The sequence below is a fragment of the Babylonia areolata genome, chromosome 32 (assembly GCF_041734735.1).
Source record: "Babylonia areolata isolate BAREFJ2019XMU chromosome 32, ASM4173473v1, whole genome shotgun sequence".
Classification (NCBI taxonomy): Eukaryota; Metazoa; Mollusca; class Gastropoda; order Neogastropoda; family Buccinidae; genus Babylonia; species Babylonia areolata.
In genome coordinates this window covers 17,410,360-17,482,448 of record NC_134907.1, presented here as the reverse complement: position 1 = coordinate 17,482,448, position 72,089 = coordinate 17,410,360, and the positions used below count along the sequence as shown (strand labels likewise).

General features: G+C 42.2%; 2 protein-coding genes across 5 annotated transcripts in view; one reads left to right on the top strand and one right to left on the bottom strand.

Moving 5' to 3' along the window:
* The window catches only part of LOC143276494 (uncharacterized), a 16,221-nt gene extending 8,868 nt beyond the window's left edge, over nucleotides 1-7,353 (top strand). Inside the window, exon 2 of one of the 2 annotated variants that reach the window (XM_076581017.1) lies at nucleotides 4,050-7,353. In XM_076581017.1, coding sequence (XP_076437132.1) covers nucleotides 4,243-5,043 — 801 coding nt within the window. In that variant the 5' untranslated portion in view covers nucleotides 4,050-4,242 and the 3' untranslated portion in view covers nucleotides 5,044-7,353. Of the gene's footprint in view, nucleotides 1-200; nucleotides 3,607-4,049 lie in introns of those variants that run through there. The other variant, XM_076581016.1, reaches the window with a different exon arrangement.
* Nucleotides 7,354-28,343: 20,990 nt separating this feature from the next.
* Nucleotides 28,344-71,357, bottom strand: LOC143276516 (programmed cell death 6-interacting protein-like). 3 transcript variants are annotated; one of them, XM_076581057.1, is made up of 18 exons: nucleotides 71,155-71,357; nucleotides 62,202-62,256; nucleotides 61,640-61,709; nucleotides 58,976-59,103; nucleotides 57,436-57,589; nucleotides 56,580-56,689; nucleotides 55,250-55,366; nucleotides 52,749-52,971; nucleotides 51,558-51,681; nucleotides 49,332-49,509; nucleotides 47,451-47,672; nucleotides 46,029-46,188; nucleotides 42,451-42,599; nucleotides 40,871-41,005; nucleotides 39,415-39,589; nucleotides 35,344-35,427; nucleotides 31,056-31,220; nucleotides 28,344-30,232 (listed from the first exon to the last, which is right to left on the bottom strand). In XM_076581057.1, exons 1-18 carry the CDS (start codon nucleotides 71,355-71,357, stop codon nucleotides 29,937-29,939), a joined length of 2,748 nt encoding a protein of 915 aa, XP_076437172.1. In that variant the 3' UTR covers nucleotides 28,344-29,936. The 3 variants fall into 3 exon arrangements, with proteins under 3 accessions (XP_076437172.1, XP_076437173.1, XP_076437174.1); XM_076581058.1 differs by lacking the exon at nucleotides 35,344-35,427; XM_076581059.1 differs by lacking the exon at nucleotides 35,344-35,427 and having other exon boundaries at nucleotides 31,056-31,217.
* Nucleotides 71,358-72,089: the final 732 nt, after the last annotated feature.

Sequence of the window (72,089 nt, the reverse complement as noted above, 5' to 3'; positions counted from 1 at the left end):
GCAGTTGACGTTGCTGCACCTATTGCTGTTGTTTACCTTTCTGTTCTTTTTCGTTCATTATTTTTTGGAGGGAGAATTTTTCTTTTTTCTTCGGGTGGGGCTCTTTTTATATTGGGTGTACATCTGAAATCCATCCCAATCAGGACAATCTCAATACAGCAGTTCAACAATACAGTCATTTCTCTGTTCTCTGTCCACAGCACCAGTCATCTCACCTTTCTGAACCCACTCCAGTTCATCCCAAACCTCACCACCCTAGGTTTGTGTTGGCACCATACAGGGGGAAGAACACACGGGGCGATACCAATCAAACCACGGCCGAGACTGGGCCACCCAGCCGCTGAGCTATAACTGGATCTGCCATAGCTTGGTGCATCCAGAGAACACACAAGATGGCGGCTGGCCGGCCTTCCCGCCTTAGCGCCATGGTGGCGCTGCTGTTCATGGCAGCCAGTGCCATCTTTATCCAGGGCGTGAACACGTCACCCACCAAGGAGAACACGGCGTCAAAGGACATGAGTGACCTTTTCTCTGCTCTTGGAGGAGAATCCTCATCAGAGGAAATCACTCAGACACCCACCACAGCAGACAGCGTGGACTGCCACAACCAAACTCAACTGCAGATCAAAGAAAAAAGAGAAAGCATATGGGAAGAGAAGATGGCAGAGGTGCAGAGAAGGAAGAAGATGCAAGAGCAACGGAAACCGAAGAAGAAAGAAGGAAAAGAACTGAACACTGCTCAAGGTTTAGAAACCAAAAAAGACCGAAAATTTCTCAATGGGGTGAATAAGAAAGTGAAAAAGGACTGGAAAGCGAAAAGAATCGCAAACAAGAAAGAAAGAAAAGAAAAATGGAAACGAAAGAAGGAAGACAGAAAAGCCAAGAGACAAAAGAAGAAAAAGGGAAACGCCAAAATAAAACAACAACAGAAAGAAGAGAGAAAAAAGTGGAAGGAAGAGAGAAAACAGCTGCAGGAAGAGAGAAAACAGCTGCAGGAAGAGAGAAAACAGCTGAAGGAAGAGAGAAAACAGCTGAAGGAAGAAGAGAGAAAGCATCAGAAGGAAAAGAGAAAACGACGGAAGGAAGAGGGAAAACAGCGGAATGTGGAAGAGGGAAAACAGCTGAAGGAAGAGAGAAAACGACGGAAGGAAGAGAGAAAACAGCAGAAGGTGGAAGAGAGAAAGCGACGGAAGGAAGAGAGAAAATCCACAAGAAAACCACAACAGAATGAAGACAGAAAATCCAAAAGTAAACAAAAACGGAAGGAAGAGAGAAAAGAGTGGAAGGAAGACAGAAGACAGCAGAAGGAAGACAGAAAACAGCAGAAGGAAGAGAGAAAACAGCGGAAGGAAGAGAGAAAACAGCGGAAGGAAGACCAAAAATCAAAAAGAAACCAACGGAAGGAAGAGAGAAAACTGAAGAACCAGGCCAGACTGGAGAAAATAGAAGAACGGAGAAATCAGAGGAAGGAGAGACGAAAGAATAAAGCCCCCTCCCCTTCACTTCACAAACATGAGGACACTGACCAGAACAGAAGCTCAATCACGACCGGGGACATAACTGAAGAAGTCTACGAGGAGCTCCAGAATCCATTCCCTAAGCCATCACCGTCAAAACACGTAACCTACGAATACGGAGTGATTTGATCCATTATTCACGGTTCACAAAAAGTTAAGGACCACTTGCAAACTTGCACTCTTTTCGTCGTAGAAGCACAGAGAAATGATGCAGAATTTTCGGCAGCTGAACAACATTGTATGCAGCGAGTTTAATGAAGATCACTTATAACCAGAAATTCTGAGTGCACTTTCAATGTTTACAGTGAAAAACTATGGCTATCGTTTAGAAACCATTAAATAATTGCTGGTTTTTGGATGAAGCAATGATTAATTTTTCAAACGCAATTTTCAAATTGTTTATGGTGCACGTGTGCCTCAAGCAGCCCTTAGTGTATTCAACGAACGCCACTGGAAGACCAAATTCAGCCCGCGTAATTCAAATCACCTTTTGTTCGTTTGTTTTAAACATTGTATGAAGCATAGCTGCTTTTGTGAAGTGGTCCTCAATTTTTTTTGTGTGTGAAGTCTGTATGTATGATAAGGGAGAAAGTGTGCGGTTTGAAATTCCTTCCCTGACCCCCCCCTCCCCCCCTCCCCCCTACTCCTTCCCCACCTCTGACACCCACCCAATCCCCTACTCCTTCTCTGTCGCACTCTTTTTGATACAGATATTTTGATCAGCATGGACCGTGTGGCCTCATGTGAAAAGAGGTTACATGAATAAACAATGTGTTGTTTTCTTCATTAAAATTGACAACTGTGGAATGTTTGAAAACATGTATACCATTCAATTTGTTAATCTGCAAACTGAATTTAAAATCCTAAACAAAAACATGGCATATTTGAATACATTATTCTTTTTTTTCTGCTGACTGAACTTACTCTTTAAAAAAACAAACAAACATGGCACATTTTCTGGGGGGTTGGTGGGGGAGTACATCATTCAATGATTTTTCTGCAGACTTCTTTTAGAATGTTTAACACATAAATATGTGGAATATCTTTTTTAATGTATACCACTAAGCAATTTTATCTGCAGACTGTACTGCACTTCAAATTTTATATGCTTTATCCGTATCTGTCCCCTCTTACCTGTTTCTGTTCCTTTTCACTTAAATAAAATAAATAAATAAATAAATAAAAAAAACACAAGAAAGTTTCAGTCAAGTGTTTTATTCACTTTCATATCACTGTTTTGGTTCGTGGGTTTTGATTTTTTTCTTCTTCTTCTTCTTCTTCTTTTTTCTTCTGGAGGTGGGGTTGTTGTTGTTGTTTTTTGTTTGTTTTTCTTTTAAGTGGATTGATGGCCTAGTGGCTATGCGTCTGCCTTAGAGAGAATCTGAGGTCACACGATCAAATCCCACGCTCCCCAGAATGTCTCCCCCTCCACAAGCATACCTGCGTGTTTCGCTTTGATTTTGGTTTTGGTTTGCAAAATGGTGAATGTTCTTTTTTGTGGATTGGTTGAACTGATTTTAGTGGGGGATTTTTTTTGTGTGTGTTTGTTTGTTTTGGAGACTATCATTTCTGTTTTGATTTTTTATATTTGCTGTTATTTGCGGTTTTGTGTGTGTGTCTGTGTGTGTGTGTGTGTGTTGGTTTTGTGTGTGTGTGTGTGTGTGTGTGTGTGTGTGTGTTTCTATTGGGTTTTTTTCCTGATTGGTTAGAATTAAGTAACTTTATTTTAAGGTTGAGAAAGTCATGGTCCTATGGTTTGGTCTTTTAGGCATATATATATATATATATATATATATATATATATATATATATCTTCTTTTTTCCCCTTTAAACTGAATCAGTCTTAACTAAGTCCACCACCAATTGCCTATTTTGCATCTTGTCAACACATGGTTTGTCTGTTCCTTAAAGGTTTGGTTTTGTTCACTCCCCTTATACCCAAAACCCATATCTCCTCACACTGATTGTATTTCTTTGCCTGTAATCTCCTGATGTAAATTTACCTTTTCTTCTGAACTGGCTATGGCTGTTGTGCTGTGAAGTGGATATTTTGTTTCTTTGTCCAGTTTTGTTTTAATAAACAACAAAAAAGAAACACTGTACATGTCTTTGTGTACATTTGTGTGTGTGTGTGTGTGTGTGTGTGTGTGTGTGTGTGTGAAGGCATACAAATGTGTGGTGAAGGTGAGATCAAATCTACAGAACAGGTGTGCGTTCACTGCAGAAATTCACATGCTAATGCAAATAACTGACATGTATGAATATCCAGATACCATAAAAACCATGTTTAGCTGATGATGTTGCAGTCGTTGTTGGCCCTTTCTGTTCTTTTTGGTTTTCGTTTTTTTGAGGGAGTGGGTTTTTTGTTGTTGTTGTTTTAAATGTTTTGTTTATGCTTTTTCTTTTTTGTTGTTTTTTTCGGGTGGGGCTCTTTTTCAATGGGGTGAACATCTGAAATCCATCCATCCCAGTCGGGACAATCTCGATACAGCAGTTTGACAATATAGTCATTTCTCTGTTCTCTGTCCACAGCACCAGTCATCTCACCGTTCTGAACCGACTCCAGTTCATCCCAAACCTCACCACCCTAGGTTTGTGTTGGCATCAGACAGGGGGAAGAACACACGGGGCGATCCCAAAATCAAACCACAGCCGAGACTGGGCCACCCAGCCAGCTAGCTACCAGCAGATCTGTTTTTAGCTCAGAGCATCCAGCACAGACAAGATGGCGCGCGGCTGGCATTCCCGCCACGTCGTTACGGTGGCGCTGCTGTTAATGGCGATCAGCGCCACTTTTATCAAGGGCGCGGACTCGTCAACCGCCAAAGAGTCAGCATCGGCCGTTTCCGATCAGTCGGCGTCAGGAAAGAACACAGTGTCACCGGAAGACTCAGAGGGCAATCCTATCAAGGGCGCGAACTCGTCAACCGCCAATCCTAAACTCCCTATTGCTGACGTAGATTCTGGATCCTCCATGAATTCTCTTCTTAATGGAACTGTGGACGAGGGGAAACCGGACAATGAGTCAGTCAACACGGGTGGTTCTAACACTTCGCTGCAACCGACAGCAGGCAAAAGCGACAAACAAAAGCGGCGTGAACAACGGGAAAAGGAAAGAGAGGCACGAAAAGAGCGAATGAAGAAATGGAGAGAACGGTTTCCTTTGTTTCAAGTGATAACCCAGGAAAGGTCTCTGACACTCAGTCAATCTGACCATCGCTGTGAATCTGACAGTGCCAATGTCACGAGCGAAGACGACTGCCTCAAACTCTGGGCATCTCAACAGCAGACCAAAGAAGAGAGACAGCGAATATTTGACGACTTGAAGGCAAAGGCTGAGAAAAAGCGACAGTGGAAGGCGAGTCTGTCGAAAAAAAAACCCAAGACGGCAGAAAAAAGGAGAAAATACCGTTTACACCACAAAAGTAAAAGGCTTCTCGATGGGATGAACAGAGAAATGGAAAGGATCCGGAAAGAGAAACAGAGAAAGCAGCTGGAGATAGAGACACTGAGTGAACACCCATGAACAGGGGCAAACGAAACGGACGATGCAAGTGAGCAGATTCAAAAATAACGAACGGAAAGAAGCGGGGGAAAGAAACGAAAGAAAACGACTGAAACATGTCATATATATATAATTTAAAAAAAAATAATAATAATAATAATTAATAAATAATTTTTTTTTTTAAATATATATATATATATAAAGATAAACCAACAGAAAAACAACACACCGAAGAAGCGTCGTATGCAGTCAGTTTAATGAACACCACTCATAACCAGACACTCCTTGCATGTGCACTTCCCAGTCTTCTCCGAGAAAAAACTGCAGCTATCGCTAATACACCATTGAATAACTGCAAATTTTCGGATGAAACAATGATTTTTCAAACGCAGTTTTCAAGATGTTTATGGTGCATGTGTTCCTGAAACATTCGTTAGTGTTTTCAGTAAAGAGGGCACTGTCAGCATAACTCCAAACCATCTTTTAAAGCCTGAACCGGACTATAAATGGCGGGCGATTTGAATCAAGCCAGTTTCTCACCAGAGTCTGACACTGTGACGTCGGTGAAGGTTTATTCAAAATAAAAGCCTAATAAAGCTACCGTTTGGCTTCATTTATGGCAGAGAGCGAGATTTGCCTAGCAGCTTCCAATCTAGACCTGAATTGACTTTGGAAAGTACAAAATGTGTCAGCTACACGTAATACAAAATTTGAATGCAGAGAAAAGGGGCGCAACCGAAACCTTGCTCTCGGGAGTTAAGACTTTAACATTGTATGGAAACATATCTGCTTTCGTGAAGTGGTCCTAATTTTTAGTTGTGGAGTCTGTATAATGAAGGAGGAGGAAGTGTGCGCGGTTTGAAATTCCTTTCCTGAACCTCTCCCACAACTCCCTCCCCACACTCTGACATCCATCACCTGCTCTTTCTTTCTTTCTTTCTTTCTCTGTCCGCTCTCTTTCCGATACAGATATTGTGATCAGTAACTTGAAGACCATGGGCACAAATGGAGGTTTTATGAACAGACATTGATGTGTATTTAAAAAAAAAAAAGAAAAAAAAAAAGAAAGAAAGAAGAAGAAAAAAAGAAAAAAAAAAGACAGTTATGGAATGTTTGAAACATGCACATTATTCAATAATTCAATTGCAGACTGAACATAGAATTTTAAACACACACACACACACACACACACACAAAGGAATATCTGGAAGAAAAAGAAGTAAATTGTTCATCTGCAGACTTAGAATTTTAATCACAAACGTGAAATGTTTTTGTTGTTTTTTGTTTTGTTTTTTTCAGTATGTACATTATGGAGTGATTTTATCTGTAGGTTGAATGTCAGGGTTTTTTTGGGTTTTTTTTATTCTTTTTAACCGTATCTGTCTCCTCTATCCCGTTTCTTTTCGTGTTTTCTTTTGAATTAAAAAAAAAAAAAAAAAAAAAAAAAAAAAAAAAGCACAAGAAAATTCAGTCAAGCGTTTCGTTCACTTCCTTGTATAAATCACTGTCATTGTTTGTGAATTTTGATTTTCTTCTTCTTCTTCTTCTTCTATTGAAAGTGGATTAGTAGTAGTTGGTTTTTGTTGTTGTTGTTTTGTTTTTTTAACATAGTGGAGTGGTGACCTAGTGGTAATTTGTCTGTCTGGGAAGCGAGAGAAGAATCTGAGGGCACGGGATCCAATCCCAAACTCTCTAGATTTTCTTCCCCTCCACTAGCATACTGGCATTGCACGGTTTACTTTTTTTTTTTTTTCTTCTTTTCTTTTTTTGATTTTGGTTTGCATACTTTTTTGTGGATTGGTTGAAATGGTTTTGGGTTGGATTTTTTTTTTTTTTTTTTCGTTTTTGTTCTGGGGTTTTATTTTTATTTTTTTTTGTTTTTTGTTTTGTTTTGTTTTTCATTGTTGTTTGTTTCTTGGACTTTATTGGAAGGTTGAGAAACTCGAGGTCTTTGGGTTTGGTCTTCTGCATGGACACACACTCACACACACACACACACACACACACACACACACACACACAGAGACCGCGCGCGCGCACGCGCGTACTGACTGACAGACAGACATAGATAATGTATATATGCATGTAGGTGTTGACTTATTGAATCTAAATTACTTCAAATCATGCCCCCACCAATTACCTATACTGCATCTTGCGAGGATAGAATGGTGTCCCTTCCTGAAAGGTTTTGGTTTGTCCCCTTCCCCCTTACTCCCCAAACCTCCCTGTCCACCAACAACTTTAATTCTTTGTCTGTTAACCTCCTGGTGCAAATTTACCTTTTATTTGGATTCGACCATAGCAGTTGTGCTGTGATGTGGTTAAACTAACTTTTTTCCCCCAATCTGTTTCAATAAAGAGTGAAAAAGATACATTTGTGTGTGTGTGTGTGTGTGTGTGTGTGTGTGTGTGTGTGTGTGTTGTGTGTGTGTGTGTGTTAAAGATTTCAAATTTTCTTTAAAAGGAGTCCAGAGATGTTAATGTTCTGTAAGGCAAGTACGGGTTGAGAAGTTCAGAGAGATATGATGACGCCGTGTCACAAATCGATGCACCGAAAATAAGAGAGTGGCAGCAACCCTGTATTACATTCCAGACGAACCCAACCCGGGTGTGGATGTGTATGGGGGACTCAGAATGAGCGGCCGGCCTGAAAGTAATGCCACTGAAACACTGCGAATGATGGGGCAGCAAAAAAAAAAAAAAAAAAAAAGAGAGAGAGAGAGAGAGAGAGAGAGAGAGGTTATTAAATTCCGGCTTGAACAGGCAGCCAGTGCTTTGTACACGTAAGAGACGTAGCACTTTCGATCCTTAATTCTATTTAAAGGACGAGTTGAGCTTTACTATCCTGTATTTTCTGGAGCTTGCACCTTAACCTTTCCGAAGGCCAGCTTTTGTATGAGAGAGCTGCAATAATCTAAGTGAGACAAAATGGAGGCAGCAACCAGTTTGTTGGCAGTGTCGACTGACAGGAAGATGTGGATTTTTACTAATCTATCGAAACTGAAAGTAAATAACTTTGCACAGATGGTTCAATATGGAACTCCATCGTGAGGGATAAATTGAGATGAAAGCCAAGATTTACAGACTGAGATACTGAACTATAAAAAGATAATTCATTAATTGATTGCTATCAAACTGTTCCTGAAAACACACACACACACACACACACACACACACACACACACACAAGCAAGTCTATCATCAGCACCAGTCTCTCTCCAGGAACTGATTTCAATGCAAAACCATAAGGGGGCGACATTTACAAATGATAGTGTCATCTCCGATTGGTCGAAACCACGTCTCAGTCCTGAGCACCAAATCATGATTTCCTTCCACGAACAAGTCACAAACACCATCTGCTTTGTTTCTGCACGACAGGGTGTTGAGACATCATTTTAAAGAACTGAAAATGTTCTTGTGGTGAAATACTCGTATCGATCTTGATCAGGTTTGAGAAGTTACATTTTTTAGGACCACTGTCGAGGAGTGTTGCAGAAGGGTGTGGGGGGTTGGGGGTAATCATGGAGTACGGGGGATTTCTATCTTCTTTAGAGGATGAAGAAAGGAAGGACACAGAAGACAAACGCATTGAGTGGCATTCTTCTTCTTAGTTTGTGGGCTGCAACTCCCACGTTCACTCGTATGTACACGAGTGTGCTTTTACGTGTATAACTGTTTTCGGGGGAGGGGGGCTGCATGCTGGTATGTTCTTGTTTCCATAACCCACCGAACGCTGACATGGATTACAGGATCTTTAACGTGCGAATTTGATCATCTGCTTGCGTATACACACGAAGGGGGTTCAGGCACTAGCAGGTCTGCACATATGTTGACCTTGGAGATGGGAAAAATCTCCACCCTTTACCCACGCCGTGGGCGCCGTTACCGTGACTAGAACCCGGGACCCTCAAATTGAAAGTCCAACGATTTAACCATTCGGCTATTGCGCCCGTCGAATTGCGTTCAAACTGTGCATTTTTACCAAGGGTAGAGGAAGGTAGGTGAAGGTAAGGGAAGGCTTGGTAGGGGTAAGGGAAGGCTTGGTAGGGTAAAGGGAACTCATGGCAAGGCAAGGCCGGTCAGGAACTGCTGAACACAAACAAGAACAGGAACACGAGCGCCTAGATCTAAACTTAATCCAGTTTGTACAGACGACTTCAAAAGTCAAGCAGTTGAGAGCGTACCCACATCTCTGATGGTACACCAATAATCAATTTAGACGTGTACACACCTGTTTGTTCAATTGTTCAAATCCCTGGTTAGACCCATTTTGGAATATGGACATTCGGTCTGGAACCCGCAGTCGAAAACATTGTGCAGAGAGGTGGAAGGCGTCCAGCGACGGGCAACGAAACTGACTGGTCATTTAAAGAACAAGCCTTATCATGAAAGACTCGCTTTCCCTTGGCTACCTAGTCTAGAACACAGGAGGCAGCGGGGAGATATGATTGAGTGCTATAAATACATACATGGAATCTACAAGACCACAAATCCTGATCTATCACCTGCAGTAAGTAGAGACAGAAGAGGTAATAGTTTAATGCTAAATAAATCACATTGTAGATTGCAAGTGCGCAGTTCCTTCTTTACTGAGCGAGTCGTTAACTCTCTCCATACGAACGGCGAAAGAGACGTTAACAGCGCTTCACCCCAATTACCATCATCAAAATATTGCAAGCGGAAAGCTCTTATACTGAAGACGTGAATGTTGACAAAGAATACCACAATTCTGACGACGGAAGCTAAAGGTTGGGTCATTCAGACACCCACTGGACATCCGAGGTGTCTGTGTAGAGGAGAAGAGAGGACTGGCCGTACTGAGTGAGTTAATAAATGAAACGGTTTGCCAGACAGTGTTGTGACCGCCCCAACCATGTCATCTTTCAATACTAGGTTAGACGCTCACTGGGCCACCTCTCCAGTATTTATGTTTCCAGTATGCTACCATTAGGTTACGCATGCTGGTATACTGTATCTAATTGAACGACGAACAGGCCTTCACAGGCCTCAAACGTCTGATTCCAGTTCAAGTACACAAGACAATAACACAATAACAAGTCAAGACATTGACAGCCTACCTGCATTTCTGCCAGTACAAAAACCGATTTAGTACTCACGACTATAACAAGTCAGGCTGTTGAGAGCGTACCCACATAGATGCGAGAACACAAAACTTTAAAACAAGTCGAGCCGGCCGTTCAGCAATTTGACTTGTTTGTCAAAGGTGCGACGTAATTCAGGAATGACGTCAAATTCATATCAGTGTTGTGCTTCGCCTCACCTCCACCACAGTCCATAATTTTTGCGTCACAGACAACACAGACAACACACACACACACACACACACACACCAAATAGGCCACATTTAAACACAAAGAAAGCAAACGACCGTAGTGTCGTTCACGTGAAACGACAACATAAGACAATGTAATAGAACACACACACGGTCACTGTCGAAAGAACAGGGTACGAACGGTAATCCAAACTGAAATCCTCCCGCCTTGCTTCCATGCAACAACCTCCTCTGCAAAGGACGCTTCTTCCAAGCAGGCCTCATCAGACGGGGAATGAGAGCACGCAATATTAACATTTTTACCCGTGCACTCTTCGGTGTCGAAGTCAGAAATCAAATCTACCCAAATTAGTATACCTGTTTCTGACGAAGTTGTGCACCATCTCTGGTTCGACATTCTTATATTATAATTAACATTTTTACCCGTCTGCAGTACAAAACATACGTGAGAAAGTCTAAAACGGGTGAAAATGTTAATTATATATATAAGTTTGTCGACTATAGTAGAGGATTTTAAAACGATCTTGTCGAGATTAGAAAGGTGTCTAAAAAGGGATGCTTTTTGGGGCATTCCATGCACCTAGCAAGGGGCTTGGAAAGAATGGGGAATACGCAAAGTGAAAGAAAAAATGTGACCCATGGGTCAGTTCGAAATCACCCGTTCAGAAAATTCTTCAGCGCTGTGCTGCGTAAAAAAGCGGTAAGTGTACACGGAATGAAGTGTGTTAGTCAGTTCACACTGGTAAGTGTACACGGAATGAAGTGTGTTAGTCAGTTCACGCTGGTAAGTGTACACGGAATGAAGTGTGTTAGTCAGTTCACACTGGTAAGTGTACACGGAATGAAGTGTGTTAGTCAGTTCACGCTGGTAAGTGTACACGGAATGAAGTGTGTTAGTCAGTTCACACTGGTAAGTGTACACGGAATGAAGTGTGTTAGTCAGTTCACGCGAGTGTGACAACAAGTGCATCACAAGTTTTGCCATTTTACTTACCGACACTATGATCATTGGCGCCGGCTCCGATGTACGTAATGTCGCACAGTGCCGTCCAGGTAGCTGGTTATGTGTGACGTTGTAGGCGTACAGCGCGCGTCCGTATCGTCCTTCAAAACATCTGAACAGGCTTTCCATGTGTCGTTTAGCTGCCACGTCGCGACACAACCCCAGCAGTTCTGCCCATTCCATAAAAATTACCGGATTGAGGCCGTTTTCGTAAACGAATGCGCACACTAAAATTCTGTCGAAGTGCACAATGTTCTTCGTCCAGAACAACCGTCGGATTCCGTGTGGCCAACGTGTTGCCGGACCTATGATATCAGTGACATCATTCCACAGTCTGCAAATGTGCGCGTTGCGACGGCGCCGACGCTCCGAAACATCATTGGGCGGTGCCGACTGGTTGGACATGATGCCAACAGACACAAACGTAGGCCTAGTGAATGGCGGCACAGATTCCGTACTCCACTCACATGGAACATATTAACGCATGTGCTCATGCGATTTCACCCTCGTGACATCCCACACATGAAAATCCACTTCTACGTGTAGTTTACACATGCACGTGCGATGCCAAGCCATCAGCTCCCGTGGCTTTCGAGGTAACGCGGTGTATCCGTGTCGAATATGTTTGTAAACTGCAACGTAGGCATCCCAGTGTTAATGAAAGATGTGCATATATTAGGGAAAGAATAGTACGTGGAGGATAAGAGACATTTCAGCGTGTTTATTCACGCGTTTGTTACTGGGACCCATTGGTTTTCTGCCTTGGCGTGAGAAGCTATGAACATGAAATATATGAAATGGTACTTACAGTATGTACAATATATACAGTGATTGACGGACAGTCTTCAGTGCTGGTGCCTCGCTAGGGCTGGCTTCCAGTCCGATGGACCTTTCAGCACTTGACGAGTCCGTTTCTTGGTTGGGGGTGCGGGGAGGGGCGGGGGGCGGGGGCGAAGTCGTCATCACTGTCCACATTGGCTAGGCCCAGTCGGGCGTCCATTTGTGTGATGCGCTGTCTAGTTTGCTGGGCCCATGTCTGCATGTGTAGAGGCAATGAGTCAGTATAAACGGCGTGTTAATAATCATGTCGTGTATGAAGGTACACATCACTGATAACATGCATGACAGTGAATACGGCAACACACAAACACCCGGCAAGACTGTACACGCATGTTCAACTGAAGAACAGTATACATTTGGCTTTGCAGAAATACATCGGAAATATATACATACCGATTCCAAACGCCGTTCTAGTTCTGCCAGTGTCTGAAGTGGTGCATGTGGCGAGGATGCCGAGGGCACCTCCTCACCATCGTCGGTGTCCAGCTCACTAAGGTAGAGGTCAAAGTTCTGCAATAATAACACTAATGTACAGGCATACTTAATGACACCAACACACAACACCATCTAACTTACAAACATAGGCTGCACCCCATTGCGCAGCTGACATTCACGAAAGCCATCGTCACGTAAAATCATGAAGACATATATCACAGTGTACAGTTTCGAAATGAATCACATTTCAATGAACAAGAACTATTCACTGTAAACAATACAAGTATGACAAGTTTCATACACTTCACAAACACTAATGTATATGTACTTTGTGGTATATGTGGAAATATTGATTCATTCCGTTTCATACATGTACGTACACATGATTGTGCGGCTCTTTCAGTTAGCATGCATGGTGCCGTATTCATGGTTTCTATCAGTGTGTTTCTGCCACTAAGGTAACAGGTCAATCGAAATACACATCTTACCGGGTTGGGGGTGCTGTGCACTGGAGTCAGTGTCGATGGCCCGGGCTGTGGCGAGGAAGGCCATTGTGGGGACAGTGTGGGCGGGGGAGGGCTACATAAACCTCTTCGGACAGTAAATCAGATAAGCAAAGATGAGTTCGCCAGACGATCGTACATAAAATGCAAGTGTGCATTACAAGGAGCCGCCGAAGAAAGCAACGCAGTCGCTTATGACTGGAAAATAATTACCGTAGACACTGCGTCCAGGCGTCCAGACAGGTGAACAGGAGAGAGTTCTGGCATCATAAGACTGCGCTCACTGACCGCGGAACACATGGGGCGTTCCTGCAATGACACCAACACATCGTCCTTAACAGCTTCAGTGGCAGTTTGTGTGAAAACAGACATATTATACTTCACAGTTACGTTGACTGATGGTTATACGACAGATTTTTCTGACGGAGTGAAGTTCACTTTCAGCCTGAAGTCCATGGTTGTCAGTAACACGTCTGTTTGTATAGGATCAGAAATGGGGATGACGTACACAACCATTGCACCTGTTCCGGACATGTAACATCCTCCGTGTAGTACGTATCACACACACACACACACACACACACACACATTCACTGTAACACTCACGTCAATGCTGCCGGACAGGGCGTTCTCCTCCTGTGGTGTTGACTCAGGCTGGGTGGGCAGTGCACCTTCATCGTCGCTGTCCTCCCGTATGACCGTACTCCGTTCCACATCTTCCGCGGCAGACCATGTGTGGAACAGTGGCGTCTGGTACGTATACTTGGGAGACGCGCTCAGTGAATACACACTTTTGATCAGTTCGAAGAATGTTGTGTACGTCTGTCCGGTGCCAGTTCCGCCACATGACTTCAGTGATGTGTCCTTCAAACTGTGGAAGGTGAGTTCCGCTTATTCTTCTGAAATGGGCTTTCGCGTGTTTCCATGCCCCTTCCATCATATTAATGTTCACAGTTTTCTCCACCCCAGACTCGTGCACGTATCTCTGCCGGAAGGTCGTCTTATGGCAGACTGTAAAATGCTGGAACCACAGTTCGTTCAGCCCCTCATATGCTGCCCATCCGTCCGAGTAAATTTCAGTACCGGGTTTCACGTGCCGGACAATCAGTTCTTCGAGCGTCTGTTTATCTCTATTTTCGACCAGATACAGGACGATTTTGTTAGAATGGCGCTCGACCACACCGAAAATCCATACCCGCATCCCTTTGTTCATGCCACGGTTGTATTTACATCTACGGCCAAAAATACACTCATCGATCTCCACTTCTCCGGATAATTGGATTTTCGGCAAAGTGCCCGCCACCCATTCCTTGAAGAGTTCCCGAACAAATGAGGCCCAGTCCACACCACTCCTGTGGTAACTGAACCCACATTGTTTAGAATTCTGCAAGAGGGTGTGTCCATCAAGGAATTTTTTTTAGAAAAAGCAGAATGTCCTGCAGAGAAAAATGCGAACGGTCAAAGAAGGACCATCTCCGTATGGATATTTCATGATTGCCACTTTGTGTGCATCTCTATTTTAGTCCGTATTTGTTTTTGCGGACTCTTCTTTGCAAAGCGCACTTTGCATTGCATTTCTCGCACTCGACGCTGCTTATTAATAGTCCTTTATCCTGCATCCATTTAACTAGTGTGATCAAGTCGCTGTCCATTAATCTGAAGAAATTGAATGGATTTTCGAAATCACGGAAGGAACATGTGTGAATTTCGTTTTTGGCAATGGTTTTACGGTAGCTCCCGCGATATCCTTTTGCGCTGGCCATGTTTTGTGTCATGCCAATGAGGGATGGACATACGGATTTGCTGAAACTTCGGAATAGCCATCCTGTCATTAATAATGCTCATAGGCGCTGCACTCACGAACTGGAAAACAAATCGCGTGCTTACGGAAAACCAGTTTCTGAAAGACACATTTGCACACATAAATAATGTGCTAAGTCAGACGTATTTTGCGTCCCAACGATCGAGTGCCTGTGCCCAGTACTCCAGCATCCGTTCCTCGAGAACCTTGAGTGAGTGTGCTTTTTCGTGCGGCCTGGTTGTGGAAAACTTGTATCCATGTGAGTGTACACCCACAACTTCACTGTAGTGGACAGATTACATGTTGTCCGTGTGTGTGTCACGTCACAGTGTGTGTGTGTGTGTGTGTGTGTGTGCCGCACAAACATTCATTCCGTGCTTTCATGCATGAGTGCGAACTTCATTCCGTTAGTGTGTGTATTATGAAGAACATTAGTCCGCATGTATGTACATCAGAAAACGTTGTCACCCCTCGTCGTGCGCTTTCCTTTTCACACTGGCACGGCGAAGTTCACACTTCATTCCGTCCGAAATATCCGACACACGTTTGTAATCGTGCCAAGTTCGTTTTAAAATCCTCTACTGTAGTCTAGAAACTTATATATATATATATATATATACTTAACATTTTCACCCGTTTTGGACTTTCTCACGTATGTTTTGTACTGCAGACGGGTAAAAATGTTAATTATAATATAAGAATGTCGAACCAGAGATGGTGCATAACATCGTCAGAAACAGGTATACTAATTTGGGTAGATTTGATTTCTGACTTCGACACCGAAGAGTGCACGGGTAAAAATGTTAGAATCCACAGTCTCTGCAGATGATGACATATTGAGGAACAGAGAGCACAAATGCTGGATGACAACAGGGAAGAAGAAACAAGAGGGGTCGCTGGCCGAGTGTCAGAAGAAAAGAAAAACGAACAGTGGCTTTGATAATTCAGGAGCTGGTCACATGAATAAAACATGGAGGAAACATCGCGTTTGTTGATGTTTTACTTGGGGTGCACGTGTACGGGAAGGGTGCACGGGAACTCAGGCAAGACGCTCCAACACAGTCATAATGCGTGAAGAGACCATAAATATCCAATTATCGTCGTTCTCACCATGAAATAGAATGAGAAGAAAGAGACACTGGAGAAATACACAGGTATTCAAAACACTCCACTGTGTTGGCCGCCGTTCTTTCTCTGTCTCTGGACCTTGCATTTGGAATGAACTTCCTCTTTCGCTTCGTCAGGTCTCCGTACTCAGCTCTGGCCTCAAAACCCGTCTCTTCCCACGATAGCCTCCCTCCCCAGCCTCTTCCTTGTCTTCAGTTTCTCCATGTTATAGAGTTATGCATGCGTGTGGATGACTGGTGTGAAAGCGCTTTGTCTCTGTACAAGATTCAGCGCTATATAAATACTATTAATATTATTATTATTTATCATTATTTCCACGTTGTTGTCCAGATCATGACAAAGAAGACGATACGGAAAAATCCGTATTTCTTCTCCACCACTCCTCTGTGTGACTGGCACAGTGAAAAGACCACGCCTTGTTATGAGCACAACTCACTCTTCCTCTTCTTCCAGGGAAGCGACTGCAATCAACCAGCTGATTGTTCTGTCACTTTGGAGGAGGTCGGAAGCGCAAAAATAAAAAAAAAATTAAAAAATAAAAACCTATAAAGTGAGACTGGAGGCTCTTGACACGAAGGTGTCGATGGTTGTGGCCTCCACGACGCTCTGGGGCAGGCTGTTCCAGTCTCGGATTGTTCTTGGAAGGAAGGACTGTTGCTGATATTGTGTGCGGCATCTTGTTTGGGTGTATTGATGGTTGTGGCCTCTCCTCTGTCCGGCTACGGCAGGCTCCATCTTTTGTTTCATGCTGTTCACGCATACCATTTCATCCCGAATTTTGCACAGCATAACGAAGCGGGCAGTTCGACGTCTGTCCTGGAGTGAGGGCCATCGTAGTTCATCAATCATGTCTGATACGCTGGAAGTGTTACGACAGCGCCTCAAGACGAAGAGTGCTGCTCTGCGCTGGATAGCCTCCATCTTATCAATACTCTTTTGCGTGTGGGGGTCCCAGACTGTTGCAGCATATTCCATGATGGGTCGTACAAGGGTGTTGTATGCTGTCTCTTTGATTCCCCGGGAGCTGATTTTTAGATTTCGCCTGAAGAAGCCAAGGGTCTTAATGGAGGGAGGGAAATGTGGATATAATTGCCGATGATTCCACTTATAAATAAAACCGAGTTGATTAAAACACTTATTAAAAACAAAAATGAGCAGAGCGTGCACTTACAAACTACAAGGCGAATCGTGACAACTCACTCGTTGTCTGAATGTCATGTTTTTATTATCGGCCTTTCTTTCCTGTCTTTATTCTATTGATTGACTGATTGATTTTGGAGGGGTGTACAGATTCAGTTGTTTTGCACCCCTATCCACGTGTTTGTGTGTGTGTGTGTGTGTGTGTGTGTGTGTGTGTGTGTGTGTGTGTGTGTGTGTGTGTGTGTGTGTGTGCACGCGCGCGCGAGTGTGAAGGTATATAAATGAGTGGTGAGGGCGATAATAAACAAAGGGAAATGCACGGAAGACCCAGATTCACTGACCCTGCCATGGTATGAGTGCCGAGCGTCCATCCATTTCTGTCGGTGTACACACTACGAATACAATACCTGTCACCACGCATTTTATTTAAGGATTCGACATGCTCAATAGCAGAGTGGTTAAAACGTTGGATTCGATTCTCGATAACGGCGCCTGGTAGGTAAAAGGGTGGAGATTTTTCCGATCTCTCAAGTCAACATAAATTATGTGCAGACCTGCTTAGTGCCTGAACCCCCGTCGTGTGTATACGCAAACAGAAGATCAAATACGCACGATAAAGATCTTGTAATCCATGTCAGCGTTCGGTGGGTTATGGAAACAAGAAAATACCCATCATGCACATCCCGGAAAACGGAGTATGGCTGCCTACGTGACGGGGCAAAAACGGTCATAATTTATACGTAAGGCCCACTGGTGTCATATGAGTGAACATAGGAGTTAAGCCCACAAACGAAAAAGAAGAAGAAATAATTATTTATTTACTTATTCATCCATTCATTCGGATATTATCATTTTTCCCCCCCGACCCCCCTCAAGGCCTAAGTGCGTTGATTTGTCGGAAAGCAGTGACGCCTCCTTGAGAAGCTAAAACTGAACTGTCACCACTGTGGAGGCAGGTAGTGACAACATCAAAAGCCGTCTCAGCAAGGTCAGAATCACCTTCAGGGGCCGTATTCTTCTTCTTCTTCTGTGTTCGTGGGCTGCATCTCCCACGTTCACTCGTATGTACACGAGTGGGCCTTTACGTGTATGAACGTTCTTACCCCGCCATGTAGGCAGCCATACTCCGTTTTCGGGGGTGTGCATGCTGGGTATGTTCTTGTTTCCATAACCCACCGAACGCTGACATGGATTACAGGATCTTTAACGTGCGTATTTGATGTTCTGCTTGCATATACACACGAAGGGGGTTCAGGCACTAGCAGGTCTGCACATATGTTGACCTGGGAGATCGTAAAAATCTCCACCCTTTACCCACCAGGCGCCGTCACCGTGATTCGAACCCGGGACCCTCAGATTGACAGTCCAACGCTTTAACCACTCGGCTACTGGACCCGTCAGGGGCCGTATTCAAGATCAAAATTATTTTTGCCTTCAGGCAAGTTTACCTTTAACATGGTAGGGACCCCCGGATACAGTGTAACGTAAAGGCTAAGTTATCTTCGTTTTCAAATCAAATCAAATTATCGTGCTTAGAGTCTCGCCGACCGCTAAGGCCATCTCATGGCTATCGCCACGATCTTCGTGTTCAAGACAGGCGTGGTGCGCGCATGCATCGTTTATAATTTAACATCCCAGAGATTCCCTTCTGCACATGCTCTCAGTTTTACTTCTCACCACACCCCAGTTCAAAGCACTGTCGAGAGAGTTCGGAAAACATGTGCTATCCGCAAAGCACGTCTGTTTTCCCTCAAAAACAATGCTTCAAAATGATCCGCCAGATTCACCTCTGCTTCATGGGCAGTCACCCTTGGCAGGTAGTAAGGGTAAATTGCCTTTGGGTTTGTAGACCCTTGGGTAGGCTTTTGTGTTCCTGAATACCGGATATTGCTTACCCCTCGGGCAGTTTGCACTTGGCTCAGGCAGATTACCCATAGGTACACATTTACCCGCAGGCACGACGGTCTCTTGAAATCCAGTATGACCAAATAGAATTGAGCAATCAACAACGATCTACCTGAAGATCTAGTCATCAGCCCCATCCACATGTAATATGCGGCTTCTGTTCAAACGTGTGTGTGTGTGTGTGTGTGAGAGAGAGAGAGAGAGAGAGAGAGAGAGAGTGTGTGTGTGTGTCTGTGTGTGCAGTGCATGCATGTGTGAGTATGCACAAGTTTTTATATTGATATGCACTTGTATGTATCGTAATTTCTACTGTATCTGTGTTTGTGACCCCGGTACACTTGGTAATAAAGACATATTCTATTCTATTGAATACGGCTCCAGAATGCTGAACGTGTGGAGATCCGCCAAAAACAGCGCTAACACCAAACAGAGAGTGTACCAGACCTGTGTACTGTCCACCCTGCTCTGTGACTCAAGAGGGGAGATGACTGAGAGAACAATCCAACAAAGTTGTCTACCTTCCTCACGAAAAAAAAAAAACTTCAGAAGAATCTTGTGACTCTTCCGCCCCACTACCATCACCAGTCAGTCGCGCAAAGTGCTCGCTGCACGCGGGACCTCGATTTATCATCTCATCTGAATGACTGGACATTCAGTTTGATTTTCCAGTCAAACTCAGGAGGAGAAAGGAAGAGAGCGGGAATCGAACCCACACCCTGACGGGCGCAATAGCCGAGTGGTTAAAGCGTTGGACTGTCAATCTGAGGGTCCCGGGATCGAATCACGGTGACGGCGCCTGGTAGGTTAAGGGTGGAGATTTTTTACGATCTCCCAGGTCAACATATATGTGCAGACTTGCTAGTGCCTGAACCCCCTTCGTGTGTATATTATATGCAAGCAGAAGATCAAATACGCACGTTAAAGATCCTGTAATCCATGTCAGCGTTCAGTGGGTTATGGAAACAAGAACATACCCAGCATGCACACCCCCGAAAACGGAGTATGGCTGCCTACATGGCGGGGTAAAAACGGTCATACACGTAAAAGCCCACTCGTGTGCATACGGGTGAATGCAGAAGAAGAAGAAGAACCCACACCCTTAAGGACACTGTATTGGCAACTAAGCGTCTTGACCATTCTGCCATCTTCGTTCTGTTGTTCTCTGATACAATTCTGTAGAAGAAATCCACTATGATAGGTACATAAACATATATGCATGCACTCTAGGCCTGACAAGAGTTGGGTTATGCTGCCGTTGGGCAGATATCTGCTAAGCATTATGTGGTGTTGCGTATATGGATTTGTCCAAACGCAGTGACGCCTGCTTGAGAAACTGAAACAGAGAATCTCCAATCAATAACTGCTCACCCAGTGCAATCAAGAGAACATACATGGAGACCATCATTATATAGAAGGCGGTGGAAATGGACTGGACATGTCACACGAAGAGAGCAAAGGTCACATCACCAAGACAGCCTTTCACTGGGCTCCACAAGATTGGCAGAAGACAGGAAGGAAAAAAAAGGACGAAGAACAATACAATGAGAACTAATGGCCTTGAAGCACACCTGGAGAACCATTTAGAGACTTGCCCAAAACAGACAAGAGTGGCAGTTCTCCGTTGCTGCCCTACAAGGTAGAGGGCTTAGATAAAGGTAAAGGGCAGGAAGTAAGTAAGTATTCACATGCCTACAAGTTGCGTTGCCTGTTTTTGATGCCTCAAAAATTCAGACCAATTAATTAATCAAATTAGAAATCAAAACAAACAAACAAAAAAACACAGGGTAAAAACATTCGCTACAGAAATCCATCCACACACTTCAGAAACAACAACACAACATTTTTATTTTTTAACTGACACAGTTCAGTATATTTTATTTTATCTTTTTTTTTCTTCTTATCAATTTGTTTTGCATAACATACCTCTCTAACAGATTATGTACATCTTTACGAAGTACACATCATCCAATCAACTGTGAAGACGTAAAGCCAAACGGAGCGGATCCATATAAATTGACCAATCAACAACCTCTGTCACTGAGAGGAGGGGTCCATATAAATAGGTCGAGTCATCAACCTGTGTAATAGAGAGGGCGCACATATAATTATATATGTATATATATAAATCAACTCATCACCCTCATATCATCATCATCAGAGAAGGAAAGAAATACACAACAGCAAAAAGGTCGCCTCAGTACCAAGGAGAGTTACGGATATTTCCAGCGAGCAGCTACACAGCGATAAATGACAAATAACTCCAAAACAATGTTGTTCACCAGAAGTAAACACATCAATAATCGTCAACAAACTTTTTTTTTTTTTTTAAAGAAGCAAAGACGACTGCAGTAACTGTCATAATGTATTATTATACCGTTTCTTTGCATTCTGTGTGTGTGTGCCCTTGATTGACTTTTCACTCATTTCTACAAGTGGTGCTTTTACTTGAACAACCGTTTCTTGCACTGCCGTTCAGGCAGCCGCACTCCATTTTCTGGGACTGTATTGCTTCTTAACATGCCAAACTCTCTACATGAATTGATCAATATCATTCAATACCCATGACGTTTCCTTGTATTGTTCAATGTAAGGACAGACTCATACGTGTTGCTATCTCATGAGAAGGGGGGTAAAAAAATGCAGAAAAAGAAACAAACATGGCAATAGTGTTACACAAAGTGTCCCCAGCCTCCTGAATAACTTGAGAGCTGATATGATCTCTACAATATCATGTTCAGAACAATCTGATAGTTAAGCAAAGGCATAGGTATTTCACGGATCCAACTGACTGCATAACAAAAAAAAAAAAAAAAAAAAAAAAAGAAGCAAACTACCTTGGCAGAAACCAGCAATATTAGTTTCTACTGATTAACCTGGCAAAAAACCCCAAAACAAACAAACAACAAAAAACAAAACAAAAGAAACACCAAAAAAACAACATAAGACTGCCTTGTTCAATGAATGTTTTAATTTTCCCATAATTTGGCAGATTCCACCAATGTTAGATCCTTAAATAGCAAAGCAATTAAAAAGAATATTATTTTTGTATTAAAAAAAAGAAAAAAAAGAAGAGGGGTGGGGGGTGGGGGGTGGTGGTGGTGGTGGTAAGAGAACACATGCTCTAAACCAGTGAACATTTAGGTTTTGTGACGTCGTGTGTTCAGTTCTGCATTCATGTCAACATTACCAAATCTGCAATGATCAGGTGGATAAAGTCCTCTACAAACACAATGCTACACAAACAACCTGAACCATCTGCAGCTGAAGAACCAAAACTAATGATTATAAAGAATTAAAATTAATAAAAAGAAAAAGAAACAAAACGACTGATTATCTCACAACAATATACACAGAGAAGAAATAAGAAATACAAAATAAGTATTTCCATTATTTATTCATTAAAAAAAACTACGAAAAAAACCCCAACAAAAGCAACAAAGCATAGAATACAACAGATGAATACACATACACACACACACATCTTTACATGGTAAACTACATGGAAATATACATGTAAACAAAGAAATCAAGTCCACCCCCACCCCCACCCTCTCTCTCACACACTTATCTTTAATCAACTTTCAATTCGTTTTAAGGCTGGCTGGTATTTCTGTATACTTTTCGGACCTCACACATCACTTTATTTCTATGTTTTACTTACATGTTAAGGAGAGGCAAAGTCATGCAAAACTTTTCTTAATTGTGAGACAAAAAAACAACAACAAAAAACAAAAAAACCCAACAACAACAAACAAACAAACGAAGAAGAAAATAAGACGGATATCCAAGCAAAACAAAACCAGGACCACTAACGAAACGAAAAAAATTTAACTGATCAGTTCAGTTCAGTTACTCAAGGAGGCACCACAGCATTCGGACAAATCCATACACGCTACACCACATCTGCTAAGCAGATGCCTGACCAGCGACGTAACCCAACGCGCTTAGTCAGGCCTTGAGGGGAGAAAACAACAACTGATTAAATTAATTAAACAGACTAAGTAACGATAAAAACCTTTTAAACATCTGAAGTTAATAGCCTGGCACAACCCCCACTGCCTCCCAAAATAAGAATCAAAAATTTATTCTATGCACACAAAAAAAAAAAAAAAGGGGGGGGGGGGGGCGGCGGGGGGTTATTCAATTCTATACATTGATTGTTTGATGTTCATCCGAGCAGCTCCCTTCTACAGTCAACTCCCTTTCCCACCTTCAACAACACACACACACACACACACACAATTTGGAGAAAAAAAAAAAAAAAAAAAAAAAAAAAAAAAGGAAAAAGAAAAAAGGGAGGGAAAAAAATGTGCACTTAAAAAAATTTCAAATTTCACTTTACTCCAAATTGTTGTGAAAGACCAAATGAACACCCAATGAACGATGAAGCATCTCTCCTGAGGTTAAAAAAAAAAAAAGAAGAAAAAACACCTCTCCAACCACAGTTTCAGTTTCTCAAGGAGGTGGCAAATACTCTCTTCCTTTCTTCCCGCCTCAATTTATTCCTCCCATCTTTCCTTCTCTCCCTCCTTCACTCCCATCCTTCCTCCCTTCTTTACCTTCCCTTTCTCTCTTCACTCACCTCCTTCCTTCCCCCTCGTCTTCCTTCGTTCATTTTTACCTTCCTTCCTTCCTCCTTTCTTCCATTCTTTTCTTCCTCACTTCCTGCTTTCCCTCCTCCCTTTCCTCTTTTCTTCCTTCTTTCATTTTTACCTTCCTTCCTTCCTTTCATTCTTTTCTTCACTTCCTGCTTTCCCTCCTCTTTTTCCTCCTTCCTTCCTTCCTTCCTACTTCCTTTCATTTTTTTCTTCCTCACTTCCTGCCTTCCCTCCTCCCTTTCCTCTTGTCTTCCTTCTTTCATTTTTTCCTTCCTTCCTACTATCTTTCATTCTTTTCTTCCTCACTTCCTCCTTCCCACCCTCCTCCTTTCCATTGATCAGTTGTTGGGAAGAGCAGAGGATTGGAAACACCACTCTCAAACACAATGCCAGCAACGCAAGATGAAGGCACTTGAGACACAATCTATGCACCTGGACAGCACCAGCTATGCCCCTCCCTGTTCTGCACAGTGCCACAGACATTTCCAGAACCAGGAATTAACCTGACTGTTATTTATTCTACCGACCCATCCCCAGTGTGGTGGAACTCATGCTGGTACTGGCGTGTGAAGGAGAGAGACAACATTGTTGGCAGGAAGGAACGGTCTGATGCACACCAGTGAACATGTCTCATTTATGGGGCTCTTTTCACTGGCTCTTCCTGGTCTACATTGCTGTTCACACTGACAATCATTTGATGACCTCTTGTTTTCACTGGCTCTTCCCTGTCTACATTGCTGTTCACATTGACAATCATTTGATGACCTCTTCTTTTCACTGGCTCTTCCCTGTCTACATCGCTGTTCACATTGACAATCATTTGATGACATCTTGTTTTCACTGGCTCTTCCCTGTCTACATTGCTGTTCACATTGACAATGATTTGATGACCTCTTTACTGGCTCTTCCCTGTCTACATCGCTGTTCACATCGACAATCATTTGATGACATCTTCTTTTCACTGGCTCTTCCCTGTCTACATCGCTGTTCACATCGACAATCATTTGATGACCTCTTGTTTTCACTGGCTCTTCCCTGTCTACATTGCTGTTCACATCGACAATCATTTGATGACCTCTTCTACGATACAGAGGAGATTGGGTTGTTTTTTGTTTTTTTTATAGAAAGGATAGAAAGAGTGTAAAAGAAAAGAAAACGAAAAAGAACTAGAAAACAAAAAGAATGCACAGCTAGCAGCCATTCATTCATTCGCATGACACGCAAACACCACGCTTATTTCAAGAAACAAAAGGACAGTCACAGACACACACACACACACACACACACACACACGCACTCAAAGTGAAAAGCTGCAAATTTAACTCTAAAGAACGAACACACACGATCACGCACATACACACTAAACACAAACACACTAAACACATACATGCACACACACGTCCAATATCACTCAAAGTGAAAAGATATTAATTCAGTTTCAAAGAATGAACACACATAATCACACACATACACACACACACACACACAAATATACACACACACGTCTAATATCACTCAAAGTGAAACGACGTTGAATTAAAGAATGAACACACACAATCACACACTACACACACACAAAAACACACTCCTATCAACCACTATCAGCAGCAGAAATGGGTCAACAGAATCAAGCATCAAAACACAATTTGATTTGTGGCTTTGTACCAATGTTCGAAAAAGCAAAACAAAGAAAAAAATGTAGCGGTTTGGAGACAATTAGAAATCTTAGAAAAAGAAAGCCAACAACATTGGAATGAAAGCAATATAGTGTCTTCACAAGATCAGTGACCTACGAGAATTCATACACATTAATCGAAACTGCTAAACAAGTGATGCTGTGTGTCTGTATGTGTGTATGTGTATGTGTTTGTGCTTTTGTGTGTGTGAGTGAGTGAGTGTATGTGTGTGCGTGCGTGCTTGTGTGTATGTGCTCGCAAGGATTTATTATGTGTTGTATCCCTGTGTACTCAAACATTGTACAGCCATAAGTGCAAATATCTGTGCATACACGTATATGCACACGAGTGCAAGCATCTGCGTGTTCATGTTACTAAGTCTAGGTGCACTCCAGCATACATCCGTTCAGGCTCAACAAATCTAACTGTTTTTTTTAAGTAGTCTACTCAGGACACAACCCTTTAATTAAGGCAAAGTACTCTAATCTAGATAGTTTTCAGCAAAAAGTCTTAAGGCAAAGTACTCTAATCTAGATAGCTTTCAGCAAAAAGTCTAAAAATCAATGACAACATATCCCACATAGCAAGTTCAATCAAGTTTATTTCGACAACAAATATACAAGTATTAATCAGAGAAAGAAGCAGCAGAAAATGTAACAATATTAAATAATAATAATAATAATAATAAAATAAAAAGGAAAAAGAACACAATCTAAAACTTTCCCAGAAAACTGAAGAATGCTAACAACCTGGCCATCAAGATAATGTTCACCACATGAATAATCCGCAAACAAATTACTTTGATGCGACCATTTTAAAACACAGGTATAGCACATGAAAATAATCATTTCTCAGTTCTCACCAATCAGTCTCTCAAAAAAATAAAATTAAAAAAAATAAAAGAAGAAAGAAAGATAAAATAAAGTATATGAAAGCGATAAAGAATCACACTGAAATATCAGCACTATTACACGACAGCCACTTAGCAGATTTTTCCATCACATACATCACTCAAGTCTAAAGTCAGGCTAGAAGATGTTATTAAAAAAAAAAAAAATAAAAAAAAGCCACAAACGTTTCAAATATCTGAAACATGAAGACCCAGAGCCGAAAAAGGCTTGGGCACAGAATAACAGTAGCATCCAAATAATTATTAAATAAACTTTAGATCAATGCACACACACAGAAAGAACATAGAAAACAGAAGAAAGATAGGAGAGAGGATGAGGGAGGTGATGAGTTGTGTGTGTGTGTGTGTGTGTGTGTGTGTGTGTGTGTTTGTGTGTGTGTACTGATGGTGGTACTGGTGGAGATGTGTGTTATGTATCTGCACAGACAGATGGATGTGGTGGCGGTGGTGGTGGTGGTGGTGGTGATGGTGTGTGTGTCTGTGTGTGTGTGTGTGTGTGTGTGTGTGTGTACTGATGGTGGTACTGGTGGAGATGTGTGTGCATGTGTCTGCACAGACAGATAGATGTGGTGGTGGCGGTGGTGGTGGTGGTGGTGGTGGTGGTGATGGTGTGTGTGTGTGTGTGTGTGTGTGTGTGTGTGTGTGTGTGTGTGTTGGTACAGCAGTAATAAACAAATCATTTCTCAATACCAGAAAGGCTGCTGGAGAGACTAGACTATGAGAAACAAAAAAGAAGAAGAAAAAAAAAAGAACAGCACAAAACGAATAACAGATGCATGAAACACATAAATGCAAGGGAAGAGAGAGCAGAGGGTAGGTGGGGGGTTGGTGGGGGGCGGGGGGGGGGGGGGGGGCCGGGGTTTGTGAAGAAAGGAAGTGGGGGAGGGGGAGGAGGTGGGGGGGCACAGGGGGGGGGGGGAGGGGGAGATCATGGCGTACTACTGTCTGATGGTGAGAGGGGGGAGGGACAATAGAAAACATTTTTATCAGTATTTCTTAATTTTTTTTTTTTTTTTTTTATAAATGACAAACATATGAACTGTAAAGGAAAAAAGACATCACAACGACAACACAAGAATAATAATAATAATAATAATAAAACCCGCGAGTACATCATCATCATGACAATATTAATGAGAAGAACATGCTGACAATAATAACAACAACAACAATAACAACAGTAACAATAATAAAAACGATGCTGATGATGATGATGATGAGAGCAATAAAAATAATAATTATAATAACAGATGACAATGAAGAAGAAAAAGGAGGAGCATATTTATAACACCAAAAAGTGACAATCATCATCATCATCATCATCATCATAATAATAGTAATAATAATAATAATAAAAACAACAATAATAAACAATACTCTAACAATACAAATATAACTGTGAGGAGGGATGACAGAGAGGGGGGGTGGGGGGTGGGGGGTGGGAAGGGGGTGTGGGAGAGGGGAAAGAACAATGAAGAAAAAAAAAAAAGAAAAAAAAAGAGGGGGTGGGGGTGTGGTCGCAAAAAACTGGTTCACTGTTCAAGCAGACAGGCACGTCAACAAAGAGAGAAGACAGAGAGAGAGAGAGAGAGACAGAGACAGAGACAGAGACAGAGAGAGAGAGAGAGAGAGAGAGATGCACAACTACATGCATACAACCCATCACTACAACCATGCACCCGTGCACACATGACATGAACCACTACAAACAAAACAAACACCAAAGCAAATAAACAAATAAACAATAAATGTCCATCAAAAAGGAAAAAAACAAAAAAACAAACATGTTTCTCAACACAATAAATAAATAAAACACTGATTCAATAAAGACATCACAAAGAAAAATATATACATTAATACATAAAAAAAGAAAAGAAAAAGAAATAAAACAATCAATTCAATAAAGATATAAAAGGGATATATATATATATATATATATATATATATATATATATATATATATACACATACATATATATACACACACACACATATATATATATATATATATATATATATACACACATATATATAAACTAACACATAAATAAAGACAAGAAGTAAAAATGAACAACTATCAAACAAGCACATATAACCAACAATACACACATTTAAAAAAAAAATCCTTGTTACTTAACAAAAAAACCAAAACAAAACAAAACAAAAACATACCCCTGCACCACTCATGGACGGAGTGAGCTGAGGAGAGACAGACAGACAGACAGAGAGACAGACAGAGAGACAGAGAAGAGAAGAGTGATTGGGGGGTGGGGGGAGGAGAGAGTGGTGGGAGAGTGGTGGAGGGTAGGCAGAGAAATGGACAGAATCACAACACTGTTCTACTTCAAAGTGACACAGAGACCGAGGGGCAGAGGGGAGGGTAGGGTTTTACGTAATAAATAAAAAAAAAATAATAAAAAAAAGAGAGAGAGAGGAAAAAAAGAAGAAAAAAAAAGAAAAGAAATGGAAGCAAAGGGAGCAAAGAGACAAAATCCCCCCCCCCCACCCCTCCCCCTCCCCCAGAAGAAAATAATCTGATCAGAAATCACAACACAATTCTTCTACCCACCCACCCCCCAGCCCTACCTACCCTCCTCACTACCCCTAATCCCCACTTTTTCCCCCATTAATTTAAATTCAACAACAACAGAAGAAACAAACAACACATGGGCAGAGAACAAGGAGAGGAGAGAAAGTGAAGAGACAAGACAGGAAACGAATGATGAGCACCTGCAGTGCAGCTCTCAAATCGTCTCTTCTACCCGGGGTAGTAGGCAGCCTGTCGTGCAAATAACCCCGTGTTTGCAATAGCACTACCTAGTGCGTTCAGCTGTCCACAAGGCGCCAAATCCTGTGAGGCCCAACAGAATCGCTGCAGCAGAGCAACGCAGACAGGCCAGGGAAAAGCAGTGCCAGCAAGTCCCCGACAGCCGCCACCATCCTCTGTCCACACTGCGTCAGAACCTTCCGGGCGCGGACTGGCCTGACCAGTCGTCTGCGCACCCACAGAGCCCAACCCACCCACCCCTAGGATGACTAGATGGTCCTCGTTGATCCCGACGGATGAACCACACCTAGTGCTAGGTCTCTTGACTGAGGATAGGTGCTACATAAGCATCTATATCAACCAATGACTCTATGCTTGCAAAGCGCTTAGAGCTATTTTAGCATCCTTTTTACATAAATCAGTCAAAACAGACAAGACTAAAGACCAGAGAGAGAGAGAGAAGGGGGTAAGGTATGGTAGATGAGGAAGAGGAAGGATGGGAGAGTGGGGGAAGGGGAAAGGAGAAGAAAGAAAGAAAGAAAGAAAGAAAGGAGACATGAGGCTTCAAATTCTCTTTCTTTCTTTAGCTGTCTTCCATAACTTGGCATCGTCTCATCCGGAAATGACCAACACCAACCCCAGAACTTCCCTCACCCTAGACTGACAACAACAACAACAACAAGTCCTCAAGGAAAGGGAAGGTTATATAAAAAAAATAAAAAAAACAAACAAAACAAAAAAACCCCACCTACACCACCACCCTCCACACCCACTCCTCCTCACTCCTCCTCTGTCCCCCACATCGACAACAGACCGACAGACCAACGATGAAGACAAAGAAGACTTTCTCCTTCGCCCTCCACCGACACACACACCCACCCCTTGCCATCACCAGGCACCACCACCATCACCTCCTTATCTATACTGCGGCTGCTGTGGGTAAGGCGGAACCCCACCGGGGTACCCGGGGTAGCCTTGCTGCTGCGGGTACGGAGGCTGCTGCTGTCCTGGGTACCCAGCCTGCTGGGGCGGCGCCATGGGGTAAGGGGTACCCTGTTGGGGGTAGCCCTGCTGCCCTCCATAGGAGGGTGGGGGCTGTTGTGGGTACTGCATGTAAGGGTTGTACGGGTTGTAGCCCGCGGGCATGGCCGGCATCGGGTAGCCCCCAGCTGGGTAGCTGGGGTAGGGGGCGTTCCACCCTCCGTAGGCACCTGTCAGCACAAAGACAGACGACGATGACCAAATGTTTTTTTGTTTTTTTTTATTATTCATGTTCAACACAGGGTTGTTTTTTTTTGTTGTTGTTGTTTATTCATATATTCATCTTCAACACTTTGTTGTTTTTATTCATGTTCAACACTTTGGTTTTTTTTTTGGTTGTTGTTTTTTTAATCCATGTTCAACACTTTGTTGTTGTTTTTATTTAATTCATGTTCAACAGTTTGTAGTAGTTGTTGTTGTTTTTAATTCATGTTCAACACTTGGGGTTTTTTTTTGTTTGTTTGTTTGTTTTTTTGTTCATTGATGTTCAACACTTTTTTCTCAAAATTAATGTTCAACACCCACCCCAACACACCCGTCCCCCAAACACCCACCCCTCCACCCCCAAACACCCACCCCAACACACCCCTCCACCCTGAAACACCCACCCCTCCACCCCTGAACACCCACCCTAACACACCCCTCCACCCTGAAACACCCACCCCAACACACACCTCCACCCCCAAACACCCACCCCTCCACCCCCAAACACCCACCTCAACACAACCCTCCCCCAAACACCCACCCCTCCACCCCCCAACATCCACCCCCAATACACACGCCCACCCCCCAACACACACCCCTCCACCCCCAAACACCCACCCAACACACTCCTCCACCCCCAAAACACACAACCCATCCCCGCCCCCAACCCCTCACACCACCAAATCCCCATCCACCCCCTACCCCCCCCCCCTCCACTCCTCTCCCTCCCTCCCCACCCCACCCCCCACACCCACACCCCCCCCCACACACACACACACCCACACCCACCTGGCTGCTGTGGGGGCTGTGCTGCCTGGCCGGGGTGTGGCTGCGCAGGGTAGCCCTGGGGGGCGGAGGGGGCGGGGCCGGGAGCTGTGGCCTGGGAGACAGGGGGGGCCGAGGTGGGCACCGTGGGCTGGGCCATGGCCGGAGTGGGGGCCGCCCCCGCTGCTGCTGGAACATCAAGGGGAATAATCATAATAATAAGAAGAAGAAGAAGAAGAATTAGGATAATGATAATGATAATAACAACAACAAGCAGCAACAGCAGCAGCAGCAGCACCATCATAATAATGGGTACAGAGATGCCAACTCCTGTCAAGTGTTTGTAGAAACAATCAGGAAATTTGGTTGGAATGATCAGACTATGCCAGCCCCTGTCAAGTGTGTGTTTGTGTATTGTATTGTATTTCTCTTCTTTTTTTTTTATCACAACAGATTTCTCTCTGTGAAATTCAGGCTGCTCTCCCCAGGGAGACAGCGTCGCTACACTACAGCGCCACCCATTTTTGGGTTGTTTTTTTTTTCCTGCATGCAGTTTTATTTGTTTTTCCTATCCAAGTGGATTTTTCTACAGAATTTTGCCAGGAACAACCCTTTAGTTGCTGTGGGTTCTTTTACGTGCGCTAAGTGCATGCTGCACACGGGACCTCGGTTTATCGTCTCATCCAAATGACTAGAAGCCATCAGGAAATTTGGTAGGAACATTTTTGAAATTTTGGTAGGAACACTCAAAGACTCCAAGCCGCATCAGCTAACGTACATTTTTATCCACAAGGCACACACACACTCCATAGCTTAATCCACAGGGCACAGATGCTGTTTGACCGAGAGGCAACTTGAATCAGCCATGTTCTCTCTTGTTCGGGCAAAACGATTAAGCTGATTGGTCCATTTGATGCTGTTTCAATGTAAACACGCACACGATTAGCTGAGCATAACCACATGAGACCAAGGTTAGTAGTGACTGCCCTGGCTCCATACTCGATAGGTCCAGAGCGTCTGGGTAATGTGACAACAGGAAAGCATGCGACTATACAATGTAGTCGGAAATGAACTCGTCGGAACAACGGGTGCCATAGCCGAATGGTTAAAGCGTTGGACTTTCAATCTGAGGGTCCCGGGTTCGAATCATGGTGACGGCGCCTGGTGGGTAAAGGGTGGAGATTTTTACGATCTCCCAGGTCAACATATGTGCAGACCTGCCAGTGCCTGAACCCCCTTCGTGTGTATGCGCAAGCATAAGATCAAATACGCACATTAAAGATCCTGTAATCCATGTTAGCGTTCGGTGGGTTATGGAAACAAGAACATACCCAGCATGCACACCCCCAAAAGCAGAGTATGGCTGCCTACATGGCGTGGTAAAAACGGTCATACACGTAAAAGCCCACTCGCATATATATGAGTGAACGTGGGAGTTGAAGCCCACGAACGCAGAAGAAGAAGAAGAAGAAGAAGAAGAACTCGTCGGAACAATTTTTACGTTGGTGGAACGTCAGAACAAATTACTATCGAATGTAACAAAATACAGTGAAACTGCAACAGTTAGCATCTCTGTGGGTATGTAGGTATGTTTTTTGTAAGTATGCTTTCCTGGGCAACGGGAGCACAGGCACACTAAACGGGAAACATTCACATAATCATATTTAAAATAATAATAACAACAACAATAACGATGATGATGAAAATAAAAATACATACACACATATACATACATACATATCTACTCTTATTCTTATTATCCTCTTCCTCCTCATTGTCATCATCATCATTCTTCTTATCATTATTATTACTGCTGTTGTTGTTATTGTAATGATAATAACAATGATACTGCTACTGATAATGATAAAACATTTCCATTAATAAATAAATAGATAAACAAATAAGTAAACAAAAAAGAACCAATTAAAAAATAATAATAAAAAAATAAAATCGAAAGACAAAAAAAGAGTGACAAAACCCAGCACTATGTTTAATACCAATTATTTGCAAATTTTGGCTCAGGAGCTCAGGCAGAAGGGTTAAAATTGCTCAGGAACTCAGGCCTCAAAGGGTTAATGAAAGATGAACAAAAAGCAAAAGCAGCTAAAAAAAAAAAAAAAAAAATCCCAAGAAATAAAAAAACAATACTATTCCAACTCCAAGATATACAAAATGAATGGAGGAAAAAGTTAACCTTCCCATCCATTTACTAGTAACCAGCTAACTGATATATACTGCTGTGATGGGCCGTTCATTCATTGTTTTAATCAGTAAATCGGCCCTGTCAGTAGCGCCAGCAAGGAAGTTTTGCAATGGCTGTTATGTTTTAAGATCAGCCAGTTAGCTGATTGGTTAGTTTGATCATTCAGCAAGCAAGTAAGTTTAAATCAGGTTAATATCAGTCAGGCAGTTGCTAGTTAATCAGTCTGCAGTAAGTCAGATGATCCAAAGTCAGCAATGACTTGCAAGCTATCAACAAACCCTTCTCATGCATATCATTAATTAGCTTAAGGAAAATCCTTATGGAAACATAAAAACGTGAAAGGCATTTAGCAAAAACAGAGAGGTTAAAAAAATAAAAAAATAAAAAAAAAAGGTTCACAGCTGCCACCTTCTGAAGGGAGAACAATTTGTTCCTTTTTTTTTGGATAGCAATTAGCACAACTATACTAAGTACTCTTTGTGGCCAAATGATATCAATTTTTCTCGTAAAGAAGCAACAGTAGAAGGGTGGCCAAGAGGTAACGCATCCACTTAAAAAGCGAGAGATTTACCATCATCATCATCATCATTGTGAGCATCATTATCAAATCTAATTTATACAAAAACGGAGATCGCAAAGCTGTTCTGGATTAGCAGGGTCTTACAAAGAAATATGGTTCAATAAAGGATCAAGACCTCTTTGTAAGACACCACCCATCTGCTAATGGTTTTTGTGATTTGTTTTTTGTATAAATCACAATTTATGATGATGAGGATGAGAAGGAGAAGGAGGATGATAGGAGGATGAGGATAATAACGATGATGATGATGATAGGAAGAAGAAATAGAAGAAGAAATAATAATATCAATAATAATCATTCATCAAGCTTGATGATGTTCATAACTGTTTCATTAATGGCATCATCTTGTTTTGTTCTGAACCTGTGTGTCTGTGTGTGTGTGTGTCTGTGTGTGTGTGTGTGTGTGTGTGTGTGTGTGTGAGAGAGAGAGAGAGAGAGAGAGAGAGAGAGAGAGTGTTAAGACTGTTTGGAATGTCCATAGTGATCCAAAAACATTCAATCATACACATATAGTATACAAATATAACTTTAAAGATGGGTATATGCAAGAAGTGCATAAAAAGACAAACGCCACGATTTCCACAAAAAACAAAGCCTACACCTTAAAAAAAAAACCCAAAAAACAAACATAAATATAAGCGCTACAACACCTAACGCACATACACACACAGGCACAAAAATGGGAATTAAGCAATGCAAGCCCTCCACTAACTCTCCATCCTTTTGTGTAAAAACATCGCTCCTAGCAACAACTCTTCCTTAAACACTGCCATTGCTCTACCTGGGACAAACCAATCCCATAATTCCATGAAATGCTAAGCTTTGATGAGAAAGGATCTCAAGCGTCATCTCAAACTTTCCTAAATCCTTGCCATGATTTCCTAAATTCTCCACAAATCGGAAGCTGCAAAAAAAACAAACAAACAAACAAACAAAAAAACCACCACCTCTTATCGCTGATGAAAAGAAGCCATTTGACAATCAAACACAATTGATTATAAACACATAAAAAAATCCAAGAAACCTTTCCACCTGGCCTGACAGTCTTCATCGGTTCATTCAACCAATGAAGACCACTGAAACGCAAGAAACTCTTCTTCACAGCCCTTTTCAACATCTCTCTTTCACCCAACCCCCACCAGGTCTCTTTCATAACCATGACTGACAAGATAAATGTAATCTAACAGCTTGCGTCCCTTAATGAGAAACAAGACAAGTTTTGTAATCTAACATCTTTCTTCCATAGCTTAACAGCTCTTTTCCATTACCGTAACCAAGTCAAGTTCTGTAATCGAACAACTCTCTTTCATTACTCTGACAAAGACGAATTCTATTATCTAACATCTTTGATGCAGCCTACATCACGCAGATCACACCAAGAAGAAGCAAGACAAGTGCAAAAGCATGCGGGAATAATAATAATAATAATATACTAATAAGAAGCAGAAGAACAAACACACAACACAACAAACATGCACATTATAACAACAACAACAAAACAACACCAAAAAACACAAAACTTGATTTACCGGCGGCACCAGCACTGGTGGGGAGGGTGGGGGGAGGAGGGCGGGGAGGGGGAACCTTCCTGTTCTCGCCGCTAGCCACCGCATCTGTGTCGGAGGAGGAGAGCAAGTGAGGGGGAGGGGGTTTCAATCGAAGGAGCACGCGCACGCACGCACGCATGCACACACACACACATACACAGGCACACACAGACACACACACAAATGAGCGTGCGCGTGCGTGCACACACACACACACAGAGGCACACATACACATGCACACACAAAGGTTCGCAACACACAGGCAGACATACCGACACACACCAGTCTGCAATGTCCCCCCCGCCCAAGAAAAACAAAGAAAAAAAAGTAAAATTTTGTTTCTGAACGGACTGTTGTAGAACTTGGTGAGCAAGGTGTGAAGGTGTGAAACTGAACCAGTCATCTGTCAACGCCAAAGAACAAACACACCGAAGAAAGTGTTTGGTGGCAAAAACTGAATCAAACTGATGACTTCATTCCGTGACAAAACGCAGCGAACAAAACAGACACCAACGCAAAAGAGACACTAAGTGGCAGGGAGTGAGGACTGGTCTCCCTTCCTTGTTTTCGTAGTTGCTATTGCCAACGTTGTGTGGAAAATCAAACAAAATTCTAGCCACCTCTTCAAAATCCAGCTGAGGCATTGCTTTGAATACACATCAAGGCAGTCGCCATTTGCAAGAAGCAAGCATGTTCAAATGACTGGCTCGACTGTTGATAATGCAGTCACCCCAAAACTGCGGATATATCTGAGGTCGGAAGTGAAAGGTTTAAACACCCAGGTTAAAGTCAAATTAAAGCTATGGCCAGTAACCTCCCGGAAGTAGGTAACCTCCCCTTTACCACCCTGACCAGCGCCCTCTTTTTCCGGCAGTAATCATATAAATTATTTGGAGAGGAAAAAAAATCTGCAGTTTTTTTTTTTCTGCATCAATATGGCATGGAAGACTGCCGAGGCTGTAAACTCCATTAGGATGAATGGGTTAAAACCTACAACCAGCTGAATTCACTGCCACTGTCCTATCTCACCGGCCTTGTCAGACTCAACTCAACCTTAACTCACTGGCAACTGCCACTTTTCTTTCTTTTTCCACCAACAGAAACCCCGTCTGCTGTTGACTCTGACTGGCCTAGCCTATAGCTTTCATCCTCAGTAATCTGCTATTCGCTGTATTCAACCAACTCTTCAATCTCAGAACCTTGCCGTTGGTAATGTGTCAATGATGTTAGCAGCAGTAAAACGCTACCGTCATCGCCTATTCTGTCGTTCGTATGAAGAGAGTTAAAACTCCATTGTACAGGCAGGTATGAATGCATAAAAAAGTGTAAGTGGGCAGATGCAGGGTGAACAAAGCAACAAGTGGACTTTACATTGTAGCTCAGCAAAAATGATGTCACAGCTAAATTCAAGCACAGAAGCTTGCCACCATGAGAGCGAAAACAACACACTTAGCACAACACCAAACACCACCAGAGGAACACCAGAGGAAGTGAACAACACAATGGAAAGTGACCCCAAAAAATGACACACCTCGTATAACTCTGAACAACACACAATGGAAGGTGATAAAACAAAAATGACACACCTCGTATAACTCCTAACAACACAATGGAAGGTGATAAAACAAAAAATGACACACCTCGTATAACTCCTAACAACACAATGGAAGGTGATAAAACAAAAAATGACACACCTCGTATAACTCTGAACAACACACAATGGAAGGTGATAAAACAAAAAATGACACACCTCGTATAACTCTGAACAACACACAATGGAAGGTGATAAAACAAAAATGACACACCTCGTATAACTCTGAACAACACAAAGGAAAGTGATAAAACAAAAAATGACACACCTCGTATAACTCTTAACAACACACAATGGAAGGTGATAAAACAAAAATGACACACCTCGTATAACTCTTAACAACACACAACGGAAGGTGATAAAACAAAAAACGACACACCTCGTATAACTCCTAACAACACAATGGAAGGTGATAAAACAAAAAACGACACACCTCGTATAACTCTGAAGAACGCACAACGGAAGGTAATAAAACAAAAATGACACACCTCGTATAACTCTGAACAACACAACGGAAGGTGATAAAACAAAAAATGACACACCTCGTATAACTCTTAACAACACACAATGGAAGGTGATAAAACAAAAAACGACACACCTCGTATCACTCTTAACAACACACAACGGAAGGTGATAAAACAAAAAATGACACACCTCGTATAACTCTGAACAACACACAATGGAAGGTGATAAAACGAAAATGACACACCTCGTATAACTCTGAACAACACAATGAAAGGTGATTAAAAAAGAAAAAAGCTTATGTAAATTTGCTCATGCGAACACACACACACACACACACACAAAAAAAACAGACTAAAAACACATAAAAAAAAACAAAAACAACCACAACAACCAAGAATGTTGCATTGGTTTCCAACTGAACAAAAACTATGGTAAGTATATTCAATCTCAAGCTAAAACAAACCACAATTCCAAACTCACAGTAACACTAATACAAAATACAAAAATAACCATATCAAAAAGACTTCTAATCATTCTGAAAAAGACAAAGCAACAATAAAAAGACAACAATCTCTAATCCCAATCAAAAAACACAACACACGCTTTCCAAAACCACATAAGCCATAAAAATAAAATTAAATTAAATTAAAATCAAGCACTCATTACACAAGACCCAAAAAAAAAACTTTCAAACATCACAACACACACACACATACACAACACAACACAACAACAAAAAACATTTAAAAAAAAAAAAAAAAAAAAAGAGCCGAGGAAGAAAGAAAGACAGACAGACAACTCTCCCCAAGAGTCCACACAACTACAACAAAAATGCAACAACGGCCATCAAAATATCCAGCATCAAAATCATTTTAAGATGAGAAAGGAAAGGAAAGAATGTAGAACGGAAAGAACGAACACTGAGGACTCTCCCGAAACAGCCCACACCCCCTCACTGACCACCCACTGACCACCCAGTTAGCACCCACTGACCACCCACTGACCACCCAGTTAGCACCCACTGACCACCCAGTTAGCACCCACTGACCACCCAGTTAGCACCCACTGACCACCTACTTACCACCCAGTTAGCACCCACTTACCACCCACTTACCACCCAGTTAGCACCCACTGACCACCCACTTACCACCCACTGACCACCCACTTACCACCCAGTTAGCACCCACTGACCACCCAGTTAGCACCCACTAACCACCCAGTTAGCACCCACTAACCACCCACTTACCACCCAGTTAGCACCCACTAACCACCCACTAACCACACTCTAGCATGTGGCAAAAACCAAAACAAAACAAAAAACCTGAAAAAAGAGCACCTAACAAATAAAAAGAAAACAAGACAACAATCAGACAATCCACCCGACAATTGTCCACATCTGTTACCTGTAGCCGGGTCCACCCTGATACTGCAGGGTGGCGGGTGGTGAAAAAAAACCCACCACCACCAAACAAACAAACAAACAACAAACAACAAAAACAAAAACAGAAGCCAGGGAATAAAACAAACACATCAAAAATGTCAAGACAAAGACGATCCACCCTACCTACAACCATCCACACACCCCTTACCTGTACCAAATCCACCCTGGTGGTGTGGGGTGGTGGGTGGAATGCAAAAAAAACAACATCAAACATACAACAACAAACAACAAAATATATATATATATATATATATATATATATATATATATATATTAAACAAGCCAAGGAAAGAAAACAAACAAACAAAAAAACCCGAAACAAACACGACAAAGACGATCCACCCTTGAACCATCCACACCCCTACCTGTGAACTGAATCCACCCTTGCAGCGAGAGGGTGGCGGGTGGCCAAAAAACAAAACAAACAACAACAAAATAGATATACATCAGAACCAAGGAAAAAAAACAACAACAAAACACCAATGAATGAGAAACGAAATGAAACAAGACAAAGGCGATCCACCCCTGACAATCATCAACACCAACCCTTTCTTACCTGTGCCGGGTCCACCCTGGTAGCGAGGGGTGGCGGGCGGGGGCTGGCTGGGGGTATTGGCGATCTGTTTCTGCAGGTCTCCCATCAGCTCGTCCTTCTCCGTCTTTCGGGCGAAGCAGAAATCGTTGATCTTAGTCTGGAGCCGCACCAGCAGGGGGGTGAGGTCGTTGTAGAACTGGAAAATTAATCATTATTTCTGTTGTTACTATGATACGATGCAGGGGTGTGAGGTTGTTGTAGTTTCATCGTTGTTTTTCACTATTATTATCATAGTACGATGTATGTGCGTGAGGTCGTTGTAGAACTGGACATTTTATCATAGTTTTTTTTATAACTATCGTTATAATACGATGCACATTAATTAATTTGACTGGAAATTATGTGTCTGTGTGTGTGTGTGTGTGTGTGTGTGTGTGTGTGTGCACCAGCAAGGGTGTGAGGTCATTGTAGAACTGAGTTTATCATTATTTTTATTATTATCATTATTATAATATGATGCATATTCATTAATTAATCCGCTTGGAAATATGTACTGAATACTAAACACTGAATGATTTTAATGACTGGCCAACATAACAGATGCAAACAAAACACATATCCGATAAAATTTTACAACAAAATATAGCTTGGAAAGTATACATGTGCGTGTGTGAGTGTGTCTGTTATGTGTGTGTGTGAGTGTAGATGTGTGTGTGTGTGTATGTGTGTCTTTTATGTGTGTGTGTGTGTTTGTGTCTGTGTGTGCACCAGCAGAGGCATGAGGTTGTAGAACTGAAAATGTTATCATTATTTTTATTGACTCACTTGTGTAAACAAAGTGAGTCTATGTTTTAACCCGGTGTTCGGTTGTCTGTGTGTGTGTGTGTGTATGTGTGTCTGTGTGTCCGTGGTAAACTTTAACATTGACATTTTCTCTGCAAATACTATGTCAGGTGACACCAAATTTGGCATAAAAATAGGAAAAAATCAGTTCTTTCCAGTTATCTTGTTTAAAACAATATTGCACCTCTGGGATGGGCACAAAAAAATTTAAAAAAGAAGCCTAATTATAAGCAAACTGCATTTACTGTTATATTTATATTTTTTGTATTCTCTAAACTTGGCACTTTGATCTGATATTCTGACCCAACAACAAGAGCAGTCATTATTATCATTTTTTGTTCAAACAGGAACTTCTTTTGCTAAGCATGGTAGTTTTATTTATTTTGCAAACTCTGTAATTAATGCTAGGGGACTTAATTCGAATCTGGTTAGGACTTTCTTTCTTTCTTTTTTTTCTTTTTTTTTTAACACAAAGCTTTATAATAACAAATACAGAACACATTTTAACGATTAGATTTTTTTTTTTTTAAGTGTATCACAAGTGAGTCTTGAAGGCCTTGCCTCTCTTGTTATTATTATTATCATAACAATAATATGATGCACAGTGATGCATGATGAAAAATTAGGGTCATACCTTTGTTCCCTCCTCCAGGTTGCTCTTCAGCTCCATGAAGTTATCGAAGCCAGACGCCAGGTCCTTCAGCATCTGCTCCCTCTGCGCCGCGCTCTGATTGGACGATTTGGCCTGCGTGAACTCTGTGTTGGTGTTCTGAAAACCGTTCAGCCAAAAGAATGTTTTTCTGTGAGTCCAACTGCTTCCTTTTTTTCAATCATCTGGTATATATATATATATATATATATATATATATATATATATATATATATATATATGAGTCATGTCATGTGATTTTATGTGCCTCAATAGTCTGTTGTTTGGAGAAAAAAAACATATATAGAGAGAGATAAACAGATTGACAGACAGACAGATAGATAGACAGACAGACAGATAGATAAACAATTTCTTTAGTTAGCTTTTCAATTTGTAACACGTATACACTGTACCATTTTCCACATAGCATCACCATTACAGGAAACACAGACCAATAAAAACAGCACAAAATTTGAAAAAAAAACAAAAAAAAAACAAACCCACACACACACACGCAAAAAAACAAGCTCCTCACAGTTTCAGTTTCAGTAGCTCAAGGAGGCATCACTGCGTTCAGACAAATCCATATACGCTACACCACATCTGCCAAGCAGATGCCTGACCAGCAGCAGCGTAACCCAACACGCTTAGTCAGGCCTCACAAAAAGCCATAACCTGAACCCACCATCCCCACCACCTCCCTGGGAACCCTGACGCTACGGGAAACGTAACGCTGCTGACCTGTATGTGGGCCATGAGTGTCTCCTGTCGCTTAGGTCCAGAGTTCAAATCCCAGATTCCTGACAGTGGACGCAATGGCCAAGTGATACCTCTCAGCTTTCAGTAGTGAAACCCTGGGTTCAAATTCCAGCTTGGTTTTAAGAGTGAAATTTTGTTTTTCCCCAATGTTTCACAGTTGTTGCTTTTTTTTCTCCATTAAAAATGTTGAGTTCTTTTTTTGTTTTGTTTTGTTTTGGGTTAAAAGTCAGACTTTTACATCTTTCATTCCATGTCACACATCCCTCGTGTTACGAGTGTGTGCATGCTCACAGTTTCAGTAGCTCAAGGAGACGTCACTGCGTTCAGACAAATCGATATACGCTACACCACATCTGCCAAGCAGATGCCTGACCAGCAGCAGCGTAACCCAACATGCTTAGTCAGGCCTCACAAAATGCCATAACCTGAACCTGTCGGGCACAATAGCCGAGTGGTTAAAGCGTTGGACTGTCAATCTGAGGGTCCTGGGTTCGAATCACGGTGACGGCGCCTGGTGGGTAAAGGGTGGAGATTTTTACAATCTCCCAGGTCAACATATGTGCAGACCTGCTAGTGCCTGAACCCCCTTCGTGTGTATATGCAAGCAGAAGATCAAATACGCACGTTAAAGATCCTGTAGTCCATGTCAGCGTTCGGTGGGTTATGGAAACAAGAACATACCCAGCATGCACACCCCCGAAAACGGAGTATGGCTGCCTACATGGCGGGGTAAAAACGGTCATGCACGTAAAAGCCCACTCGTGTACATACGAGTGAACGCAGAAGAAGAAGAAGACGCTGCTGACCTGAATGCGGGCCATGAGGGTCTCCTGTCGCTGGATGCTGTCGGTGACCTGCTGCCTCAGGGGAGCCAACACCCTGTCCAGCTCACCCTGCGACAGGCTCTCCTCGTTGATCGCCCCGTCCGCCGCCAGCGCCGCGAAGAACTTGCTGGCTGCAACAGTATCAGTTTCAGTAGGTCAAGGAGGCGTCACTGCGCTCTGGGCAAATCCATATACGCTACACCACATCTGCCAAGCAGATGCCTGCCTGACCAGCAGCGCAACCCAACGCGCTTTGTCAGGCCTTGAGAAAAATAAAATAAAATAAAATAAAATAAATAAATAAATAATAATAATATAATTAAAAAATAAATAATAATAATAATAATAATGAAAATAAAATAAATAGATAAATAAATAAAATAAATAAATAAAAAAGACAACAATGATGATAAATAAGCAAATAAATGTATTAAAAAAAAAAAAAAAAAGCAGACACACATTCACACATACACACACATATGCATAACAGATGCAACAACAGGAGCCGAGTGGTTAGAGCACTGGACTCACTGGGGATGATCTACCTTCTCTAGAAGACATATATCATAAGCAGCGACTCAAAAAAGCAAAATCAATCAGCCAGGACGAATCACATCCAGCTTTTGGGATTTTCGAGATGCTCCCCTCTGGTCGACTGTACAGAAATATAAGGACGAAAACCAATCGCTTCGCCAATAGCTTTTCCCCGAAAGCAGTCAATGCCCTGTCCTGTCTCTTGAACAAATCCAGTCTGATAACAAGAATTGTACAATCAACAACCATCTATCTGAAGATCTAGTCATCAGCCCCATCAACATGTAATATGTGGCTTCTGTTCAAACGTGTGTGTGTGTGTGTGTGTGTGTGTGTGTGTGTGCGTGTACGTGTGTGTGTGCGTGCACATGTGTGTGTGTGTGTGTGTGCAGTGCGTGCATGTGTGAGTATGCACAAGTTTTTATATTGACATGCACTTGTATGTATCCTAATTTCTACTGCATCTGTGTTTGTGCTGATTTTTTATTTATGTTCTATCTTGTTATGTACTATCCCCCCCAATGTTCCTTGTGACCCCGGTACACTTGGTATGCTATTCTATTCTGATGGTCCCGGGTTTGAATCTCCATAATGGCACCTGGTGGGTTAAGAAGGGTGGAGATTTTTCTGATCTCCCAGGTCAACATATGTGCAGACCTGCCAGTGCCTGAATCCCCTTTGTGTGTCTACGAACACAGATCAAATACACACGTTTAAATTCCTTTGATCCATGTCAGCGTTCGGTGGGTTACTGAGACATGATAATACCCAGCATGCATCAACTACGACAGAGTCACCAGCAAGTCGATGTTGGTCATTGAATACAAAAAGAAAGAAGAAAGAAATAGGAGGGTTTGCAGGTCCGCTTTCTTCTTCTTCTTCTGCGTTCGTGGGCCGCAACTCCCATGTTCACTCGCATATACATGAGTGGGCTTTTACGTGCATGACCGTTTTTACCCTGCCATGCAGGCAGCCATACTCCGCTTTCGGGGGTCAGGTCCACTTTCATGGGGAGCCTTTTGTGGCTTGCAAAGCGAGATGCAGGTCACATAACATCATGGGCAGCCTACCACCATAACTGGCTTCTCAGAGTTGGCACTGCTTGAACTTGAACTGGATCAGACGTTTTAGGCCTGGAAGGCCTGTTCGTCGTTCAACTGGATACAGTATGCCAGCATGCGTGGCCTAATGATAGCATACTGGATCATATATGCTTGGAGAGTTGGCCCAATGAGCGTCTAACCTAGTCTTGAAGGATAACATGGTTGGGGCAGTCACAACACTGTCTGGCAAACCATTCCATATATTAACGACTCGCTCTGTAAAGAAGGAGCTGCGCACTTTCAGCCTGCAATGTGATTTACTTAACATTAAACTGTTGCCTCTTCTGTCTCTACTTACTGCAGGTGATAGTTCGGGATTGTTGGTCTTGTAGATTCCGTGTATGTATTTGTAGCAATCGATCATATCACCCCGCTGCCTCCTGTGCTGCCTTTGTTCAGACAACTTTTAGGCAGTTTTATAAATGGATCACTTCAAATACGTAATGGCAGAAATGTGACAAGAAACATGCCCAAAGTGAACAAAGCAAAATAATGGGTGTGATCATAAAACCAAATATATCTCATAAACTTACAAAAATTAGTCACCGAATATGTTCAAAATCCTTTCATCAAGACACTGATTTCCACAACACACTTTTAGTCTTTCAGCGATCGAGGAAAAAGAGGAAATGAAGACACGTATGCGTACATGGTTCTTGCTAAAAATAACCAGGGAATCTCCAATTTCTTCTTCTTCTTCGTTTGTGGGCTGCAACCCCCACTTTCACTCGTATGCACACGAGTGGGCTTTTACGTGTATGACCGTTTTTACCCCGCCATGTAGGCAGCCATACTCCACTTTCGGGGGTGTGCATGCTGGGTATGTTCTTGTTTCCATAACCCACCGAATGCTGACATGAATCACAGGATCTTTAACGTGCATATTTGATCTTCTGCTTGCATATACACACGAAGGGGGTTCAGGCACTAGCAGGTCTGCACATGTGTTGACCTGGGAGATCGTAAAAATCTCCACCCTTTACCCACCAGGCGCCGTCACCGTGATTTGAACCTGGGACCCTCAGATTGAAAGTCCAACGCTTTAACCACTCGGCTATTGCGCCCGTCGAATCTCCAATGAAAATCAGACGAAAGTGGGTCTGCAAACTCTCCCTAATGAAAACCAATCTTCTTCTTTCTATGCGGCCAGCCACTCCCACATTCACTCGTACACACGGGTGGGCTTTTACGTGTATGACCGTTTTCACTCCTACCATGTAGGAAGTAGGAAGAGGAGAAATGGCAGAATGGATAAGACGTTCATCTGCTAATTCAGTGGCCGTGAGGGTCTGGGTTCGAATCCACCCTCTTTGCCCTTTCTCCCAAGTTTGAATGGACAAAATCAAACTGAGTGTCTTGTCATTCAGATGAGATGATAGACAACCGAAGTCGTGAGTGCAGCACTCACTCGGCATTCTGAAAGAGATGACAGACAACCGAAGTCGTGAGTGCAGCACTCACTCGGCATTCTGAAAGAGATGATAGAAAAAGTCGTGAGTGCAGCACTCACTCGGCATTCTGATAAAGAACCCATGGCAACCAAAAGTGTCACTCTGGCAAAATTACGTAGAAAAGAAAATCTCGCTCTTCCTGCCTCCACACTTTTGTCTCAAACCCTCCAGGGACAGGCAGCACACAAAAGTGGACTTTCTGATACATCAGATACTACATATGTTATTTTTTTTTAGAAAACAGTAAATGGATTATGTTCTTTTCACATTATGTTGCTTGACACATATTAGCTAAGCAAAGGGTCCTTAGTTCTATGCTGATGCTAAGTATAATGACTATTATTTGTTATAAAATTGCACTGTTATCTACACCTGATGAAAATGTGTCCACCTTGACCTTGAAAATAAAGTTGATCAAAACACACACACACACACACACAAAGGAAAAAAAAGAAAGAAAAGGGGGACTTACACATGTCAAACTGGGCGTTCTTCAGCTCATTCTCAATGACCTCCCTTTCGGCCTTGATTGTCTCCACCTGCTCACACATCTGCCGCAGCTCCTGCACGATGGGGTTCCCCTGCAAGGCTCCCGCATTGCCCGCTGCTGGCAACGCCTGTTCTATCTCCGCCTGACACACACACACACCGGCAATGCCTGTTTAATCTCCGCCTCACACACACACACATACACACACACACATGCACACACACACACACACACACACAGAGCGTGATGGATACAACTTCTTAGATCTTCTCTCAATGAAATTCCAGAGACCCCGAAAGAATGTGAAATTTGCGTGTGAAGAATTCTTGTGAAATATGCATGCGAAGAAAAAAAAAAGTTTTTCTACAGATGCAAAATTCAGCCTCCAGTTTTGAATAAAAAAAAAAAAAAAAAAATGACGGGCGCAATAGCCAAGTGGTTAAAGTGTTGGACTGTCAATCTGAGGGTCCCGGGTTCGAATCACGGTGACGGCGCCTGGTGGGTGAAGGGTGGAGATTTTTACGATCTCCCAGGTCAACATATGTGCAGACCTGCTAGTGCCTGAACCCCCTTCGTGTGTGTATATGCAAGCAGAAGATCAAATACGCACGTTAAAGATCCCGTAATCCATGTCAGCGTTCGGTGGGTTATGGAAACAAGAGCATACCCAGCATGCACACCCCCAAAAACAGAGTATGGCTGCCTACATGGCAGGGTAAAAACGGTCATACACGTAAAAGCCCACTCGTGTGCATACGAGTGAACGTGGGAGTTGAAGCCTACGAACGAAGAAGAAGAAGAAGAAGAAGAAGAATTAAAAAAAATCATTGTACCAGTACAGTCAAAGCAAGCTTTTGGGTTGAAACTGCCAAAATTCTGAATGATGCTGCTGTTGCCGAGGAAGAACCATTACTGTTATCATCATCAGCATTGTCATAATTACTTACGGGAGACTTGGACAAAGAGTATGATGCCCCTGTTTGTTGGTGTCATACTTGTACCACATGGTCTTGTATCACAATCATTATTTTATCATTTCTATTATCGTCATTTGATTATGGCTATTATCATAATTTCGGTATTATATTATCATTATCACCATCAACATTATCATTGTTTCTTATGAGAGACTTGGACAGCAGCATCTATGGCGTCATACTTGTCCCGCACGATTTTGTATCATCATCATTATCAAAACTATTACAATTATCATCACTATTATATATCACCATCATCATTATCATCACCCGTTACTTACAGGAGACTTGGACAGCAGCATCTAAGGCCTGCTTGTTGGCGTTGAACTTGTCCCACACAGTCTTGTACCATCATCATCATCAAAACTATTACAATTATCATCACTATTATATATCACTATCATCATTATCATCACCCGTTACTTACAGGAGACTTGGACAGCAGCATCATGGCCTGCTTGTTGGCGTCGTACTTGTCCCGCACGATCTTGTCGGCCTGGATGGCCGTGTCCAGGATGGTGCGGTACTTGCTGGCCTCCTCCCGCATCGGCTTGGTCAGGGCCTGGGATGCCGTGCGGGTCCACCGCTCCTTGAACTGATCCCGCAGCTGGTTGTCGGACTTCTCCTCAGCCTCCAGAGATCGCATGCTCTGCAACGACGACAAGCCGGCGTTAAAGGTCTCACGACAGGTCGTTTCTGAATCAATGACAGATGTTATTTGTATTTGTATTTCTTTTTATCACAACAGATTTCTCTGTGTGAAATTCGGGCTGCTCTCCCCAGGGAGAGCGCGTCGCTACACTACAGCGCCACCCATTTTTTTGTATTTTTTCCTGCCTGCAGTTGTTGTTTTTTTTCCTATCGAAGTGGATTTTTCTACAGAATTTTGCCTGGAACAACCCTTTTGTTGCCATGGGTTCTTTTACGTGCGCTAAGTGCATGTTGCACACGGGACCTTGGTTTATCGTCTCATCCAAATGACTAGTGTCCAGACCACCACTCAAGGTCTAGTGGAGGGGGAGAAAATATTGGCGGCTGACCGTGATTCGAACAAGCGCACTCAGATTCTCTCGCTTCCTAGGCGGACGCGTTACCTATAGGCCATCACTCCACATCACTTGGCATCAGTTATGTGAAATACGTAGCATTTTCAAGTGCCCGCACCAAGAGTTTCCTGATATAAACATATCTTGTCTCATCTTGTTTTGTCTTGTTATTGTTGTTGCTTTAAAGGAAACACGCTCAAAGTGAACACAAAAGACTGTAGCAAATAACGGGTGTAATTATAAAACCAAATATATCTTGTACACTTGCAAAAATAGTCACTGAAATTGTTCAAAATCCTTCGTCAGGACAGAGGTTTCCACGACATAACTTAAGCCTTGTGGTGATCGAGAAAAAAAACAAGAAATGGTGACGTACATGCGCATGCAGTTCTCGCTAAAAATAACTAGGGAATCTCCACGAAAATTAGATAAAAACAGATGGTCGTCAAACCCTTCCTAATGAGTAGTGATTCAGTTTTCAAATGACAGTCTCTGCAAATTAGTTGTGGCATTTTGCCACAGAGTGACTGTCTAAACAGACTTGAACGACAGGTGGAATAGCCGAGTGCTTAAAGTGTTGGACTGCCAATCTGAAGTGTCCAGGGTTCCAATCCCAGGAATGGCCCCTAATGGCGGGCAGTGGTTTGCTCAGGACAGGGAATCAGACTCCTGCTGGAGTCTGCACCAGTGGGTCATGGTACAGCAAGTGTAGTTAAATACAAAATAACACAACACAACACAAATACAACACAACACAACACAAACACACGCACACAGATGCTACGTAAGTATCAGCAGCACAACACGAAACACACACACATATATACTAACACACACACACACACACACACACACAGACACTACATAAGTATCAGTAACACAACACACACACACACACACACACACACACACAAAGACGCTACATTAGTATCAGTAACACAACACACAGAGACACACACACACACACACATACACACACAAAGACGCTACATTAGTATCAGTAACACAACACACACACACACACACAAAGACGCTATGTAAGTATCAATCACACAACACTCATGCAATGAAAGTATCAGTAACACAACAGACATACACACACACACACACACAAACACTCTCACACACACGCACTACTTAATTATCAGCAACACAACACACACACACACACACTACACTACACAAACACCACTCACAGAACACTCATCTCCCCACCCCCACCCCGTGACCCACCCACCCCACACCCACATCCCACTCCTCACCTCATCCAGGATCTCCCTGTTGCGGGTGAGCAGCTCAGGCAGACCCGAGATGAGCGAGTCGATCATGGCCACGCCCCCAAGCTCCTGTATCTGCCGGGCCTTGTCCGTCACTGACTGGGGCACCTTGCTCCCTGACAGGTCCTCCAGGGCTGCCGGAAGGTTCAGCGACGCCAGCACGCTGTCACAGGTATGTATATATGACAGTCAGTCGTGTTCCGACTATGACCATCAGAACAGCAGAGGAGGTAACTGCTGTCCCGACATGCTGTCACAGGTATGTATATATGATAGTCAGTCGTGTTCCGACTATGACCATCAGAACAGCAGAGGAGGTAACTGCTGTCCCGACATGCTGTCACAGGTATGTATATATGATAGTCAGTCGTGTTCCGACTATGACCATCAGAACAGCAGAGGAGGTAACTGCTGTCCCGACATGCTGTCACAGGTATGTATATATGACAGTCAGTCGTGTTCCGACTATGACCATCAGAACAGCAGAGGAGGTAACTGCTGTCCCGACATGCTGTCACAGGTATGTATATATGATAGTCAGTCGTGTTCCGACTATGACCATCAGAACAGCAGAGGAGGTAACTGCTGTCCCGACTATCTGGGCTAGAATTTAGCCCTATCTCCCAATCAAACCTTATAATTATGTGACCTGGTTGAAGATAAAATTTGACAAAAAACAAGAATGCCAGAGAATTGACAGACAGAAAATACAAAAAAACTTAGCTGTATGAAGAGCACAGGAACAGGAGTCATAATGGCTGCCAGAAAAAGAGGGCGCTAGTCAGGGGGGCAAAGGGGAGGTTACCTACTTCCAGGAGGTTATCGGCTGTACCTACTTTCATTTTCTCTGCATAGGCGGATAGTAGTTTGCACAGGACAGGAATGCCAGACCCCTGCCGCAGTCTGCACTAGTGGGTCACGGTTAAGTATGTGTAATTAAATTTGATTTTAGTGGAGACTGTCTTGCCCAAGTTACATCCCCCACTCTCTCGGTCAAAAGGGTTTTAGGACAGTCGGCGTTGGGGATGGTTCCCAAAGGCCAACTAGCCCCCAAGGCTGCAGCACTAAGAGCCTGTGCAGTTTTGCCTTCTAGTTTGAGAGTCATATTCCTTCACAGGTAACACCAACATTTTAAGTCTTAATGTTTCAGTTTTAAGTTTCTTAAGCAGGCATCACTTGCATTGGGACTAATCCAGCATGCGACACCACGTCTGCAGATTCAACGACACCGTCACGCTGCCACGGATAACGCCAACATTTCACCTTTAGCATGCCGCATTTTTTTTTTTTTTTTTATTCCAGCACTGTTTCCTGTGCAGCCAGATTTATTTCCTCTGCTGTTCTGACGGTCATAGTCGGACACGGCTGACTATAATACATTCTTCCAGAGCTATGAGATGAATAAATGAGACGGAGATATTAAGGGGGAGGGAGGGTGAGAGGGGGGAAGAGAGAGTGAAAGAAAGAAAGAGTGGTCATGAATGGTTCATATGTATGTGTACATAACTACATGCATGTATATGAATATGTATTGTGTGTGCGTGTGTTTATGTAAGTTTGTGCCTGCCTATGTGTGCGTATGTGTTAGGGTAGCTGTTAGATACACATGTATGTTAAAATGTATGTATGCAGTGTGTGTGTGTGTGTGTGTGTGTGTGTGTGTGTGTGTGTGTGTGTGTAGTCACATTCTGGTGTGTGTCTGTAACATAGATATAATGTTTTATGTTAACAAAAGCGTTTTTGTAAAGCACCTAGAGCAGATTTCTGGATAGTGTGCTATATAAGTATCCATTATTATTATTATTATTATGTAATCTGTAACTTTTTCTTTCATGTAAAGCACCCTGAGCTCCTTGAGAGAAAAGACCCTTTACAAATGTACATTTATCATTATTATCATGATTATCATCATTATTTTTATCATCATTGTTATTACCACTGTTGTGGTTGTGGTTGTGGTTATTATTATTATCATCATCATCATTATTATTATCATTATCATGATTATCATCATTGTTATTGTTATTATTATCATATTGTTATTAACTGAATCTAAAAAAAAATATACTGCTAAAGATAAAATAAAATGAAAAAAAGAAGAAGTAGAAGAAAAATAGAAAGTGAAAAAATAAAATGAAATCCAACAAAATAAAACAAAACAAAATCAAATCAAATCAAACAAAACAAAACAAAATGAAAAAAAAACCTTACCTGTTGATGAGACCAGTGGCTTCCCTCATCCGGCCCACCTCCATATTCATCATCTGGTTCTTGCGATTGTCAAAGGCCTGCAGAGCTTCGTACACCGGCAGGGGAACGATCTTCTCAAACAGATCTGTCATCACACAACAAAATACACGCACAGTCATGAATTCACACACACACACACACACACACACACATACCTATGAATACAACACACATATACATATGAACAAATAAACACAAACAACACACTCATACACAAAAACACAAATGCACACACACACACACATGTATTTTGTATTTGTATTTCTTTTTATCACAACAGATTTCTCTGTGTGAAATTCATACACTGCTACACTGCAGCGCCACCCATTTTTTTTTTTTCGTATTTTTTCCTGTGTGCAGTTTAATTTGTTTTTTCCTATCGAAGTTGATTTTTCTACACAATTTTACCAGGAACAACTCTTTTGTTGCCGTGGGTTCTTTTATGTGCGCTAAGTGCATGCTGCACATGGGACCTCGGTTTATCATCTCATCCAAATGACTATATACCTATGAACACAACGCACACCTAAACATATGAACAAATAAACAAACAACACACTCGTATACAAAAACACAAATGCACACACACACACACACATATACCTATGAACACAACACACATATAAACATATGAACAAGTAAACACAAACAACACACTCATATATACAAAAACACACACATATACAAATGGCTAAGTCAAAAACCTGTAGAGCTTCATACACCCGCATGGGAATGATCTTCTCAAACGAATCTGTCATCACACAACGAGATACACACACAGTCATGAATGAACACACACACACACATGTATGTACATATATACGAACACAACACACAACACACACTTACATATGAAGTAATGAACAAATTAACACACACAATACATATAAAAACACACACACATACATATGACCAAACACACAAAAGAAAAACCCACACATGAACCCACATATATACAAATGAACACACACACACACACACACACACGTATTTGCATATGAACACACACACAACACACACACACACACAAAAGAACAGACACATATATATCATATACATATGAACAAACACAGCACACACATATATACGCTAAAACAAAAACACATCAACATAAAACGATGATGAACACAACAGAAAAACACAAACGCTGACCGGTGAACTTGGTGGACATGGGAGAGGCCAGGGCTGCGGGCTTGGCCACGGCCGCTTTGCCGATGGCCCCGAGGGACTTGAGGTCGGGGATCTTGTCGTGGTAGATGAAGTCGTTGTCCTTCTTAGCCATCTCCAGAGCCCGCTGGATGCGGCCCACCTCATTGCGGAAGGAGAAGGTGGTGCCCCCCCTCTGCTGGGATGCGTTCAACAGCTCTGTGGCATGCTGTGCGGACAGAGAGAGAGCAGATAATGACGATGAATGATACGCATACTTATACGGCAAGCTCTAAGCACTGTACAAACACAGTTACTGACTGATACCGATACTTATACGGCAAGCTCTAAGCACTGTACAAAACTGATTGGTACCGAAACTTATTTAGCACCTATCCTCGGTCAGAGATCAAGCTCAGCTCGAAGCGCTTTACAGAGTGACTGACTTATATGGATACTTCTAGAGCATATATCCTCGGTCACAGACCAAACTCTAAGCACTTCACAAACGTGGGAGTCACTGACTGATATGGAAACTTATACAGCGCCTATCCTCGGTCAGAGACCAAGCTCAGCTCGAAGCGCTTTACAGAGTGACTGACTTATATGGATACTTCTAAAGCGTATATGCTTGGTCTCAGACCAAGCTCTCAGCACTTCACAAAGGTGCGAGTCACTGACTGATATGGAAACTTATACAGCGCCTATCCTCAGTCAGAGACCAAGCTCAGCTCGAAGCGCTTTACAGAGTGACTGATTTATATGGATACTTCTAGAGCATATATCCTCGGTCACAGACCAAACTCTAAGCACTTCACAAACGTGGGAGTCACTGACTGATATGGAAACTTATACAGCGCCTATCCTCGGTCAAAGACCAAGCTCTACTCAGCGCTTTACAGGGTGGCTGATTTATACGGATACTTCAAAAGCGTATATCCTCGGTCACAGACCAAGTTCTAAGCACTTCACAAACGTGGGAGTCACTGACTGATATGGATACTTATACAGCGCCTATCCTCGGTCAGAGACCAAGCTCTACTGAGCGCTTTACAAACACAAAGTCATGTGGAGCGTTGGCCCAGTGGTAACTCGTCCACCTAGGAAGCGAGCGAATCTGAGATCGCTGGTTCGATTCCCACAGCTGCCAGTATCTTCTCCCCCTCCACTAGACCTTGAGTGGTGGTGTGGATGCTAGTCCTTAGGATGAGACGATAAACTGAGGCCCCCATGCGCAGCAGCATGCCCATCACACACATAAAAGAACCCACAGCAACAAAAGGGTTTTTGTCTCTGGCAAAAATTCTGTAGATGAAGTCGTTGTCCTTCTTGGCCATCTCTAGGGCCCTCTGGATGCAGCCCACATTGCAGAAGGTGAAGGTGATGAAAGATGCATTATTAATGATTATCAGCTTCATTTCCATATATCTGATGATGATGGATATATAATGACTCATTACCAGCTCCATTTACATACAATATTAGCATGATAGGTATAATGCTAGTCATTATCAGCTTGACTTTCATACATCTGATGACCACAAACATAATACTACTCATTATCTGTATTTGTATTTGTATTCCTTTTCATCACAACAGATTTCTCTGTGTGAAATTCGGGCTGCTCTCCCCAGGAAGAACATGTCGCTATACTACAGCGCCACCCATTTTTTTGGTATTTTTTCCTGTGTGCAGTTTTATTTGTTTTTCCTATCAAAGTGGATTTTTCTACAGAATTTTGCCAGGAACAACCCTTTTGTTGCCATGAGTTCTTTTACATGCACTAAGCGCATGCTGCACACAGGACCTCGGTTTATCGTCTTATCTGAATGACTAGCATCCAGACCACCACTCAAGGTCTAATGGAGGGGGAGAAAATATCGGCGACTCAGCCATGATTTGAATCAGCGTGCTCAGATTCTCTCACTTCCAAGGCTGATGCGTAACCTCTAGGCCATCACTCCACATCAGTATCATTTACATACACCTGATGAAGATAGATGCACTATCAATCATTGTCAGTGTCATTTACATAGATCTGATGATAATATATGCATTAATATTCAGTGTCAGCTTCATTTACACACATCTGATAACGACAGATGCATTACACGTCAACTGAGTAAAAAAAAGATTGAACAGACCTGAAAAAAATAAACCCACCAAAATTCATCTTAAATAATTTTTATCTTTACAAAATTACAGAATAAAAACCTCTGACAAAAAAATACAGATCAAAACTTAACAGTTTGGGTCAAAACTGACTGCCCATATGACCAAAAACAAATCTGGAAAAATGATGTTTATTTTGTTTTGCATTTTTTTTTCCATATTAGGGGATTAAAACTTCCAGAAAAACAACAACTCAGAATCAAAACCTGACATGTGTCAAAATTAACCGCCCACATCTGAGCCAAGAAATGAATCTGGATGAAGAAGAAATAATTCTTTTTTATTTTTTTATTTTTTTTAAACAAAAACATAATTCAACAAATCCCCAAACCAACCTGCAAGCGAGCGATTTCTTCCCCGTAGTGTTTGCCTTGCTGAGCCACCACACTCTGGTAGTACTCCGCCATCGCATGGAACGCTGCCTGCTTCATCACCACCGTGGCCAGCCAGTCCTGTCGACCAATCAGAACCCAGAGATGAATGTCACTGACCAATCAGAACCCAGAGGTGCGTTTCCTACACGCTAGTTAGGCGAGGTTCTCGCGAGGCATGCTAGGAAGGTGTGGGTTTTTTTTCCCCACCTTGCAGCAAGAGTGGCTAGGCTCTCGTGAGTCAAGGCTAGGTAGCCTTCAGAGCAACTTTACCACGAGGTGAGCATTAAACCTGCTTCCTGCCTCACTATCGTTTCACTGCACATGCACTCCTCGCCCTCACCACTTGTTCTCTCACCACCGGCGCACAAGTGTTCTAGATATTCATAACACTGACCAATCAGAACCCAGATATCAATGTCACTGACCAATCAGAACCCAGGTACAAATGTCACTGACCAATCAGAACCCAGGTACAAATGTCACTGACCAATCAGAACCCTATGAGGAATGTCACTAACCAACCAATGAGAACCCAAAAACGAATGCCGCAAACCAATCAGAACCCACATATGAACATTCTTGGCTGCCCATATAAAAATCTGAGATTAATTAGAAGTTAACCAATCAAAACACTGAATGTTAATTTGTTACTGCCCATTCAGAATACCTAAGATGATTTAAAAGTCAATCAATCCAAACATGCAGATGTTTGTCAAATTCCTTGTGAGTTGTGTGATATGGCTATTGATACAGGAAATATATTTCCAACCACTCGTTTTTTTTTCACAAAAAAAGAGTCTTCACAAATGCACAGAAATGGAAACATACACACATACAGACACACACACACACACATGCGTGCACACACACCCACACACATGCACACACACACACACAATTTCACACATACAAAAAAGATAACTTTAAAATTTACATCCCGCCCCTCCCCCCCCCCCCCCCCCCCCCAAAAAAAAAAAAATCAGGAAAGTATTATTAAACATTTTTGTACCCATACACACACACACACACACACACATCTGCATAGAGATACACACATGAACACAAAAACACTAAGAACATGCATGCACTCACAAACATATAGACACACTTGCAAACACACACTCCCGTAACCCACGCAAATTATAATATCACTTGGCAAACACGCACACACACACACACATGCATGCACACATCCACACACACATGTAATCACACACACACACACACACGCACACACTCACACCCCTTACCCACCCACATCCACACACCCCACCCACACAAACACACTCACACGAGGCCAAAACTCCCGAATGGACCCAAGCTGCATCAGCTTCATGGCGTCAGCGTACAGCTCCGAGCACTGGTACGAAAGCTTGGCCACCATTGACTCTTTCATTTTGTCTGAAAACCGCAAAACCAAACCAAAATCAACTCTTTTCTTCAGTGACTTAGAACCATGTTTGTGTGGGCTGCAACTCCTCCTAAGCTCAATCACACACACACACACACACACACATGCACGCACACATACACACACACATGCACATACAAACACACACGCATACACACACTCACACACACACATACACACACAACAGCAAAGTGAGAGCTGTATGGTCAATGGTTTCTCCACTGCAACTCCATTTATTTACAGTTCAGTCTTTTCTCACAAGGGATGTATTTCTTAACTCAGCAGGTGCTTCAAAGCTGGGGATTATAGTCAAAGGTGTATGTACAACTACCCTTAATTTTTTTTTTTTTTTTTTTTTTTTAACCAATCTGTTTTTCCTTGTTCCTACTGCCATTCCACAATCAAACGAAAATTCAACTCAAGAAAACAATATCTTCTTTGTTCGTGGGCTGCAACTCCCACGTTCACTAATATGTATACGAGTGGGCTTTTATGTGTATGACCGTTTTCGCCCCGCCACATAGGCATCCATACTCCCTTTTCGGAGGCAGAAAACAATATATATATATCTTCTCTTTATTTTTGTTTGTTTAAAGTTGGCTCGAGGCCTGACTAAGCGTGTTGGGTTACGCTGCTGGTCAGGCATCTGCTTGGCAGATGTGGTGTAGCGTATATGGATTTGTCCGAACGCAGTGACGTCTCCTTGAGCTACTGAACTGAACTAAAGTTGGCTCACCCAGTGTGGCCTTTCTGTAGATGGATTCCTGGGCCTGGGCCAGCATGATCGCCGCCATGGAGCTGAGGAAGTCTGGGTTCAAGTCTGGCGTCGGCTCTTGCTGCACGTGCGACAGGACGATGTCCTTCAGGTGTCCCAGAATGCCGCTGGCTTGCTGTAAGCACGCACACACTCGGGTGAGGGAAGCGAATCATTGTGAAAATCTGAACTGTACTGTTGTGTACTTTTTTTCACGACAAGACTTTTCTGCGTGAAATTTGGGCTGCTCTCTCCCCAAGGAAGAGCACCTCGCTACAGTAACAGCTCAGTCCTTTTTTTTCTTCTTCTTTTTGGTTTTTTTTTTTTTTTTTTTTTTGGCATGCAAGTGTATTTCTTTTCCTATCAATGTTGATTTGTCCACAGAATTTTGCCAGGTACAACCCTTTTGTTGCCATGGGTTCTTTGATGTGCGAGAAGTGCATGCAGCACACTGGACCTCAGTTTATCATCTCGTTTTTAATTAATACCCATTCTTACCACAAAAAAAAAAGCGAACAACATCAAAAGATTACACTGTCACATCAAAGCCAAAGGCATAAAGAAAGAACATGCCTCAAAATCTCAAGAGATATTTCAATAAATAAATGAGCAGTGACACACGGGGTGCAGTGAACCTACTTAAGAAAGCGAAATTCTGTCCACGTGGACACATAATCATCATGAATCATTCACTATGACTCTCATGTGGCTAACATGTTAGGACGCAAAAATACATATACACATATATACAGACATGTACTCTGCTCAAGTGCATGCACGCATGCGTAAGCACATGTCTGAGTGCATCACTGTATGTATGTGTCTCAGTGTCCATTTTCATACACGCTTCACACTCCAAAAAGATAAGAAACAAAAAAAGGTTCAAAACCTTTCGAACACTCACATTTCATGCGCTTAACTGAAAGAATTTGATGGCAGTTTCCATGAATCATGAATAAGGAGCAAGGTGGCAGTATGGTCCAGACATCTGCCAATACAGTGTCCATGAGGGTACCAGTTCAAATCCAGGTCTCACCCATTCTTCCAAGTTCTGACTTGAAAATCTAACTGAGCACCTGGAGAGAATAAACCGAGGTCATGTGTGCAGCACGCATATGGCACACTGGAAAAGAACCCAAAGTTTGACTGGAAAATCTAACTGAGCACCTAGAGAAAATAAACTGAGGTCATGTGTACAGCACACATATGGCACGCTGGAAAAGAACCCGAAGTTTGACTGGAAATTCAAACTGAGCACCTGGAGAGAATAAACCGAGGTCATGTGTGCAGCACGCACATGGCACACTGGAAAAGAACCCATGGCAACACAAGTGCTGTCCTCTGGCAAAAATCTGTAGAAGAAATCAGCTCTTGACACACACACAAACATAAATGCATGCACTCAAGGCCTGACCAATGCAACTGGTCAGGCATCTGACCAGACTGATGATCTGTAGCGTATATATTGTCCAAACACAGTGACACCTCATTGGGAAGCTGAAACCGAAACTAAAAAACTCACCTGAAAGTATTTGACGGCAGATTTCAAGCCCTCGTCATTCTCGAAGTTCTGGATGCTGGCGATCTGACTCTGCAGGGCAGCGATGTTGAACAGCATACACACTTTCTCGTACGCCGCCGAGGCAATGGCTGCAACAGAGCGTGTGAGGTTACTTTCACTATGTGTGTTTGTGGCACAGTCAATGAAAGATGCGACATTGTGTGAGGTTACTTTCACGATGCATTTGTGGCACAGTCAATGAAAGATGCAAGATTGTGTGAGGTTACTTTCATGATGCGTTTGTGGCACAGTCAATGAAAGATGCGACATTGTGTGAGGTTACTTTCATGATGCGTCTGTGGCACAGTCAATGAAAGATGCAAGATTGTGTGAGGTTACTTTCATGATGCGTCTGTGGCACAGTCAATGAAAGATGCGACATTGTGTGAGGTTACTTTCATGATGCGTTTGTGGCACAGTCAATGAAAGATGTGACATTGTGTGAGGTTACTTTCACGATGCGTTTGTGGCACAGTCAATGAAAGATGCGACATTGTGTGAGGTTACTTTCATGATGCGTCTGTGGCACAGTCAATGAAAGATGCGACATTGTGTGAGGTTACTTTCATGATGCGTCTGTGGCACAGTCAATGAAAGATGCGACATTGTGTGAGGTTACTTTCACGATGCGTTTGTGGCACAGACGGGCGCAATAGCCGAGTGGTTAAAGCATTGGACTGTCAATCTGAGGGTCCCGGGTTCGAATCACGGTGATGGCGCCTGGTGGGTAAAGGGTGGAGATTTTTACGATCTCCCAGGTCAACATATGTGCAGACCTGCTAGTGCCTGAACCCCCTTCATGTGTATATGCAAGCAGAAGATCAAATACGTTAAAGATCCTGTAATCCATGTCAGCGTTCGGTGGGTTATGGAAACAAGAACGTACCCAGCATGCACACCCCGAAAACGGAGTATGGCTGCCTACATGGCGGGGTAAAAACGGTCATACACGTAAAAGCCCACTCGTGTGCATACGAGTGAACGCAGAAGAAGAAGAAGAAGAGTTTGTGGCACAGTCAATGAAAGATGCGACATTGTGTGAGGTTACTTTCACGATGCGTTTGTGGCACAGTCAATGAAAGATGCGACATTGTGTGATGTTACTTTCACTATGCGCTTGTGATTCGATCATTGAAAGATCCAACAGTGTGTATCTTTCATGATGTGTTTGTGGTACAGTGAATGAAAGATACCACATTCGTCACATTGTGTGTGAAGTAACTTTCACAATGTGTTTGTGGCATCGTCAATGAAAAATGAGACACTGTGTGTGAGGTTACTTTCAATGATGTGCCTGTGGCAATGTGAATGAAAAATGAAACACTGGTTGAGGTTACTTTCATGTGCTTGTGTCAATGTGAATGAAAAATGAAACATTGTGTGAGGTTACTTTCATGTGCTTGCGTCAATGTGAATGAAAATGAAACATTGTGTGAGTTTACTTTCATGATGTGCTTGTGGCAATGTGAAAGACTGCGTGCTTCTGAGCGTATGCAAATCAGCTGAATGGCTTATGCATGTCTATATCTGTACTATATAGAATTTAACTGTGTGCCACCACACCAAGCATCTCCATTTAAGGACAATATTATCTTGTGATCTTGTGAAAGATCTAACACAGGTAACAGTGTATGACTATGAGGCGATGTTTGGGTGTTTGTGGCACTGTCAGTGAAAGATGCAACACTGTGTGAGCTTACTTTCATGATGTGTTTGATTGATTGATTGACGTGGATACTTATATAGCGCCTATCCTCTAAGCGCTTTCCATACACGGGGTCGTTTGCACAACAGGCTGCCTACCTGGGTAGAGCCGACTGATGGCTGCCACTGGGCGCTCATCATTCGTTTCCTGTTTCATTCAATCAGATTTCAGGCACGCACACATACACACTCCGACAAACATGTAACATTTACCATTTACGTGTATGACCGTTTTGGTTGTTTATTTACCCTGCCGTGTAGACAGCCATACTCCGTTTTCAGGGGTGTGCATGCTGGGTATATTCTTGTTTCCATAACCCACCGAACGCTGACATGGATTACAGGATCTTTAATGTGCGTATTTGATCTTCTGCATGCGCATACACACGAAGGGGGTTCAGGCACTAGCAGGTCTGCACATATGTTGATGAAAGTTGCTTGCAACAGTGTGTAATTTGCATGATGTATTTGTGGCACGGTCAATGAAAGATGCAAGAGTGTGTGAGGTTACTTTCACCATGTGTTTGTGGCACAGTGAGTGAAAGATCTAACAGTGTATGAGGTTACTTTCAGGTGTTTTGTGGCACGGTCAATGAAAGATATAATGTTGCTTGAGGTTACTTTCATGTGTTTGTGACACAATGGATGAAAGACGCAACAGTGTGAAAGGTTTACTCTCATGTGTGTGTGGCATGGTCATCATGGTCCACATTGTCATTTTTTGTGATTGTGTGTGTGTGTGTGTGTGTGTGTGTGTGTGTGTGTGTCTGTGTGTGATCAATCAATCAATCCATCAAAAATATGACAAACAAACAAACAAAACTTGATGATCAAACAAACGAACAAGTCGACAGAAAGGCGAACAGCCTGACAGACACCAAGACAAAAAACAAAAAGGGAGCTAAGCCCAGCCACATTTACCCAGAGTTCTTTTCCCTGACAAAAAGGATCCTTCGTCGAACGCATCTCGCCACTTGAACTGCACACGGATCTGAAAGAGCGAAGAATCAAGCCACCATAAAAAATTGGATGGACGGAAAACGCTCTCATGCTTTGTGTGTGTGTGTGTGTGTGTGTGTGTGTGTGTGTGTGTGTGTGTGTGTGTGTGTGTGTGTGTGAGAGTTCATTTGTTCACTCTTCTGCTTGACGTCTATCCACAACTGTGATTTTAGACAAAAATCCATCCACTTCCCAACCCCATCCATGCCTCATCTCATGACTACTTTCCTTATTTCTCTCTCCTCAATTTACACTTGGGGGGAAGAAACTGTTTGAACAGAATAAAACAAACTAGCCAGTCAGCCGGTAACATTACAACAGCCAGCCAATGGGGCTTCCAAGTAAACTCTGAACTATTCTAAACTCACTGGCAGACTAGCATAACACTTATTAACAGTACAGAGACTAACACTGTTGCTCACAGGAATTAAAAGCACACAAAAAAAGAAGTAAAAAAGGCTGATAAAATAATTAATACACATACCCGATTCTCCGCTATTGGGAGCTTGTTTTCAATGGCCAATAACTGGTCATAGTATCTGAAAGAAAATAAAAGACAAAAAGAAGACATTTATATAATACAGTGACTTTTATAAATTTGTATAATAATTAGAGTTCACACAGATACATATACACATATAAAGTAATAAAAGGTACACACACACACACACACACACACACATGTAAAGCAATAAACAGGTACACACACATACATACACACACACACACACACACACACACACACACACACGCAACATAAATTCACACATGCACAGCTAGTGTTATAAGCTCTTGGCAAGCAAGAAGCATGCATGTATTGCACATACCAGTTAGCATAATTCAAAGGAAACTGACAGTATGAACATCACTGTATATACAGATATATGTACAATCTATAAAATGCATCCAAATGCCAAACACATCAAATGAGAACAAGTAACAGTAACACCAACTACTAACATGCACACATGTAACAGTAACAGTAACACATCATCACCCAGACGCCCCATGTCAAATGTTCTGTTTGCTGAACATGCAAAGCCGTGTTCGCCTGTTTGAGACTCCTACTTATTAAACCCCTTGACAGCCAAACACTGGCGACACGAGTGTGGCACAAGTTTGAAATGCAGAACACACACGCGTGTACTCCTTCTTCTTCTTCTTCGTTCGTAGGCTACAACTCCCACGTTCACTCGTATGTACACAAGTGGGCCTTTACGTGCATGACCGTTTTTACCCCGCCATGTAGGCAGCCATACTCCGTTTTCGGGGGGCCACATGCATGTACAAAGTTTACCATTTATGTCACTGGATTCACTACACAAAAAATAACACAATCCCAAGAAGGAAGAGGTCAAAATTGTAAAGAATGGGGACCGACACGTGTACAAAGTTTACCATTTATGTCACTGAATTCACTACACAAAAATAACACAATCCCAAGAAGGGAGAGGTCAAAATTGTAAAGAATGGGGACCGACACATGTACAAAGTTTACCATTTATGTCACTGGATTCACTACACAAAAAATAACACAATCCCAAGAAGGAAGAGGTCAAAATTGTAAAGAATGGGGACCGACACGTGTACAAAGTTTACCATTTATGTCACTGGATTCACTACACAAAAAATAACACAATCCCAAGAAGGAAGAGGTCAAAATTGTAAAGAATGGGGACCGACACCCTGACCTGTAAGTTCCGGTTTCAGTTTCTCAAGAAGGCGTCACTGCGTTCAGACAAATCCATATATATATGCTACACCACATCTGCTAGGCAGATGCCTGACCAGCAGCATAACCCAACGTGCTTAGTCAGGCCTTGAGTGCATGCCTTTATTTTTGTACCTCTCAGAGAGGATTTCCTCTGCAGAATTTTGCCAGAGGACAACACATACTCTGTATTCCTGGTGGCCATTTGCTTTTGAACAAAACTTTTACAAGGTTGTCAGCTTTTATTGTTCTTTTGTTGTTGTTGTTGTTTTTCCTTCTCCAAAAAATAGCCAAGAGTATCAAATAATTGTTTCTTCTTCTTCTTGTTTTTTTTGTGTACACCTTATTATATATGTATACATGTACATGAGTATCATAATGCAGAGTTCTCATTTTATCCCCCTGAAAATTACATTACGTAAGAGGGCAGTGCGCTATGTTCGTGCTAAAATTCCAGGCACAGGCAAATAACCTGCATGACATGTCTATTTGTTGAAGGACCTTTATAAAACCAGCAGAAAAAGAAACCAGTCAGGCATTTGAGGAAACCCACTGAAGTCCTGCAAACACACCAAGGAAAAAAAAAAAGTGTGAAATCAGCAAGGAGAGGTTTGAAAGAACACCTTAATATGCTTCTTGAACTTCTGCTGGTCACGTGTGTGGGGGGGTCGGGGTGTGTGTGTTTGAGGGGGGGGGGGGGGGGGGGGTGTGGGTGTGTGTGTGTGTGAGGGAGGGGGGGGGGGTGCGTGTGCATGTGTGTGTGTGTGTATGTGTGTATGTGCTCACTTGTTTGTGTATGGTGTATTTGATGTGTAGTATTACATGTATTCAAATGCATAACTTTTTAATATTGTAAATGTCACAAGCTCTATGCCTGAGAGGTGTGTGCATTAATCTGCAAGGGGGGTGCGTGTGTGTGTGTGTGTGTGTGTGTGTGTGTGTGTGTGTGTGTGTGTGTGTGTGTGTCTGTGTGTGTGCTCACTTGTCTGTGTATGTTGAAGTTGATGCGTAGTATATATATAAAGTATTATTCAAATGCATAACTTTTTAACATTGAAAACGTCACAAGCTCCATGCCTGAGAGGTGTGTACATTAATCGCTGCATTATTCATTACTGCATTGCTCTTTTGTCAAAACAGATTCCTGTGTGTCAAATTCTGGCTGCTTTACAACGTCGCTACAAAGCAGCGTTACCAATAATGATGAATACATACATATATATATGAATTCATACATAATTATATATATATATATATATATATATATATATATATATATATATATATATATATATATATATATATATTGTTGGGTTTTTTTGTTTTGTTTTGTTGCTGTTGTTTTTTTCATTATTCAGTATTGTACTGCTCTTTTATCATAACAGATTCCTCTGTGTGAAATTCGGGCTGCTCAACAGCATGGCTACAATGCAGTGCCAATCATATATATATATATATAAAATTATGTATATATACAAATTTATATAATATATTTTTCTGTCTTCAAGTGCATCTGTTTTTCTGTCAAACTAGATCTTTTGACGGAATTTCGCCAGGGTCAAACCTTTTCGCTGCCGTGCGGTCTTAAATACAAGCGGTAAGTGTTTGCTGCAAAAACCAAGGGACCTTGATTTATCGGTTCTCATCTGAATAATAATCAGAATAATCATAATTGAACAGATGTTAAAACGAAGGAAAATCAAAACACACAGTGACACACACACACACCCTACACACACACACATATATGTGTTGTGTGTGTGTGTATATATATATACATATATATATATATATATATATATTGAACACACAGCTGACTGCACAGGCAGGTCATGCCTTATCGCAGTGCTTGAAGCGTCACTTGTATGGAATCAATATTTGTCGGTGTGATACAATATCCATAACGGGTCTGCTTTCATTGCTGAAGGCCTACCCCACCCTGTAGACTTGTCAGGCGTTCAGGGTAGTGATGTGTGTGTGTGGATGGTTTCGTGTGTGAGAGTGTGCGTGCGTGTGCATGTGCATGCGTGTGCGTGTGCATGTGTGTATGTGCATGTATGCATGTGTGTACGAGTATGTATGTATACATGTGTGTGTGTGAGTGTATACATCACATGTGTAAATTTGTATGTACGTGTGTGCATACGTGTGCGTGTGTGCAGTGTGTGTGTGTGTGCATGTGTCTGCGCACGTGCGTGCATGTGTGTTCATTAATACTTAACAATAGATCTCTCCATCAATGTTTCCATCAATAATCTCAGCACAGTCCATCAGTGGAAAAGAAAGAAAAAAAAAGAAAAAAAAAGTCACAAGCCAACATGTCACTCTCAAAATCTTTGCTCCCTACCCAAGCCAACTCCAGTAGCCAACTGTCCACACCCATAAACCCTGACGCTAAGTACTAACACACACTACGCAGTCAGCAAACACCTTCCTCATGACATTCGACCCCACCAGTACAAGGAACTACCGACAGGGAAAAATAACCTGTCACTGGACACCAAAGAATGTTTGTATTCACCGTGGTCTCCTTGCTGGTCGCACAGTTGTTAACGACTGTATTGTTGTAACTTATGGATCTATCTGCCAGCATCCTGTCTCGAGTGGTAAAACTGACCAACATGGCATGTGCGTATGACTGAGCATTGTGTGTGTGTGTGTGTGTGTGTGTGTGTGTGTGTGTGTGTGTGTGTGTGTGACAGTGCATGTAGTATGCTCTAAAGCACACACTAATGTCAATTAAAGAATAATAAAAAAAAATAAAAAAATAAAAAAGCGCTTGTAACTAATTTAAGTATGTACCAAAAGTACACATTGTGTACACATGTGTTGCACATTAACACAAACGCATGCTCCTACACACACTAACAGCAACACAAACACATGGAACATATAAACACATAACACACACAAACACACACACACACACAGTCACACACACACATCACACAGACACTCACTAGTCACTCACTCTGTCAGTCACACCCACCCACCGACACATTAATCACACACAACCACACGTGTATACATACATGTATACACACCTGAACATTTCCACACACAGAAAAAACACAAACAAGCAGTCACAGACATACTCACTTACACAGCAGACCACACACACACACACACACTGACAACCACACAAAACACACCCATTCCAAAAATAGCATGAAAACCCAACACATAAATTCCTCAAACCTAAAACTGTGAGTGTGACTAAAAAAAAAAAAAAAAAAAAAAATAACAAGGCTTTGATTCATTTCTACATATCCCCCCCCCCTTTTTTTCAGTGCAAGCCATTTACACAAGCCCAATCTGTTAACTCTTGCCTTAATTTCAGCTGCAAACACCATTTTCCACAGTGTCCACACTTTCTTTCAAAAGCAGGAGTTATCAAACCTGTTTGGGGAGCAGCAGGGTTACTGTACATGGAAGAAAGGCTGCCAACTCTCTACCACTACTGGCCACACAAAACGGTGAAAACCACTTTCTTTTGTGTGATCTTCCATTTTGGATTGCCAGGACTGGGTTGTACTGATGTGTGTGTGTGTGTGTGTGTGTGTTCGTTCGTCTTCAGTTTAATGTCTTTCCACTTGAAGTGATATTAGACGATTAGTGTGTGTGTGTGTGTGTGTGTGTGTGTGTGTGTGTGTGTGTGTGCGCGTGTGTGTGCGCGTGCGTGTGTTCTTAGTGTAGTTTTTCAATATTATGTCATAGTTATATTACTATTATTAGTCAATTTAAAAACAAACAAAGAAAAAATATGCAGTAAAATCACACGCACACGCATACACACACGCACACTCAAAAATATCTTAGTAAACACTCAAAAATCAAAAAAAGGAACTTTGTGACGAATCTATAATACACTGCATGGCAAATGATGCTCACATCCTGGGCATTGGCATACCACAAGTGGACAAACATACACAGGGCACCATTCTGATGAGTGGTTTGCCCTTAAAAGCAGTCCAACTCTGTGTGTGTGTGTGTGTGTGTGTGTGTGTGTGTGTGTGTGTGTGAGAGAGAGAGAGAGAGAGAGAGAGAGAGAGAGAGAGAGAGAGAGAGAGAGTTTACTGCATGTTTCATTTATAATGTGTGACTGTGTAAGCGTGCATGCGTGCGTGTATGTGTGTGTGTATATGTGCGTGTGTGTGTGTGTGTGTGTTTCTGCGTCTGCATGTGTGTGTGTGTGTGTGTGTGTGTGTGTGTGTGTGTGTGTGTGCGTGTGCAATGTGTGTATACATGAGTGTGTTAACTGCATTTTTTTTTCATGTGTGACTGTGTCAGTGTGTGTACTGCTGCTCTGCCCTGTTATCAAAGCAGCTGATAACACAATTCAGTGATGAAGCGTTAACAGCAGAGTCTGCTTGGATCACTAATTGTTTTAAAAGGTCAGTTTCAGGAGAAGGTAAAATGAAAATCGAGCCGAGTTCTGAACATGTCAACCCCACTTAATTAAAGGTAAACAAAATTCTTATTTCTGTTCTACTTTTCATCTCGAGCTTTCTCGAATTTATCTCTCATAGCTGCCACACAAACAAATTACCTCCCATTAAATGATAATGACGAAATCAATAATAGTAAATAAAGTATTTTTCTTGGAAAAATGAAGTTCTGAAGTGATAACAGTTTCTGTCCAAAGAGGGTGACTCGACTGTTTCAGTACAAAGACTCAAAGAGGGATGTGACGCAAACATGACACAAAAAAAATGTGTACCTGTGCACTTGATTTCATATAAAATGTTTCATAAGCTTCATCATTATAGTACTGAGCCAATGTTTATCAAAATCATAGGTTTTCCAGATCAGCCCTGAAAGCAGACAGAATCTAGTTTTCTTTCCATAGAAAATCCTACATTCATGGGGTTTAGAACTTTGTATATATGGACTTCAACTCCCATAATATTCACCCATAATATTGCTGTGAACTAGTGGACTTTTATTATTTTAAGTTTAAGTGTTGGATTACAAATTAGTAACTTCAGTGAGACCATTTTCAATCTGCTGTTTAAGCAGTCATACTACAGGTCATGACAGCAGAGAAACACCCACCCACCCTAACCTTCCACCCCTACTACTCACTTCAAACCAGCATCATCATACATGTAATGTATACTGCTGTGAGTGAATGCCCAGCAGGCTTTTAGATGTTAGGTTATCAGCAACATAAGTGAGACCATTTTCAACCCAATGTATGAACTATGGATCATAACAGCAGAGAACACCCACCTACCCTAACCTTCCACCCCTACCAGTACCACTCCCTTCAATACCAGCCATTGTGCTGGTCAGAGTTATACAAGTTTACAGTTCTTTGAACTTTCTTCTTCAGTTTTTGCAGCTGCCTGCTCCATGAAAACTGTCACAATTTACTGCTATATAAGGGGGTATGGGGGCCTAAAGCAGATGAAAAGAACACCAAACAGGACAAGAGCGCATATTTTACAAACATACAAAAAAAAAAACAAAAAAAAAAAAATCCCACTAGCCTTTCTCTACAATTTCCATCTTGAGCAATCCAGCTTTAGAATGTGGCAGTCATGTGGAATACTTTGTAACTTTTACTTGACAAGACCCATGCAATGATTCATATCAAATATAATCAGCAGTTAGACTAGAGCACTGAATTAACAATAACAGCAATCCAACTTTAAAAATAGAATGCAACAGTCCTCTCAAATGCTTTGTAAAGACAAGACCCACACATATGATATACTGATATAGCGATATACAGCAGTTAGACTACAGCACTGAAGTTAACAGCAATCCAGCTTTAGAATTAGAATGTAGCAGTCCTCTGAAATGCTTTGAAAAGACCCATATAACACATTAATGAGCAGTTAGACTAGAACACTGGATTTAACTGTTCTTTCTCTTGTTGAAATCAAATCCTAGCCTGCTGAGTCATGGGCAGACAGACATCATGCCAAACTCACATGTCAACAAATGCAGAGGCTAGACCCAGTTTGCATGAACCCTCTGTATCATATCAGTTCATGGAAACAGGATGTTCAAAACATCACTGCGTCAATAAAGTGCACATCCACGCGTATGTCAGGACTGGAGATATAAATTATCATTGCACACTTGATTTGTTAATCGGCGATTAGATGACAAATCCCTGGCAGATTCTGAGTGCTAATAAGTGTAACTTATTACTTATGTAATTTTATTTTAACATGAAAGTAAACTTGTCTGTATTCACCAGCACTAGTTACTCAACTCATCCGACTCGTCTTCAGAAAACTGATGCCAAACGTGAGTAACCTGCCCAGCTTCCCAGTACACTGCTTGGGATTACAGCATTACAAAAAAGATGTCTGAAAAAGTTTCCTGCACTTTCATGGAAGTGAAACCAGTAGAAGACAGTGGAAGTGTCAGCTTTAACTAATGACTGACGTCAACCTGCTGACCTGTAAAAGTGTTTGGGTGATGATCAAGATCAGTATCCAGACACGCAGAGAATTTGTGATCCTTCAGTTAATATTTAAGTATTTTGGGAACTTTGAAAGGATTGTTTTTCATTTGAAAGATATCTATGGTAAAAACTAAAAAAAGATGTAATCATGATGGTCATTCAGTTACTGGATTAATACAACAGTTAAACCTCAGGTAAACTTTGATGAATTTCTATTTCTATGGAACTTTCTAGAATGACAATGATAGTCCATGGCATATATACTACACTGTACGCAGCACGCACTTTGTACATTAAAAAAAAAAAAGAAAAGAAAAAAAGAAGAAGAAGAACCCATGGCAACCAAAATGTTAATGTCCTCTGGGCAAAATTCTGTCCACTCTGATAGACGGTACACAAATCCATACACTCAATGCCTGACTAAGGGCATGCTGCTGGTCAACCATCTGCCTGGCAGATATGGTGTTGCAGCATGTATGGAATTGTCTCAACACTGGACTCCTTGAAAAACTGAAACTGAAAACTTCAGGGTGTTCATTCCACTCTGGCACTGGTTGTGTACATGTGGGGGGTGGGGGTTGCCATTGTGCCATGGTATCTATTCAAGTATCTGAGACTGTGAGTGTACACACACACTGACAAAGCAACTGAATGTTGCGTGTGTGTGTGTGTGTGTGTGTGTGTGTGTGTGTGTGTGTGAGAGAGAGAGAGAGAGAGAGAGAGAGAGAGAGAGTGTGTGTGTGTGTGTGTGTGTGTGTGTGTGTGTGTGTGTGTGTGAGTGTGTAAGTGAGTTAGTGCATTTTGAGTGTTATAAATACTGAGTTTTATGGGAGAGTTGGACACCTGATTCTTAAAGTGAGAAAGAGAAAGTTCTACTTCAATTATTTCCAATATTCTTGGGTAAAGGAACAAGGATGGAATTTAAACACACAATCCTCAATCAGTTTTGAAAATATTTCAATCTGGACTGCATTGGATCTCCTTTTACAAACAAGTCTTCTTAAGAAGCAAATGCTGCTATGAACACTTTAAAACCTGAATGTAAAGTTCTCAACAAAGTATGATTTTTCGGTCAAATCGATTTCCGGGTATATATCAGCTTTCGTTTCATTTAAAATGTTTTCGATATCGGTTCTGTGTGAAAGAAATTGGCGTTTAATATTAAATACAAAATAGTTTGAAATACTGATACATGTTCTCTGACATATATGTGGGTGTAACACTGAAACACTCGAGCTCTTTTGTCATATGATTCTGAAGCAGACGCGAAAATGAAAATCAAATTGACCAACCACATCAACTCACCGGTACAGCACCTCCAAGGCGGATTCGTGTTTATCCACCGACTTTGAGATCATGGAGTTTCGAAGTTTGCTGAACTCCGTCAAGGCATTGTTGTAATCTTCGGGATTAGCTTGAGTGAAAGTATCCTGGATGAAATTTCTCAGTGGTTTTACCAAATCAACTTCGTAGGTTTTCTTCAGCGGAATTGCTAACATGGACGCCATTTTGCTTGTGCTGTGTTTGGTCACGTGGGGCGGAGTTTTATAAATACTCCTTCACTGACGTCATTGTGTTGTGTGGCTGTGTCATGATCAAAAAATACTCCTTCGTCCATGTACACGCGTGTGGATCGGAGAAAAATTGCGAAACGCAGAAGTCCGAAGTCCACGTCACTGCTTGTTGGGATTCAGTCATTTTACTATCTACTTATAAATGCGTTTCTCCTTCCAACACCACTGAGAAGGCCTGGTTTCATTCAGTGTGTAATGAATAGACACTTAATTAGTAATATGCCTTAATTATGTTTTCATTTTTACCACACACACACACACACACACACACACACACACACAGGACACACACACACACGCACACACACACACACACACACACACACACACACACACACAGGACACACACACACACACACACACACACACACACACTGGCGTACTGGCACACACTGACATACGTACTAGCTGTCACACCGGACACACACACACACAAACACACACACACACACACACACACACACACACACACACACTGCACACACACAGGCTGGCCGCACTGACACGCACACACACATACACACACGGACAGACAGAGAAAGAGAATTAGTGTGTGTGTGTATGTGTGTGTGTGTGTGTGTGTGTGTGTGTGTGTGTGTGTGTGTGTGTGTGTGTGTGTGTGTGTGTGTGTGTGTGTGTGTGTGTGTGACAGACAGACAGAGACAG

Excerpts from the sequence above, each read along its gene's own strand:
- LOC143276516 (XM_076581057.1), bottom strand. The coding sequence starts at position 71,357 with ATGGCGTCCATGTTAGCAATTCCGCTGAAGAAAACCTACGAAGTTGAT. Across the intron at positions 57,590-58,975 it reads CTGCCGTCAAATACTTTCAG|CAAGCCAGCGGCATTCTGGG; the intron begins GTGAGTTTTTTA and ends GCGTGCTTACAG. Across the intron at positions 42,600-46,028 it reads GAACGCCCAGTTTGACATGT|CCAGCAAGTTCTTCGCGGCG; the intron begins GTAAGTCCCCCT and ends ATACTGTTGCAG.